This window comes from Aegilops tauschii, chromosome 2 (genome assembly GCF_002575655.3).
Source record: "Aegilops tauschii subsp. strangulata cultivar AL8/78 chromosome 2, Aet v6.0, whole genome shotgun sequence".
Lineage (NCBI taxonomy): Eukaryota > Viridiplantae > Streptophyta > Magnoliopsida > Poales > Poaceae > Aegilops > Aegilops tauschii.
In genome coordinates this window covers 424,232,023-424,304,111 of record NC_053036.3, presented here as the reverse complement: position 1 = coordinate 424,304,111, position 72,089 = coordinate 424,232,023, and the positions used below count along the sequence as shown (strand labels likewise).

At 44.4% G+C, this 72,089-nt stretch overlaps 3 protein-coding genes and 2 non-coding genes across 5 annotated transcripts; 1 reads left to right on the top strand and 4 right to left on the bottom strand.

Annotated features, from left to right (window-relative positions):
• Positions 1-15,617: 15,617 nt before the first annotated feature.
• Positions 15,618-15,986, top strand: LOC141041084 (uncharacterized). Its single transcript, XM_073507195.1, has one exon. It carries the CDS (start codon positions 15,618-15,620, stop codon positions 15,984-15,986), a length of 369 nt encoding a protein of 122 aa, XP_073363296.1.
• Positions 15,987-16,887: 901 nt separating this feature from the next.
• LOC109749966 (uncharacterized) lies at positions 16,888-19,577 on the bottom strand. Its single transcript, XM_020308901.4, has 4 exons — positions 18,566-19,577; positions 18,270-18,467; positions 17,918-18,197; positions 16,888-17,208 (listed from the first exon to the last, which is right to left on the bottom strand). The coding sequence occupies exons 1-4, from the start codon at positions 19,454-19,456 to the stop codon at positions 17,171-17,173; spliced, it is 1,407 nt and encodes a 468-aa protein (XP_020164490.1). The 5' UTR covers positions 19,457-19,577; the 3' UTR covers positions 16,888-17,170.
• Positions 19,578-35,473: 15,896 nt separating this feature from the next.
• On the bottom strand, positions 35,474-63,207 carry LOC109749960 (uncharacterized). The gene is made up of 4 exons (XM_045233538.2): positions 62,941-63,207; positions 38,741-39,340; positions 36,492-36,647; positions 35,474-35,750 (listed from the first exon to the last, which is right to left on the bottom strand). The coding sequence occupies exons 1-4, from the start codon at positions 63,205-63,207 to the stop codon at positions 35,721-35,723; spliced, it is 1,053 nt and encodes a 350-aa protein (XP_045089473.1). The 3' UTR covers positions 35,474-35,720.
• Positions 37,325-37,409, bottom strand: LOC120975085 (small nucleolar RNA Z199). The gene has a single exon (XR_005770923.1). It is a non-coding gene; the product is annotated as a small nucleolar RNA Z199 (small nucleolar RNA).
• On the bottom strand, positions 37,493-37,589 carry LOC120975095 (small nucleolar RNA R64/Z200 family). The gene has a single exon (XR_005770933.1). It is a non-coding gene; the product is annotated as a small nucleolar RNA R64/Z200 family (small nucleolar RNA).
• Positions 63,208-72,089: the final 8,882 nt, after the last annotated feature.

The window sequence follows — 72,089 nt, the reverse complement described above, 5'->3', positions numbered from 1 at the left end:
CATCCGACAGATATGACTTCATTAAAGAAACCAACTACAGAGCATGATCCGGCCCTAAAATTCAAATCGGCTGATGAGACTAAGCTTGTTGACTTCGTGCCCGGCGATTCGTCCAAGCAATTTAGCATCAGCGCTAACTTGGATCCAAAATAGGAAAGCGCGCTCCTCGAGTTCATCCGTGAGAATCGGGACATCTTTGCGTGGAAGCCTTCTGACATGCTAGGTGTACCGAGAGAACTCGCTGAGCACACTCTCAATATTGATCCAAAGTATAAACCGGTCAAGCAGTTTCTCTGCCGGTTCAATGAAGAAAGACGCAAGGCTAGTGGAGAAGAAGTAGCCAGACTCTTGGCAGCTGGATTTATCGTTGAAGTATTCCATCCTGAGTGGTTGGCTAATCCGGTGCTGGTCCTCAAGAAGAATGGCACTTGGCATATGTGTGTGGACTACAGAGATCTCAACAAAGCTTGCCCAGCAGATCCTTTTGCCCTTCGCCGTATTGATCAAATTATTGATGCTATGGCGGGTTGCGAGCGTTTAAGCTTTTTGGATGCATATTCTGGTTATCATCAGATCAAAATGGCAGTTAAGGACCAGGAGAAGACAACCTTCATAACTCCCTTTGGAGCCTTCTGCTATGTGTCCATGCCCTTTGGGCTCAAGAGTGCCCAGGCGACTTATCAACGGTGTGTGCAGAATTGTCTTCATAAATAGATCGGCCGCAATGTTCATGCCTATGTGGATGATATTGTGGTAAAATCAAGGAAGAAGGAGACATTGATTGATGACTTGAAGGAAACCTTCGATAACCTAAGCACTTGGGCTTCTTCTTCTTCTTCTTCCATTTCAGACATTGGGGCCTTGTTTTTCTCAGTAGCTGGTATGTTTCTGGTGCTTCTCTTTGGTGCAGATTTTGAAGCTTGAGCAGTAGCTTTGGGGGCAGTCTTGGGCTTTGATGGAGCATCCCCAGACTTGATGGCATCCCCCATCAACTTCTGAGTTTTTGGTGCTGGTGCAGCATCTTCCTCATCTTCTTCCTCATCCTCAGTTGGGTCTCTCATCATAGAGGATCTGCCAATTACTCTCGTCATGGTCTTCTTGACACTTTCCTTTCTCTCCTTGCCCTCACCAGCCTCTTTTGGTTCAAGAGTGAACTCAATGGTTTCTTGTTTTGAGGCTCTGGCTTTGGACATGGGCACTCTCTTAGCAGGAGCTTTCTTATGCAAACCAGGCTTGGTTGAAGTTGCAGTACCAAACTCTTTCTTGACAACGTTCTTCTTTGAGCTGACCTCCTCCTCAACAGCAACATCATCCTCATCTTCAAAATCTGAGTTTCTCTTCCTCCTTGTCCTTGTTGCTGCTTTGGGCAAGTTGCTTGGGGTGCTTCTGCTACCCTCATCATAGCTGCCAGAGGGACTAGTGCCCTCACTCAAGTTGACTTGTTCCTCAGGCTTGTTCTGGCTGTCACTCTGGTCTGACATGGCTGACACTGAAAGCTGACCCTGTGAATAGATATAGTTGAGATAGAGTGGATGAGCATCACAAAGTGCAGAGATTTTGCAAAACAATTGTGTCAAAACTTAGTTTTAGTTTTCTACAGAAAGCATTTCGGAGCTACTGATTTGTTGAACTCGGTGACACCGAAGCAATATTAGAGTCTAAACTAGTGGAATCGGTCAGACCGAGACACATTTCGGTGACTCCGAGATTGCTAGGGTTTCACTGAGAATCGAACTCAGTCACACCGATTTGTAAGTTTCGGTCAGACCGAAAATCACAAGTGCAATGGCCTAAGCCAAATCGATGGAACCGATTTCTACAACTCGGTCGGTCCGAGATGAGTTCGGCGGAAACCTAACCCTAAATTTTGGAATCAAAACTAATCTAAAGGAAGTTTTTGCTGGATAGAGTAATCTCATACGTGGTAAGAATCATGGCATTGACCTAAGTGCAGGAATCAGAGGTTATGATTGCACATAGGGGTCGAGTTCATACCCTAACTCGGCGGTGAACTCGCTACGGCGACAACGGCGGCGGAGATTTCTGTTGACGGCAGCGGAGACCAGCGGCGGGAGGTCGCTGGCGATGAGGAGATGATCCGGAGACCTCGACTCGGCAGAGCTGGATACGCGCAGGCGAAGGGTTTCAGAGGAATTTCCAAAATTTTACCCGTGGGTATATATATCTAGACCCTGTCGGTGTGACCGAGTGGAACGACTCGATGGCACCGAGATGCAGAATCGCAAGCGGTTAGTGCAACTCGGTGTGACCGAACTGTTCAAATCGGTTGCACTGAGATTGAAACCTAGATCAACTTAATGAACTCGGTATGACTGAAAGGAATGAATCGGTCGGACCGAAATACACTAAGAGGTTTTGGAAGTTTAAGTCAATGACGAATCGGTGGCTCTGAGTGCTCCTCACCCAGAGGGTTCGAATCTGACTTGATCAAACTTTCTGATGCAGAATGAATAGAGTTTGAGATGAGAAAAGCATAGATAGCTAGAGGGAGTTCTTAGGCATTCTTGTCCATCCATTTGGCAAAATAAAAAGACCAAACAATCAAAGCAAGAAATGGATGTCCTCGAATGAGAAAAATATGCACTCAACATGCTCACACAATAAGATGGCAAATGAAATATGTGGCAAAGCATGCACAATCACTCTAGCCTCTATCAAGCAATTGGCGATCACTAGGTCATCTATATATGAGTATATTGACTGAGGAGTCAAATGAGAACATTTGATCATAGGTCATACTCATCGTTTAAGCACAAGTGGGGTTACCACTTTTACATAAAGCATTGTTGTGTTCACACCGTTAGAGTTGCTTTACCTCAATTCTTAGAGTAAAGCTCCCCCTAGATGTGATATCCCCCCTAAGAGGGATGAACTAACCTTGGGTTTTTTCGATGATGACTTCATGTAGGTGTTGAAGATGTAGATGCTCAATGTTGATGTAGATCATTTGGAGCAACCCGTTGGAGTGAGTTGCACTTTCAATACCTACATGGGTTAGTCCCACAAGGAACAAACAAGGATATCCATAGACATAGAGTGAAGTACACACAAGATGATGTCCATGAAATCATTAGGTTACCTTGTCCCTTGACTTACCAACAAGAGGGTTTGTGACTCCTTGACCTAGTGCAAGATGTGGAAGTTGTTTGCACTTGTCCTTGCCAAAATGAATATGAGTGAAGTGTGTTGGCGGAGTCACCCTCAAGAACTCTCTAGTTCTTCTTCTTTGGGATCCACATCATCTTGATGGGAATCCTTGGAGTTGTAGTCGTACTTGATGAAGTAGAACTTGATGTAGTCTTGGGAACCCACTTGACAAAGGTCTTAGGTGCTTCTTCAAATGCATCAATCTCCTCTTGAAGCTTGTCCTTGCCTTTTAGCTTGTGGTCTTGTGGTGGAAGATCAACTTGAGCTTGTGTCCCCTTGAAGGAAGTAGGATCATACTTCTCTTGTTGAGGAACAAACTTCGTCTTGGTGTATTGATCTTCTTCCCACCCAACTCCATTGGCATTGAACTTTCGTTCAAAACCAACACCTTGATTGTTCCGGTGCCTTCCGTGCTTGCGTACAATTTCCTCAAATTGCTTACTTCCGGCAAGGCTCTTGTAAACACCTTTCTCTATAATTCCCTTCAATAAGCTATTTTCTTGCTCAAGTGTAACTTGGCTAAGAGAATCATTAGTGGAATCAAGAGAATTACTAGAAGCAACAACATTGGATTTAGCATGATCATTGTTACTACTAGAAGAAGAATCTTTCTTACTCTTGTCGCTAGATTTTACTTGTGTCATGTAAGTAGAAAAGAGTAAATGCTTGGCAATGTAAGAAGAACTTTTCTTACGAAGATCATCATCGATTGCTTTTAAGAACCCATGCTCTTGCTCTAGGTTGAGCTTTTCAAAGCGTAGCTTCTCATGAGTCTTTAAAAGCTCTCGATGATCTCCCAAGGTAGTTTCATGAGCTAACTTAAGAGTGTTTAGTTCTTTAGTTAGACGCTCAATGTCCTTCTTATCATCGTCATTCGTTTTATCTTAATTAGCATGATTAATAGCAAGTTCATCATAGTTTTCATCACTAGAGTTGTCAACAAGTAAACCATCATCACCTAGCAAATCATCTTCATCACTATTGAAATCAACATACTCGGGGTGTGATACCTTTGGGCCTTTAGCCATGAAGCATCTTCCAATTCCTTCATTTGGTGAGTCAAATATGCCATAGGAGTTGGTTGACACAAGTGCTAGACCGACAACACCTTCATCTTGAGTATATTCGGAGTCGGAGTGATAACTTCTCTCGGAGTGGTGGTCAGAGTCGGAACCGGATACCCATTCACCAACATGAGCTTGATGTCTTCGTTTTGTATAGCTCCTTGATGACTTGTCCTTCCTTTCTGAATCCTTGCTTATGCGAGAAGATCTTCGTTCATAATGATCATCTCTACTCCTTCTCTCTCTTGGAGGTGATTCTTCTCTTTTGCTTCTCCTTTTAGGTGAGCCTTCTCTTCTTTTGTAGGGAGCCGTACACTCATTGGAGTAGTGTCTGAGTCTTCCACAATTGTAGCAATTACACTCACAACTAGAAGATCTTTTGTCATTGTAGGACCTTGACTTGGAACTTCTTTCTTTGCTTCTACTCTTGTAGAACTTGTTGAAGTTTTTCACCATTAAGCTCAATTCCTCATTGAAGGCTTGTTTCTCACTTGATGATGTAGGAGCATCACATGAGGCTTTGTAAGCACCACCAGACTTGTTGTGAATCTCTTCTTTATCCTTGAGTGACATCTCATGAGCAACAATTCTACCAATGACTTCCGTTGGCTTGAGATCTTTGTAATTGGGCATCATTTGGATCAATGTGCACACGGTATCGTATTTTCCATCCAAGGCTCTTAGGATCTTCTTGATGATGAATCTATCGGTCATCTCTTCACTTCCTAAGCCGGCAATCTCATTTGTGATGAGAGCAAGCCTAGAGTACATTTCAGTGGCACCTTCACCATCCTTCATTTTGAACTTGTCAAGTTGACTTTGAAGCACATCCAACTTGGATTCCTTGACGGAGTCGGTACCTTCATGCATATCAATCAAAGTATCCCAAATTTTCTTTGCATTCTCAAGACGGCTGATTTTGTTGAATTCTTCGGGGCACAATCCGTTGAAGAGGATATTGCAAGCTTGAACATTGTAGTGCAACATCTTCAATTCTTCCACGGTAGCTTCACGATTTGGTTCTCTCCCATCGAAGAATTCACCTTGCAAGCCAATACACACAATAGCCCAAACAGCGGGGTTATGTCCAAGAATATGCATTTTCATCTTATGCTTCCAACTAGCAAAATTAGTACCATCAAAGTAAGGACCTCTACGGTGGTAATTTCCCTCACTAGACGCCATACTCTCCTAGGTTGTGAAACCAAGGCTATGATCACCAAAGCTATGGAAATCAAGGCAAATGGAGACCAAAGCTCTGATACCACTTGTAGGATCGAAAGTATGTCCAGAGGGGGGGTGATTAGACTACTTGACCAAATAAAAATCTAGCCTTTTCCCAATTTTAAGTCTTGGTAGATTGTAACAACTTTACACAAGTCAAGCAATCAACCTACACATGTAATTCTAAGAGTATAGCAGCGGAATGTAAATCATTGCATATGAAGGTAAAGGGGAGGAGTTTGGAGGAGCAAACGCAATGTAAACACGGAGATTTTTGGCGTGGTTCCGATAGGTGGTGCTATCGTACATCCACGTTGACGGAGACTTCAACCCACAAAGGGTAACGGTTGCGCGAGTCCATGGAGGGCTCCACCCACGAAGGGTCCACGAAGAAGCAATCTTGTCTATCCCACCATGGCCATCGCCCACGAAGGACTTGCTTCACTTGGGTAGATCTTCATGAAGTAGGCGATCTCCTTGCCCTTACAAACTCCTTGGTTCAACTCCACAATCTTTACGGAGGCTCCCAAGTGACACCTAACCAATCTAGGAGACACCACTCTCCAAAAGTTAATAGATGGTGTGTTGATGATGAACTCCTTGCTCTTGTGCTTCAAATGATAGTCTCCCCAACACTCAACTCTCTCACACATATTTGGATATGGTGGAAAGATGATTTGAGTGAAAAGCAACTTGGGGAAGGCTAGAGATCAAGATTCTTGTGGTTGGATTGGAATATCTTGGTCTCAACACATGAGTAGGTGGTTCTCTCTCAGAAAATGAATGTTGGAAGTGTAGGCACGTTCTGATCGCTCTCTCCACGAGTGGAGGATGGGTGGAGGGGTATATATAGCCTCCAAACATAATCTAGCGTTACACACAATTTACCAAACTCGGTGTGACCGAATAGTGAAACTCGGTCAGACCGATATGGTTCAAAATGTGAACGTTAGGATTTTCAGTGTGACCGACATGATCAACTCGGTGGGACCGATGCGTTAGGGTTAGGACATAATTTGATCTCGGTGAGACCGATTTCAGTAATAGGCAAACAGAGAGTTGGTCAGGCAAACTCGGTGAGACCAATATGTTACGAAAAGGAAGCAGAGAGTTTGCATTGCGAACTCGATGGGACCGATTGCTCATCTCAATTAGACCAAAACGATATGAAGGGAAACAGAGAGTTTGCAATCCCATCTCGGTGAGACCGAGATCCCTATTAGTGAGACCGAACTGATTAGGGTTTCTGGCTATGGCTATGTCAAATGAACTCGGTGGCGCCAGATAGATCAAATTAGTGGGGCCGAGTTTGAGTTTAGGTTTAGGACATATGTGGAAATGAGAAAGTGGTTGAGGGCTTTTGGAGCATATCACTAAGAATTTTGAGCAAACAAGCCATTAAGCAACACCTCATCCCCTTTTAATAGTATTGGCTTTTCCTATGGACTCAATGTGATCTTGGATCACTAAAATGAAAAAGTAGAGTCTTGAGCTTTTGCCAATATGTGTCCTTCTCATTTTGAGGGGTCCACATCTCTAGTCCATGCCATGCCAATTATTGAACTTTCTGAAATGATTATCTTGAAAGAATATTAGTTCAATGAGCTATATGTTGTTAAGAATTACCAAAACCACCCAGGGATTAGTTGCACTTTCAAACTCCCACTCAAATTGACATCCCTCCGGTCATCCGAGTGTAACATGATCCAAATTCACCAACCCGTGAGATGAAGTGGTTTCAATGGTGAACATCTCCATGTTGATCATATCTACTATATGACTCATGTTTGACCTTTCGGTCTCTTGTGTTCCGAGGCCATGTCTGTACATGCTAGGCTCGTTAAGTTTACAAGTGTTCCGCATGTGCAAAACTGGCTTGCACCCATTGTGTGCAAACGTAGAGTCTATCACACCCAATCATCACATGGTGCTTCAAAATGACGAACTTTCGCAACGGTGCACACTTGGGGAGAACACAATTTTATCTTGAAATTTTAGTGAGGGATCACCTTATAATGCTACCGTCGTCCTAAGCAAAATAAGAGGCATAAAAGGATTAACATCACATGCAAATCATAAGTGACATGATATGACCATAAACTTGTGCTTTTGATCTCCATCTCCAAAGCACCGGCATGATCTCCATCATCACCGGCATGACACCATGATCTCCATCATCATGATCTCCATCATCGTGTCGCCATCGGGATTGTCACGCCAACCATGCTTCTACTACTATTGCTACCATTTAGCAATAAAGTAAAGCATTACATGCCACTTAATGATAGACATCAGGTCATACAATAATTAAAGACAACCCTATGGCTCATGCCGGTTGCCGTATGCATCGACATGCAAGTCGATATAAACTAATACAAACATGATCATCTCATACATCAAATATACTGCATCATGTCTTTGGCCATATCATATCACAACATACCCTGCAAAAACAAGTTAGACGTCCTCTAATTTGTTGTTGCATGTTTTACATGGCTGCTATGGGTATCTAGCAAGAATGATTCTTACCTACGCAAAACCAGAATGGTGATATGCAAGTTGCTATTTAACCTTCTACAAGGACCGCCTTCGTCGAATCCGATTCAACTAAGGTGGGAGAGACAGACACCCGCCAGACATCTTATGCGACAAAGTCACATGTGTGTCGATGGAACTAGTCTCATGTATGTGGACATGTAAAGTTGGTATGGGCCGCTTCATCCCACAATACCGCTGATTCAAGAAAAGACCAAGGAAGGAAGCAATCTGAATATCAACGACCACAAACTCCTTTGTGTTCTACGCGTGATGTCATCTACGCATAGACCTAGCTCATGATGCCACTGTTGGAGAACGTTGCATGGGAAACAAAAAATTTCCTACACTCACCAAGATCAGTCTAGGAGATGAACATCTACGATAGGAGATATTGCATCTACATACCCTTGTAGATCGCTAAGCGGAAGCATTAAGAAATGCGGTTGATGTAGTCGAACGTCTTCGCGATCCAATCATGATCCGTCCCGCGAACTCCCGACCCAAGTGCCGAACGGATGGCACCTCCGCGTTCAACATATGTATGTCTTGATGACACCTTCACCTCCTCGATCCAGAAAGCGATGGTGAAGTAGTAGCTCAAGTCCTCCGGCAGCACGACGGCGTGATGGCGGTGATGGTGGAGAAATCTCAGCAGGGCTTCGCCAAGCCTCACGGAGTAGAAGGACTATGAGGGAGAGGGAGGGCAGCGCCGTGGCATAGATGGGTGCGGCTGCCCTCCCTATACCCCTCTATATATAGGGGGAAGGTAGGATGAGGGGCACCCTAGGGTTCCCTAGGGGGGGCGGCGGCCACCAGGGGGTAACCCTAGATGGGTTTTGGCGCGCCTCCCTCCCGGGAGCCTTGGCCCCCAAGGCAAAGGGGGTGGCTGCCCTAGGGTACCACCCCCACCCCTTCTAGTTATGTGGGAAAGGGTGAGGGGGGCGCACAACCCCTTAGTGGGCTGGTTTGCCCCCTCGCCTTGGCCCTTGGGGACCCCCAACACTTGCCGGGGCCCCGCGAACCCCCTTTCGGTGATGTTGGTCATCACCCGGTACCCCCAGAACAACTCCGGACTCCAATACCCTTCGTCCAATATATCAATCTTCACCTCCGGACCATTCCAGAGTACCTCATCACGTTCGGGATCTCATCCGGGACTCTGAACAACCTTCGGGAACCACCATAATGACTCGATTATACTTATATCGTCACCAAATGTTAAGTGTGTAGACCCTGCGGGTTCGAGAACTAAGCAGACATGACCGAGACACATCTACGGTCAATAACCAATAGCGGGACTTGGATGCCCAAGCTGTTGCGAGTATAGATACCAAAGTGATCAAAAGTACTGATCATGGGACAACAGTGAAAAAGGATCATTGAGTACTAAAGTAGCACTGATGACATGTTTTCTCGCAAGTGGAGATCATGAAGAGTTCATTGTAAAAGGTTACATCGATACAATCTTCACCATTTCTCCATGCGATTTTCGATTTAAATTGAGGGTTTTGTGTAATACACAATATGGTGGTGCAGTTAGTTGGAAATTGTTCCAAACAAGTTACCGTGGCGAATTCTATAACAGAGGCGAAGTATGTTGCCGCTTTAGAAGCGACAAAGACAAAGATGTTGAATCATATAGTTCATTCATGAACTTAGTATGGTTCCAAGAAGGCTTTGGTCAATGGGACACTATTGCAGATAGTTGCTCCATAACTCAGTCTGAGGAATGAGGTTTCGACCAATGATTCACATATATACAAAGTCAAGTCCACAAAAAATATGAATTTTGTGAAAGCGTGAAAATGCGAGGATATGCAGAGATACACACGCAGCTGAAGTTATCAGATCCGATGGACATCAGGCTATACCACATGCGAAGCATTTTTTACACCAGTATGCCATAGGTGTAAAGTGCATTAGCATTAACTAGATTATTGACTCTAGTGCAAGTGGGAGTCTGTAGGAGATATGCCCTAGAGGCAATAATAAATGATATTATTTATCTCCGAGTTCATAATTATGTTTATGTTCCATGCTATAACTGCAATGATTCTCGAGTCTGCAATATCCACGAGGCTCGGAGGAAGACTCATATGCACGTGTGGAATAATAAATGGTAAGAAGTATTCCTAGTCTGGCCTCTAAGACTAGCTCAAGTGCTGCATGATGGTTCTGTTTTCCTGATCATGGGCATGTCTATGCCAGCAACTTTGAGGGCACAATGTTAAGAGAACATTTGTGTTGAATCGACCCGGATTGATGTTATGCTATGAGATTCATTCGTCACAAGTTAAATGGTACATAACACATAGATGGTTAACGTTTGCATGACTCCTTAGACCATGAGAGTATCGAGTTTCTTCATGCTTGCTTCATGAACTTTGGGGTTTGTTAAACGTCATCCGTAAATGGGTGGCTATTACGGCGGCTTACGGGTTCATGGAAAAGTGTGTCAAGTAACTTGATAGCTCAAGATTGGGATTTGCTCCTGCGACGATGGAGAGATATTCTCGGGCCCTCTCGGTATTACGGTATCCATCATCGTCTGGCCAGACACAGTGTGATTTGATAAGTGGGATATCGGAACACGGAAACGAGAAAAGAGAACAAAACCGGTAACGAGGTAACTTGCATGGTGCAAAAATTGTTCGTCCACGGGGATGCGAACGACACGATTATCATGGTTGAACTTAATGAGGACTGTCTAGCCCATCTCAAATTCTTGATGTTGTGCTTTGAAGCCTTGTCGGGGCTTAAGGTCAACTTTTCTAAGAGCGAAGTGATTGTTACTGGGGTTTCGGAGAACGAGGCACTGCGGGTTTCTCAACTGCTTAATTGTTCTTTGGGATCTTTCCCCCTCAAGAACTTGGGTCTCCCTATTTCCCCTGATAAACTTTACTCCAAAGACTTCGCTCCGGTGGTTACAAAAGTCGGCAATCGTGTTATACCGTGGAGGGGCAGATACAATACCCAAGTGGGCAAGGTTGCCCTTATTAATGCTTGCCTCTCCTCCCTCCCCAGGTTCCTGATGGGTTTCTATCTCCTCTCGGGTGGTACTCATGGTGGGTTTGATAAGCACAGGGGTGCCTTCTATTGGAATTCCGCGGATAACAAATGCAAATACAGGCTGGTCAAATGGAAGCATATCTGCAGGCCCAAGAACCTGTGGGGTGGGCATTATTAATACCGCGGTCATGAACAAATGCCTTATTATCAAATGATGGTGGAAGATTATGTCGAATACGGAGAACCCTCTCTGGTTTAATATCCTCAAAGCTAAATACTTCCCGAATTCTAGCACCATGTTTGCTCCCTCCTCGCGAGGGTCCCAATTCTGGAAAGATCTTGTCAAAGTCCGCCCGCTGTTTCAATCCCATGTGAAATTTGTGGTCCATAATGGCAAGTCCACTCGCTTTTTGGCTCGACTGGTGGTACGGGGTTTCTCCACTGGCAGTTTCTTTTTCGGCCCTTTTTTCTTATTGCCCGAATCCGGAGATCTCCATCTCTGAGCTCTCCGATAATAATTGGGACCTGGCTCTCCGACTATCTTTGTCTCCTGAAGAGTTGAATGACTGGCAGCATCTCGTTGCTTGCATTCCCGAGCTCTCGGAGGGGGAGGACTCGGTAGTTTGGCCACACTCCGCCTCCGGGCGTTTTTCTGTTAAGTCCTTATATGATAAGCTCATTTCTGGCACCCCTACTACTAAGTTCAAATTGATTTGGCGGGCCCGGATCCCTCCCAATGTTAAGATTTTTCTGTGGCAAGCTTATAGAGGGCGGGTACCTGCGGCTGGTCAAATTAGTAAACGTAATGGTCCTGGTTCAGATCATTGCTTGTTGTGTGGCAAGTTGGAAGACACGAATCACATCTTTTTTAATTGCATCTTGGCCAAGCTGGTCTGGTGCTGCATCAGGTCCTGGCTTGGTGTGTCCTGGAACCCCTCCTCCTTCTCTGAACTTAGGAACCTTGCCACTAGCCTTATTAGGGTTACCAAGCGCGTATTTTGGGTTGGCTTTGCGGCTATCTGTTGGGTCATGTGGAATACTAGAAACAAATTCACCATCGAGCATATTTTTCCTGCTAAACCTGTTGATTGTTTATTTAAGTCTTGTCTGTTCCTGCAGCAGTGGAGATTATTGACTAAGGAGGCCGACCGCGATGCTTTCGATTTGATGTCTTCCAATGTTCGGGCTTCAGCTATCTCTCTATCGCAGATTCAGACAGGAGGCTAGTGGACTTGGTGGTCCCTTTTGGAGTGCTTATTTTGTCCTTCTCCTAGCTTTACGGTCTGCGTGCCGCTATTTTGGCCTGGGCGCCAGGTACCTCAGCACTGCTTTAACTATTTGCTGAGTGGTCCTTCTGTGGTATCTTCTCTGTGTTGTGAATGCTGCCTAGTGGCTTTATTTATAAAGTCGGGCTGATAACTTTTCTCTATAAAAAATGATATAGTAGTTCAGGAAACAGGGCGAAAACCACAAATACTGTTAGTTGTGCATGCACACCATGGTGCCCGTTTAAATTAGAACCGGCATTCTACTAAAACGTGATCATTTGATCCTTCCTTATTCCACTCAATTCATATTCATTTACTTTTGCAATTATAGATGGTTTGATAGATCGAGAAATTTAGTGACCTTAATATGTGAGCCTCAGGTTTCTTCTTCTTCAGTAGAACATGATCATTATGTTTATAGACACAACCAGTAAAAAAATTTAAAATGCCCGGGGCAACGCACAGCCACTCTACTAGTATTGTTAGTTTGTGCACGCACATCATCGTGCCTGTTTAAAAAACATTTTTTACAGCACAAATTTTTTTCGAAACTTTTTGGAAACACACGCACACATATAAACTACATATGTGCAAAAGTTCATTATATTTTACTTACACATGTGGCCTACAAAATAAAGGCAAATATGTACTTCAAATGGGTCAGATTTTTTTTTGGGGGGGGGGGGGGGGGGGGGGGGCTGGAATTTTGTGTTTTTGTACAGCTTACAAATTATATTTTTTCAAAACAAAATTTCATGGATCCGTAATGAATACATACAAGTTTCCACAGTACTATTTTCAATTTTTTTAACTTTTAAATATGGTTTTTGATTTTTCCAAAAAAAAAAGGCACCATGATGCCCGAGCACACAAACTTCGGACTGAAAACAACGCGATTCAGAAGATTCCAAACTATTTCATACCCATCCTCAAGCGGTATCCTGACATGTATGCATGCACCAAACTGTTTTTCACAGTGAAACGAGCATACACTGAATTCCTTCTATCTTCCTCCCGACCTCTGTAGACTTGGTAGGTTCCTTTTTTCTGGGCTTCTCCAAATAATCTCAATGAGAGGAGTCTGTAGCATCTACTGCTCGACTTGACAAATCCAGCTTCTTAAACGTGCGCGGCGTGTCCGCGGGCACTAACCGGGCACTTCTTAAAAAATACAATCCACGTCCGGATACCTTAATTACCATATCTCAAATCCATACAAACGCATACAACTATGTCGACGCACACGCATCGTCCGGCTACTCCATCACACTACACTAACACATACCATCGGACTACCAAAATTTGGCATGTTTGGCTATGGTGGAGTTCATCCACGGCTGCCCTTGCCCTTCCCGGCGCCCTTGCCGTCTTTCTCGCGGAAGTACCGGTCGTAGACGCAGTACGAATCGAGACGAATCTGCTCGTCGTCGGAGCTGTCCACGCCATCGTTGTCCTCCTTCTCCTCCTTTGGTGGCAGTCCGGCCATGGCACAGACCGCCCGATTCTGGTCACGGGAGAGGGCGCGCGTGTTCCTCCGCTGCCGTTTCTTCATAATGCGGGCGCGGATGGCTTCCTCCTCTGCGGCCGCTTGCGCCGCCGCCATTTCCGCCGCGATACGGGCCTCGGCGGCCCTTATCATCTCCTTCCCACGGCGGGCCGCCCGTTCCGGTGGGACTCATACTCTGCCCGACCGGTGACGGGGAAGGAAAGGTGTTCTGGCCGGGACCGCAAGGATCCAGCACCAAAGGACTCGAGCGCCCGGTGAGCCGACGTTATGGCGTCACGGCGGACAGATCCGTCCGTCGGCCGGGCGCTGTCCTCCCGGGATGGTGGAGTGCAATGCGAACTGCCATTGCCTCCTCCAACCCACATGGGACGACACCCCAGTCGACGGATCCGGACTGGTCGGAGTCCGATCCACTGCCTGCCATGGCGGAGAAGGTCGCAAACCGTCAGAGGTGAGCTCGGGTGGCGGAGGAAGTGGGGTGAAGTGGCTAGGGTTTGCTCAGGCGAGAGGATGGGGACGAATATAAGTGGGGTCGGGTGGGCCAGCATGGACCGGGTTCGACGTGGCGGGCATGCCCGGGTGCACCCGGGCGCCCCCATATCCGCCCCATATTTAGGCTGGATATGGGGGGTGTCGGTCAGCCCGGTCGTTTGAGGGCCGTTTGAGGGGCCCATCTGGGTCCAAATCACGAATGACCGGGCGGTCTGCCTGGGCGTTTGAGGCGGGTTTGAGGGGTCCGGTTGTAGACGATCTTACATTTTTCGACATGGAGGAGACAAGGGTGGTCCATCACACATCTAGCTGGGAACATGTTGCCATGGAGACCGGGACAGTCGATGGCACCCTCACCGGATCCGGCGGCTGTGGCGATGACCAAAGAGTATGCCATGGTGGTGATCGCCGATATGACATGAGACTTAGAGCACCTCCACTCGCGCCCCCAACAGGCCCCCCAGGGCGAGTTTTTTTTGCGCCGGCAACGAAAAAAAACCAGTCACCCCCCGCCGGACACCGAATTCGCCGGTTCGGCCCATTTTTTGGCCCGTTGATCCCAGGCCGAACCCACCGCACTAGGGGTGCTTGGGGGCTCCGGCGGAAGGAAAAGCCGCGCCTGGGCCACCACTGTCAGGCGAAAAAAGTATTTTGCACGTCCAGATTAGCCCCCTGCGCGAACGCCCCCTTCCGTCGCCGTGCCGATCCCGGCACCGCCTACCTGCCCACCGCCACTAGAAAAGGCCATTTCCCCCGCCGGAAAAGAGAGGGTTCGCCGCGGCAGCCTCCATCCCGCTCCTGGGCAAGCTTTCCGGCGCTCCGGCCACGCAGGCGGGGATACCGGCGGCTGTGCACCTACCACGCCTGCCTGGTGTTCGGCAATTTGTCTGCTCGGCGATGGACCCGGAGGACAAGGAGGCGTTCGCGGCGCTGGTGGAGGAGGAAGCCGATACCGACGCCCAGGACGAAGAGCACCTCATGGTCCTCGCCGCTCTAGCCGGCCTGTTCACGAGCAATGCAAAGCCGCGGCGAGGTGGCTCGGGCGCCGGGACGGCTGAAGGCAAAGCAAAGGCGTCGATTAGAAGGCTATTGCTTGCTTTACGCCGACTACTTCGCCGATGCTCCACTACACGGCGAGAAAGTATTTCGGCGCCATTTTCGGATGAGCCGAAAGCTCTTCCTCAGGATTGTGAATTCCATCGGTGAGCTCGACGGCTACTGTAAGTGCAAGAAGGATTGCACCGGCACACTTGGATTCACCTCACTCCAGAAGTGCACGAGAGCTATGATGATGCTTGCATACGGAGCTTCCGGTGGTAATGTGATATACAGGAAGACTATGAACGCATGGCCGAGTCCATCACCATTGAGTGTTTGTACAAGTTCTGCAGGGCAGTGGTGGTAGTGTCTGGACCACGATACTTGAGATCACCCAATGCCGAAGACACTACTCGGATCCTAGCACAAAATGCAGCAAGAGGATTTCCTGGAATGCTTGAAAGCATCGACTGCATGCATTGGGCATGGAAAAACTGTTCATTTGCTTGGCAGGTGGCCACACAGGACCTTTGGATTTTGCGCTCCTTCTTTGGCATGCTAGGAACTCACAATGACATGAACATACTACAGTGCTCGAATGTCTTTGCCAAGCTTGTTGAAGGTCATGCTCCTCCGATGAACTTCGAGGTCAATGGGCGCCACTACAATAAGGGATAGTACCTAGCAGATGGCATCTATCCGAGATGGTCCAGATTTGTAAAGACTATCTCAAACCCCCGTGCCAGGAGGCAAAAACGCCTACTTTGTCAAGTGTCAGCAGGCTTGCAAGAAGGATTTCAAGCCCCTTGGGGGGCCAACGGCTGGAGATGCTCTTGGGCTGCTGCAGCAACGAAGCCCAAGATTTTTTTGCTCGACACGAAAACATTGAGGCATTGCCCTCCTGTGTAAACACAAAATCAAAATAAAGGGAAAATAAAGACAAGAAAAGAGAACATGCTATCAGGGTTGCAGCGGCTCATCTAGAAAAAAGGGTTGCAGCGGCTACAACTCAAAGATTCAGCTCAAGATTACCCTCAGGCCTCAGTTAACTAGCTATTAATCTTATTATAATGGATAATAACTGGATTTGATCCCCTCTGCCCTGGTCAATTCTTGATAAGCCAAGGAGTACATACTCTCTCAGATAAACATCAGCAGGATCACACACACCATTGATGTTGGTGTTTGTGTACATCGGCACTTCTGATTGTATACAAATATATCCAAATGAAACATCAGCAAACAGTACACACAAATGCGTGAGTTTGTTCAAAACAATTATGCCTGGAGCTTGTGACGCAACTCTTCACCACCAGCTGTACAAAGTGACCCTAGCTGCATCCTCTGTCTATCAAGTTCAGAGGGAACCGAAAGCAACTCTCAGAGTGACCCTAGATGCAGTAGTCGAGAAAAGAGAGGAAACCGAAATCAACTCTCAAGTTCAGAGGGTGAACAGACCAGAAAGCTAATTTGGCTCCTATAAACATAATGAGCTGTAGAGTGAACATCTATTGCTGCACAATCTACTCTTGGTGAAAACACACAATGCATCATCAAAATGAAACAGCGTGGCAAGCAATTGAAACCATAAGCTTAACTGGTTACTAGCTTGCAGACCATAACCGACACAGGTTGAGTGCATTAACTTCGATTACTGAATGGCATAGGAACCATTCAGAAATTAACTAAGAGTGTGCCACTTAGAGCCACATATGAAGCTTCAGTACACTGGCAAAACAACACCTAAGATAATCGGTTGAAGCAACAAAGCAAAATCCTAACACAGGTAACAGAGTTGGCCATCGCAGGAAAGAGCGGTTTTGTTGATGCACAACACATGTCCACAGATGCATGGATGAGAATCATGTAGAGAGGCAATTTTGGCTACCGTGCATTAACCCTGCAGACGGTGAAACAAGCTCTGATCAGTATCATAATGTGCTCAAATTTAAGAGTCGCTGTTATGAGTAAAGATTGCTGTCGCTGGCAGCTAAAACACAATACAGGCTGTAAGCAGAGAGAAATACAAAAGTACTCATCGAACAGAACTTAACTGGAACAAAATATGGTCAATAAAATTCAGATGAGACGTTCACTTCAGGTAATCTAGAAACTATCTTTTTACATGCTGACGGCAGAGAGCAATACCAAAGCACTCCTCAGACATAATTTAAGTTTTAACTGGACCTAAATAAGCACAATGAAATTCAGATGAGACATTAACTTTAGGTAACCTAGAAACTATCTTTTTGCTACTGAATACAGCTGCAAAATACAAGGGCGTCATAAAAAAATTCAACACGAAAGATTGAGTAAATTAAAAGCCCAACTTAGGCATGGAAGCCTGCACCAAAAAATTCAAATTGTTTATCGCCCACTCATGAGTAATCATATTTAACTAATGAGATCTCTTAACTGATAACTGGGATACATATGCATCAGTCTTCAAAATTTGATGGTCAATACAAACACCCTAGATATTCTAATTCTGCACAACATGAAAATAACGAACAGCTTGACTTTAGGTTTCGACGAAAGTTATCAGGATTAACAGTTATATCCTTGCTGCATCTGGGAGCATGCTATTCATGAATGACAGCCATACTCACCGGAGCTAAGATAGACATAGAATTCCACGGATGAATTGGCCCTGAAGATGTTGTATAGTTTTGTGCGTCTATAGTTACTTGCTGAGGCCTTATCTGACAGCTTCACAATCATTCTTTTAAGCATTGGTGCACATCTGAGTACCAGTTTCAAGAAATCAAGCTCATGATTGTCTCCTTCAAAGCCGTTGATCTCCACTTCTTCGAGAGCGGTCAAGGAAATAGTTTGGACTCTCCAGCCCGAGGACTCACATGGACAATCTGGTGAGCATCTTTCTTTCACCTAAAACCAAAAATTATATGTGAATTACTACACAATGTATCATTGGGGTATGTAATCAGAGCAGAATATTACCGCTGATCTCTGTAGGATGACCTTAATCTTCTGCATAGCAGTACAAAGTCGATTCATCCCAAGGAGATGAATCGTGAGTGCTCCAAACACATGTCCACTTGTTTTGAGATGTAGCTCCAAAACAGAAAACTCAGCAATCATGTGCTTTTCTATCTCCTGAGTAAGGGTATCCACTTCACCATGAAAAATAGACGAGCTCTGAAAAAAGTATTGGCAAGATATATATCATTCACAAATTTAATTTAGTCAGAATTTGTAGTAGATTGTGCAGGAGAAGGTAGGGACAAGGTACGAACGGCGCCAAAATGAATGTGCAGCGAAGGGAGTTGCCCTAGTGTCTCTGTCGTCCGTAGTAACACCTCCTCGAGTAGCCAAACACCAAACACAATAGAGCCGTCGGTATAGCAGCAGCGCCATGAGACCTTCTCCAGCATTGGTGCCGAGACGGAGATGCTGGGGTTCGAGGATATGAAGGACATGGTCAATTGCCTGAGCACGGGGGCAACGATGCTGATATGGTCTGTCAATCCTGCCTCGCGATCCACCACAAGCTCCTGCAGCGACACAGAGTTGAGGCGCAGGACGCCCAAAAAGAGGCTGCCAAGCCGGAGCGTGCGCAAGCGCGGGCAGCAGGGGATGAAGGAGTCAAGGTCGGGAAGGAAGCACGACAAAGACAGCGTCTCGAGCGCGGGGAACTCGACGCCGGCAGGCACGCTGAGGATGGAACAAATGTCTAGCACGATGGAGGCGGCGCGGTGGAAGTAAGGCAGGTCGAGGACGAGGGTACAGCCTATTAAGTGCGAGGGGAGAGCCACGACGAGAGCCTCCGGCTCGAGCCCCGCTGCGGCGAGCAGCAGCGAGTTGATGCCGGCGGAGTCGGGCCTGCGATGCCCAGGGAGACGCTTGTCGGGGACGCGGAATTCGAGGAGGGAAACCGGGGGAGGGGGGCGAGAGACGCCGCCGAGCGCCGCTTCGAGCGAAGCGTAGGGGACGTCGCGGAAGACGATCTGGCGGAGGCGGGGCCAGAGGCCGCGCCACCGGCGGGAGAGGACGCCGGTGCGCGCGGCGGCGCCGGCGCATCCGAGTCGGGCGAGGATGAGGAGGAGCAGGTCGTCGGGAAGGACGCTGATGCAGTCTGGTCCGCCGCTAGGCTGCTCGGACGGGCAGCGCCGAGATCTCAGCTCCATGGAAGCTCAGTGAAACCCTAACGTCTCCCCTTCCGAAGCTACACCAGCTACAAGTACACCAATGGCGATGGATGCAGTATCGGTTCCCCTCGTCCTATTAAATTCGAGGCGACCATTCCCAACACCGTCTTCTTAAATTCCCTCCTTTGCCATTTTGTATTCGTCCGATGTCCATTGCAACTTTGCATGTAGTACTCCTACTACTCCATTTTGTAGAACGTTTTTTTTTTTTTGTGCCTGCTATTTTTTATTTCGTGTTTCTGTTTGAAACTTAGTGGACTTCTAATAATTTTTTAAAAGCTTCGGGTTTTTTTTTGGTATACATGTATTGGATAGAAACTTACTTTTAGTTTTGTTTTCTGGTTGAAACTTTGTCAAATTCAAATGGCTTTGGCAAACTACCGAAAATTCTGGGCACATAGGTATTGGATAGAAACTAGCTCTTTCCTTTTGATTCATCCGTCTAATGCAAGTACTCCATTTTTCGGAATGTTTTATTTTATACTCGGCACTATTGATTTTGTATTTTTGTTTGAAACTTTGTAAAATTTTAATTCAATCTTTAGATAGCTATGCAAAGAAAAAAAAGGTACATGTGAATTGGATATAAACTTACTCCTATCCTTTTTTTCTTCTAAGACCAATTTTGTGTTATGCTATTATAGTGTTATACTCGCTCTTGTGATCCAAAAAGATTCACTATTTACAAATTGCTTGGTCTTTTCATTTGTTTAATTTTAAGCCTTTGAATCAATCGCCTAACCCTTGTTAAAGGGCAGTCTCAATGCTCCACCATGTCTATATATGTAAAGCACACCACCTGGACAAAAATCTACTATGGTACCTTATTTAATAAAGAAAGAGAATTTTGTTGTATCTTGGTTGAAATATAGCTCATATCCAACATGGCCCTTCAAACCATCTGCAAGCGTCCGAACAAATCATTTCGCCACCCAACACGGTACCTTATCGGTCCGTTGACGCGTCCGGATGTCTGTTTTCCCCCAAACCGAAAGCAAACTGAGGGGGAGGCTTTGCGGGAGTCCGAACCGCCACCACGTAGGATTTCGACACCCCTGACACACAAATCCCCCTCCTGGTCCAGTTCTCTGCCATTCCACCCCTGCTTTGCATATGCACCCTCATCGCCCGTCACCGCCGTTGTACCTCTCCGGCCACCGTCGTGGCATCCTCGGGCGTCTGCAGCCCCCACCAACACGCTTGCCCGCCTTGGACTACGCCCCTGCCCACCCAGGATCCCTCCGCAGCCAGTTACCCTCTGTTCCCTGCCAGCAACATCCATAGCGGACACCACGCCCGGTAGGTGTTCAGTCAAATTTCATTGAGCTTTTTCCTTGAGCTTTTTATTGTTTCCTAGAGTAATTCGATGACGGGGTACTCGATGATTGAGGATGAGTTGTTGTGCGATGTGAGGTTGGTTGTATTTGCAGACTTTGTAGGCAGGAAGTCAAGGGGCCGATCTGTTGGCAATGCGTGCATGCGTCGTTCCATAAGCAAAAGAACTTCATTCCTACGACATGCACGTCTTCCATGAATGTAATGTGAAGTCGATATTGCATCGATGGACACCATCTGCAGCTCCGTCATGAAGTATTGCGGTGCAATTCACCGAGTGGAGATAAAGGTGGCCATTTGGCTCGCCAACCATGGAGATCAAAAGTTTTGCTTCTTATTGGTCTACGTGTTGGTTTAATGCATTCACTCACTCAATGTTGTTGTACATATTGTATAACATACGATGTCGTGTTGTACTACATGACTGAGGGCAAGCCATTCAAGCACATACATTATTGGCTGAAGCTTAAGGGGCAGTATATGTGGGATGACATGTGCCATTCTGACTCAAATATTGTTGAATTTGGAATCGATGAATTCAAAAAACTTGTTGAACATCCGGTTATCTAGGATGCAATATTTAAATTTGAACTATTGTGTACCAGGGATATTTGCATATTATTTATGGATAAATCGTGTTGTTCTCTATAATTATTTTGAGTGTTGTGGACTTAGAAAAAATCAAGGGTGTACATTTAGAGGACAAGGTTAAATGGTTGGATCCTGCATCAGTGTTCGTGGACTGGTCCGGACCAGTCCACGTCCACGGACAAAAATTGTGTCTGTTTTAGAGGATGGCGTTGGAGATGCCCTAACACCAAAACCAAGACAACTAATATTTTTCTCTCTCAAAAATTGCATTAAACGAGAGTACTTTTAGTTAAAGTACTAAGATATACCAGTGAAAAATGTATTGGTTTTCTAGACCTAGCAATGATCAATTTTAGATTATTATTATTATCATATCTCTCTATAATTATTGATAGCCTTTTGATCGGAATTGTGTGTCATTCTACATTCAAATGGCTAGATTTTTCTGCACATGAGCACATCCATGCCACCTCAATTATTGATAGTTGTTCGATTGAAATTGTGTGTCATGGGCAAGTCATGCATGCACAAATAAATTACCTTTTTCAAGTAATTTCTTTGTTAATTTTTGTGCGGTCATGGATGGTATGCGTGTTAGACGTTTGAAGCGAAATATATAGACCATGCTTCACACTTTTGTTAAAATATGCGTCCTGTTAAGTTCAATTCAAAACTTTTTCCTTTTTATACATCATTTTAAATTCTTATGGTTCATTTTTTAGAATACAAACCGAGAACACTCTTACATATTTTCAGTCAGTTTTAGTTACTTTTAGCACCTATTAATTCACTTGTTTCAATACGGCTCCCACAACAACAACACACAGTCATTTTAGTCATTTTTTTATATCGAGACGACTAACAATTCTTTTGAATCTTGCTCGTTCATCCATATCTTTTGAGATCTGAAACTTGGCAGTGCACATGTTGGCTAGGGCTAGCGAGTTTTTTGTTTTCTTTTTTTCATGGTGAAGCTCTTGTAGATGAATAAAATGCTTGATGCTCTCCTGGAAAAAGTCACTCTTGTGAGGTGCATGGTCGAAGGGAGGAATCAAAATTTGTTGTGTTATACAAACCCAAGCCATCAGCAAGGCTTTTTTTTCTTTACGGATCAAGTTTTCTGCCAAAGGGCAATGGTACGTTCGGTTGCCCGAAAACTCAATTTTACTATCCTAAAAAAATCAAATGATTTTTTTTAGAAATATAGAGAAATACCTACCAAAAAACGCACACAACTAGGGTAATGACACATTGATGGTTGCTTCCACCCAGGTCATCAGTTCAGATCCTACGAACTAGAGCTCAATTTTCACTTTTGCAGCCGAAGGGCAAACATGATGAGAGATTTTGATTGTTTTTAACAGAAAAAGGCGCATGAGGCGCCAACTTTATTCAGCTAAAGAGCATAGTACAGCATGGATTACACAACCATGTATACTTTGAACAGAGAGCAAGGAGAGAACAATGCAGTTTCTATGACAGTGAGTTGAATTTGTACATCCAAAGATATGACTTGGTGGGCAACACGGAAATTCCCAGGGGATGCACCTGCTAAGCCCTGCATGGCCATTTGATTGCTTCGCGATTCATGTAGTAGTTGAATACCGCACGAGGGCATAGTAAGTTTTAAGTTTCAGTGTGACTTTTTATCTGAAACTTTCGATTTTCTCGCTCGCTCTTACCAAGTTTCATAGATAAATTTTGAAGACATTTTTTTGTCGTTTGTAGGCACAAAAAACATTTTTATCGGTCGCTCGTACTAAGTTTCAAGAGTTGAAACTTAACATTTATTTTCAAAATTCGTCAAAACATATTCAAATTCAATCTTATTTGAAAGCCCTCGTCACAAGAAACACGAATATGAAAGCATAACTTAATTTGGATTGTTCTTTCAAAAGATATAAAAGGTTTGAAAATCGGAAGCCAAAAATAAAAAAGCGCGCATGCGACTTGGTGCCCCCCACTTGCGTGCCCCACATCCACTCCCGTGAGCAACATTGTGGGCAATGCCATTCAAACTCCTAGGAATGTGGAACACGTATGGATGTGACCGTTCAAAGATGGCGAAGAAAATATGCTAGAGGTTGTCTGATGGCCCTATGAATCTTATCTAAATCACATGCCTTATTGATGTCGCCTTCGCCAATGTGAGAATATTTCAAGGAATGAGGGTGGTCCGACTTGAAGAAGATTAGTTGTTGCTTCTGCTAGGAGGAGGCATGCTGCTCCTGCTTGGACGGGAGAATTTGTGGGAGGTAGAGAGGCTTGAATTTGAATTTGTATGCTTGACTCCCCTTCGGGAATAAATATGAAAACTCCTATTCTTGTAGCTTTTGCATTGGGCCGCGGGCCTGGGATATTTGTAGAGTTGAATGCAACATCTAAGTAGATTTTTGGTCCCACAATAAGGTCCCTTTTGATGGTATTTCTTTGCAACAAGAAAATATCAACAAGTTGTGAAGGAAGAGTGGACACAATCTGTTGCTTATTATCCTTTCACCCCTCCTATAACGCTTGACATTCAACATTGGCTATGGCGACATGATGAACCTAATGAGGCAAGCCATTCTTCCTAGCAAAAAGGACTTCATTTCTTGACTTCCAAATGCACCAAAGAAAATTGAAAATAATATGAATAGAAGGTTATTGCGTTCGGTGGGATCGTGGATCCGGTATCGGCTAGTAGGCGTATCAGTAACCGGATCCAGGAACAACCCGATGCGGACGACTTGCAGTCAGGGCGTGCTATGAGGGCAGCCAAGCTTCAAGATGTCGAGGCGACTACAGGTATGTCATTTAATAAAAGTTGTTCCATTATGCATTTTACTGAACTTGAGATTATAAATAAGGCAAACGGCCTAGGAGTCTCACTAGGTTCTAATGGGAAGGAAGTTGCCAAATCTGTTAATGACATGTTAGACTTAGAAGCCGAGCGGGCATCTAAAATTATTCGTAATATGGCGGCAGTACGGCCAATGAATGATGAGGAGGTTAACAACTTAGGTATTATGGCCCTGGAGAGTTTTTGTAATGATCTCTTGCCTACTTCGGAAGTCGAAGGAGGGGTTGAAGATTCAGAGACGGAGGGTGTGGTACCGAAATTAAGCATTCAGTCGGAGGGGCTGGATCCCATCGGGTTAAATGGGGTACAGGCGGTGTTGGAAAAACCTAAGCGTTCCTGGAAGAGGAAGGTATATCCTACATCGGCCGTACGTAGAAGTGCTAGGGTGAAGCTAAAGAAAATATTCCATGATGACCTATGAAAGGAATTTTCTAGAATAGCAGAGGTCTTAAAGACTTGGCTAAAACAAGATTCCTTGCAGAAACATATATAGAGCATAAACTTGACTTTATTTGCACTTCTGGAGATGGGAAGAGATAATTTCACCTCGCAGTTCCTCCAAAATTTGACTGGCGGAGTTGATTTTGATTGGCATGTGTTACCTCCCAGAGGAAGATCCGGTGGGATTTTGTTGGGGGTTAAGTGTGAAACTTTAGAGGTGATTAATGTGGTTCAAGGGGAATTTGCGGTCAAATTTCGGGTAAGGTCAAAAGTGGATGGTTTCCGCTGGTCTCTGGTAGCTGTATATGGAGCAGCCCAACCTGAACTTAAGCCTGACTTCCTAGCTGATCTGGTGAGGATTACGGGGATGAAAGACTTCCAATTCTAGTGGGAGGAGATTTTAATATTATCCGGAGAAGAGAAGAGAAGAATAATGACAACTTCGATAGCCGTTGGTCCTTAATGTTCAACATGATAATTGAGAGTCTCAATCCGAGGGAGATTGAACTAACGGGTAGACAATTCACATAGGCCAACTCGTTGCCTATTCCAACATACGAGAAGCTGGACAGAGTACTCGCTAGTGTGGAATGGGAGCAGAAGTACCCACTAGTGTCGGTACGCGTGATGCGGAGAGCGATTTCTGATCACACTCCCTTGCTTTTAGATTTAGAGGATGCGACACACATTGGGAACAAAAATAACTTCTCTTTCGAACTAAGTTGGTTTGAAAAAGAAAACTTTCTTGACATTGTAGCAAGAGAATGGGTGAAACCCGTTCAAGGGCGATCACATCTAGAAAGATGGCAAAATAAGATCAGACATCTCAGACAATTTCTAAGGGCTTGGGCCAGAAATGAAAGTGGGATTTACAAACAAGAGACACTACAAGAAATATGTCAACTTGCGACCATCACTATTGGTCACTGAAAGGTCATTGTTTTTTCATTTGTGACCTTTTCGGCCACCGCGCGCATGCGCACGCGCACCAACCCCCCGTCGCCCCATTGCTCCCGCACGCACCCCGTCCGGCCGGTCCGTCGCCGCACCACCGCGGGCGAGCGCACCTGCCCGCGCCCTCCGTCGCCTCCGTGCGGGTGCGCGGCGCCCGCACCCGATAACGCCCGTCGCCCGAACCCATTATGGCCCTTAGGGCCTATGACAGCTGGGCCCCGCCCCCTATGACAATGACATGTGGGGCCCATGCCCAGAACGTTTTAAATAAAAAAGGAATTAAAAATAATAATAAATAAATAAAATATTAATTAATTAATTAACTTGATTAATTCTGTTTAAATTAACTAATTAAGATTAATTAACCTAATAACTAGTTAACCTAATTAACTACTGTTAATTAGCTAAGCAGTCCCTAACAGGTGGGACCCACCTGTCAGGTTGACCAGGTCAACGGTTAACGTTAACTGCTGACATCATGCTGGCGTCATAATTACCTTTTTCTAATTAAATTAATTCTATTAATTCTAGAAAAAGATAAAATCTTTTTTAAATTAATATAAAATGAACCGTAGCTCGGATGAAAAAACTTTGTACATGAAAGCTGCTCAGAACGACGAGACGAATCCGGATACGCAGCCCGTTCGTCTGCCACACATCCCTAGTATAGCAAACACGCAACTTTCCCCCTCCGGTTCATCTGTCTGAAAACGGGAAACACCGGGAATACTTTCCCGGATGTTTCCACCCTTCGCCGGTACCACCTCCTACCGCGTTAGGGCACACCTAGCCCCGCGCATTGACATGTCTTCCATCGTCATGCTTATGTTTGCATTATATTTATCTATCGTTAGACACCGAGACCGACGCCGCTGCTACCCAGTACGACTACGGTGTTGACGACCCCTCCTTGCCAAAGCAACCAGGCAAGCCCCCCCCCCCCCTTGATCACCAGATATCGCCTACTCTTCTCTATACTTCTTGCATTAGAAGAGTGTAGCATGTTACTGCTTTCGGTTAATCCTATTCTGCTGCATAGCCTGTCATTGTTGCTACAGTTGTTACCCTTACCTGCTATCCTACTGCTTAGTATAGGATGCTAGTGTTCCCTCAGTGGCCCTACACTCTTGTCCGTCTGCCATGCTATACTACTGGGCCGTGATCACTTCGGGAGGTGATCACGGGTATATACAATATACTTTATATACATGACACATGTGATGACTAAAGTCGGGTCGGCTCGTTGAGTACCTGTAAGTGATTCTGATGAGGGGGGCTGAAAGGACAGGTGGCTCCATCCCGGTAGAGGTGGGCCTGGGTTCCTAACGGCCCCCGACTGTTACTTTATGGCGGAGCGACAGGGCAGGTTGAGACCACCTAGGAGAGAGATGGGCCTGGCCCTGGTCGGCGTTCGCGGATACTTAACACGCTTAACGAGATCTTGGTATTTGACCTGAGTCTGGCCATTTGGTCTATACGCACTAACCAACTACGCGGGAACAGTTATGGGCACTCGACGTCGTGGTATCAGCCGAAGCTCTTCTTGACGTCAGCGACGGAGCGGCGCGCGCCGGATTGGACTGGAACGCCTACTAGGCTAGGTCTGCTTCCGGCCGCGTACGCAACGTGCAGGTGTGCAATGGGCGATGGGCCCAGACCCTTGCGTGCATAGGATTTAGACCGGCGTGCTGACCTCTCTGTTGAGCCTAGGTGGGGCTGCGACGTGTTGATCTTCCGCGGCCGGGCATGACCCAGAAAAGTGTGTCCGGCCAAATGGGATCGAGCGTGTTGGGTTATGTGGTGCACCCCTGCAGGGAAGTTTATCTATTCGAATAGCCGTGTCCCTCGGTAAAAGGACGACCCGGAGTTGTACCTTGACCTTATGACAACTAGAACTGGATACTTAATAAAACACACCCTTCCAAGTGCCAGATACAACCCGGTGATCGCTCGACGAGGAGGGGATCGCCGAGTAGGATTATGCTATACGATGCTACTTGGTGAACTTACCATCTACTCTCTCCTACATGCTGCAAGATGGAGGTGGCCAGAAGCGTAGTTTTCGACAGGATTAGCTATCCTCCTTTTATTCTGGCATTCTGCAATTCAGTCCACCGATATGGCCCTTTACACATATACCCATGCATATGTAGTGTAGCTCCTTGTTTGCGAGTACTTTGGATGAGTACTCACGGTTGCTTTTCTCCCTCTTTTCCCCCTTTCCTTTCTACCTAGTTGTCGCAACCAGATGCTGGAGCCCAGGAGCCAAACGCCACCGTTGACGACGACTCCTACTACACCGAAGGTGCCTACTACTACGTGCAGCCCGCTGACGACGACCAGGAGTAGTTAGGAGGATCCCAGGCAGGAGGCCTGCGCCTCTTTCGATCTGTATCCCAGTTTGTGCTAGCCTTCTTAAGGCAAACTTGTTTAACTTATGTCTGTACTTAGATATTGTTGCTTCCGCTGACTCGTCTATGATCGAGCACTTGTATTCGAGCCCTCGAGGCCCCTGGCTTGTATTATGATGCGTGTATGACTTATTTATGTTGTAGAGTTGTGTTGTGATATCTTCTCGTGAGTCCCTGATCTTGATCGTACACATTTGCGTGCATGATTAGTGTACGATTGAATCGGGGGCATCACAAGTTGGTATCAGAGCCAACTGCCTGTAGGAATCCCCCTTTCCAACTCCTTGGCCGAAGTTGAGTCTAGTCATTGAAAAAGTTTTTACTAACATGGTTGTGCGGCTTATGGGACCACGTCGCCATTGGGTGGTATTAGGATCTTTTACTCCTTGTCTATACTCTGGGACTGTGATCTCTCTTCTATTCGGGTTAAGTGAATTTTGCTAAATCTAACATTAGGATCTCGTTATCACTTTCACCCGGAGAGCCCCTTATTACTGATGATCGTCTGCTGCACGTGAAGACCCTGAAGATACTCTCCGCTGATAACCCGAGAACTTGTGTTCATCGCTTTTGCAATTCCCTTTCATCGATAAACTCCTATGGATAACCACGTATACTCGCCATACATACAATGTTTCCCAGTTGATCTTGTTATTACAAGATACCCCGAAATTCTCTCTGTTGTTCCGAGAATCCTTTGAGCTTACTGCCTTGCTGTTCTTTGTCACCCGAATACCCCTACGGATAATTCTCGCACTTACCGAGTATCCGCTCATCCCCAGTTGATTCAAGTATTTCACAAAAGTGTTCAAAATACCATTCGATCTTCCGAAAATCCTCAGGAGCCTTTTGCTCTTGAAATTCTTGCTTACTTGCATTATGATTAATCTTAAGTCTCGTAATCTTATTGGCATCTGTTGTCATTATCATTTTGAGTCCGTTGATTCAATTTGTTGCGAATGCTCGCAATCCTCAATCAGAGCCTAGAATTCATCCTTCCGGCTCGGACGTCATTTGAAAAGTGAACTGGTTATCGACCAATCAAATTGCCGTCGATTGTACCCCTAAGTCTATTCAACTTATCCATTCTTAATCAGACCATTGGCTTCTGATCCCTTGATTTGGAAATGATAATTCCTTTGCATTTGAGCTTTGAATTACTCAGTTGTTTTTATAGTCCGATGCCCTTTCGTTCCTTCTTCCTCTGATAGAGTACCGATACTCGCATCAGCTCCGTTGTAGACCACAAGACCCCTTGTTGGGTTATTATCCGACAGTGTCCTTCATATTCAATAACCTTGTGATCATTTCCATGGATATATAATGCCTTTGGTAATTTGTATCCTCTGCTTGATAACCATACTCTACTTTTGAGCTGGTGATTTTACTCTTGAAGTTTGAGGTATATGTTTCTAAGATGCCCCGATGGATCGAACCTATACCTTCCCTAAAAACCGTATGAACCCGAAGGTTTTCACAAGCCATACCCTTCTGGTATTTTACCAGATAATTTTCTACCATACAACTTCATCGAATGCGAGAAGTGAATGAAAGGTTATGCATTGTAGAAGTGGGAGTCGACCTTGAACTTTGTGTTCATGCCCATGGACACGATGTAGATCTTATCATTAAAAGCTTCTCTTAAATTAATTATTCCCTTGGTATAAGTTCATCTTATATCTGGGATCTGGCCTTTTGCAATCGTGGTTCCGACCATGTTCTCCTTTAAATACCATTTCTCGTACAAGTTGAGCACTTGTCTTCTGCAGAGCAATACCCCAGTCCAACCCCTACTTTGGTTTGTCGTCGAGTATTACCCCCCTGGTATCTCGAGATTATCACGGAACAACATAACTTCTTATGAGTTCTTCATCAAGTACTACATTCTCACTGATTACAGTTTTTCACGGGCTTCGAGTTATTAAACACTCAAGGACATCGATAACTGAATCGAGTCCGCGTCGAGGTTAAACAACTCTTAGTAATCTTCTTTACTTGCAAGTTTGTACTCGATCACGTCATTCCTAGCCTGATTGGCTATATCATTATCGTGCTAAATTTTAACTGTGTTACCGGATCCTTCATCCCGGAGCACAATTTTCGACGATGAGCTAATCTTACGTCGATCTTCCTCGTCATACCATTTGTCCTTGAACAGCAAGCTTGATTTCGAGTTTGTGTCATACTCGTGGTTCCAATAACGTTTCGCTTCATCATTCCTTTGACTTGATGTCATCACCGATTGATTACATCTTCAGGAAATCTCTCGACAATTGTGTCGTGATCATCCTCAACATTCTGAGCTCTTACAGGATATCAATCGAATTCGTGATGAGAAATACCATCCTTAGCCCTCGACAATTTTTATTATCATCGACAACACCCTTGACTTCCTTTCATCGCGAACTTGTCGACATTATGAATACAACTTGCTCTCCAGCTAGTGTTGTGTTCTGCCTTGAAGTATTACTTCCTTTTCTGTCGAGAATGTTGTGGGGATTGCTCCACCTCTTAGAAATTCTCGGTATGATGATACTTCTCACCATCACCATTCTTTCTTGGTTCTCGTGTTGATTCCAACCGGGGTATCAACAAGTGAACGACGCTGTTTGGATTCAGTACTTCTTATAACCCTATTGCTTTGAAGTTAATGATCAATAGTTCATTTTAGCCTATCAATTATTAAATCACCATTCTAACAATTGATCAGGCTACCTATGCCCATATTTCGGGCGCACCTTTCAACCAATGTTTAATTGTGTATGTTTTCCTCGAACATACATCATTATATCATTCGATCCGACAAATGTTATCTCCTTGTTCACATAATTGTGGAAATCCATCTTTTGGAAATCATGATGAATTGTCCTTAGCCCATCAGCCACCTCCTTGTCCTCTCCTTGGGTTAATGATGAACTCTTGTTAACGGAAATCACTTCATAGTTCATTTCCTGAGAATCTTACAATATCATCCCGTCAATTTGTCTGGCACCTTTTCTTCTCAAGCATCCTGAGTCTGAGGTTTCCTAACACCGATCAGATCTGAATCTCGGTCAGCTATGATGGTTGGAGCATATTTTCAAGAGTTATAACATTGGTCTTTATATGACCCGGTAAGGTGACGTCATGCCTAGCACACTTGACCGGAGGACCTATTGTTATAGTTCTTCCTTTCAACAAGGTTATCCATTCTTCCATGAGGAAATTGTAAGACTTATTCTACAAGTTATTCCTGATGCATCCATTGAGTATCCAAAGTCCGACCCTTGCTTGAAGACCATGTCAATGCTATCCCGAAGCATGTCTGTGGTACTCCGATTTTCGACAAGAACATTTGAAGCCCAATGCTAAATGTTTTCTTGCTCAATTATCCAAACACTGTTGTATGGGTAATGTCATGAAATTTCTCTCCCCTTACCTAAAGAGTTTTCTACATTATATCCTGTCATGGATATCATGCTCTGCTTGTCCTTGGGAAGGATATACCGTTGAAATATGTGTTTAAACACATTTTCCTTTCCATTGTTCTGCTTAAACCTGATAATCATATTTTTCCTTTCCATTGTTTGGTTTAGCCTTTCTTGTGATCTGTATGACCTAAGCAGTAATATTCTCCTGCTATTGTAAACACCCCAGTGTACAATTCTGTCAGAAAGACCCTGTTACTTTTGATTGATGACATTCCGGTAACCACCGATGGATGAGAACTTTGCCTATTGGTCCGCCTCGTTCAACGAGCAGGAAGATGGTTCTCTTCGTCCCTCGCCCATGGTACCGACGTTGTTGCCGACATAACTGACAGGCTATCCGCTGACATGTGTTGCCTACATGGTCATACAAGACGTCACCGCCCTTCCTACTTTTAACCCACATGGTGGGCCCATAACCCACAGTTCCACAGGATCGAAACCTGGCTCTCCTGTACACCCCTGTTGCTAAAGTTATTTCTCGCGTTTGGCTTCGTATGTAAATCGCGAGCCAACTTCCTAATGATCCATTCCGGTATCAGACGCAATACTTATTCTCGTTGCTCTGGACCCCTTTCACACTTTGTTTCAGGCATCGAACGATTGTCTGCCCGCTCGAAACTTCCCATGATACCTCCTTACCTTGCTCTCGATATTTTCGTAAGTTTTAATTCGAGAGTTACTTTCGCCACCTTCCTCGATGTTATCGACCAGATAGTCGACCTTGCAGAGTTCTGTTCTCCCTGTATGCCCACCCTTTATTCTTTCGTAGGTACGATGGAGTTCCGGAAGAAAGGATGCCGACTTCATCATGATGACCTGAAGCAGAGAAATGAAGACATCAATGTATTGGACCGGCCTCTTCGAGAAGAGCAAGCCCTGATAAGAAAAACCGCTAGATTCGTTACCAAACCTTTCCCCCTTTCACTACCTCTTAAATCTCGGGACGAGATTTCTTGTAGTGGAGGACAATTGCGACGCCCGAATAATTAAACTACAGTAATCCCACGTTAACGATGCCACGTCACCACAGTTACTGTTCTTAATCTCGCATTAGTTCAAAACTGATTCCAAATTCAAATTTAAAAATAGGCAAAACAACAGAAGTTTTCAAATATTATAACTAAATTATTCGGGTTGTGTCAAATAATGCATAGGTAATTATGATGGAGAAACCACATTTTTATAAAAAGGTTTAAATGCACTTAAGTAACTAAAATAGTAGGTAAAACAATTAAATAAATGCGTTTTGGATTTTATAAAGTACTATACTATTTTGTTCAAGGATAAAACCTTTTGTGGTAGTAGTTATAATTGTAACTCTATTTTAGGTAGGGTTTCACTTTTTGTAAAACTATAAAATATAAAATAGTAAAAGAAAGATAAATAAAAAAATGAAGAAACAAAATAAATAAAAAGAGAAAAGAAAAGTAAAACAAAAATAAAGAAAAGGAAACCCCCCTGCGCCACTAGGCCTTGGCCCACCAAGCCAACCCCAGGCCGGCCCGCCCCCACCATTTAACCCCCCACGCCCCGAAACCCTAACCCCTCACCGCCCCCACTCGCCCCCTCCCACGACACCCCCTCACTCCTCCCACTCCCCCCCGATCTGGATCGGGGATCCACCCCGACGACCGCGCCCCACGCTCCCCCCTCCCACGATGCCGGCGCCCGCTCCCGGCGCTGCCCCGACGCCGCAGCGGCTCACGGCCTCGACACGCCGGGCCTCATCGCCGTCGTCTCCCCGCCTCGCCCCCGACACCCGCGGCGCCCAGAGGCCGACGTCGCTGCGCGGAGCCCCCCCCCCCCCCCGTCGCTGGACTGCCTCCCCGCCGTCCTCTACGTCGTAGCCTCCTCCCCTGCGCCGGCCGTCCCCGTCCTCCTCCACAACTGTTCCCTCGAGCCTCGCCGCCACCCCTCCTCTTCAACGCCGGTGAGGGCCTTGCCCTCCCCCTTCCCTTCCTCTGCTCCGTGCCGGCCGCGCCGCTCGCTCCCTGGGCCGGCATTGCACGTCTCCGCCCGCGCCCGCGAGTTCGCTTTCGCTCACCGTCGCCCTGCACCGTGGTCGCCGTGCCCGACTGCGCCCTCCGCGCGCCCCTCGCGCGTCCGGGCCGCGCCTAGCCACCGCGCGCACGCGCACGCGCACCAACCCCCCGTCGCCCCATTGCTCCCGCACGCACCCCGTCCGGCCGGTCCGTCGCCGCACCACCGCGGGCGACCACACCTGCCCGCACCCTCCGTCGCCTCCGTGCGGGTGCGCGGCGCCCGCACCCGATAACTCCCGTCGCCCGAACCCACTATGGCCCTTAGGGCCTATGACAGCTGGGCCCCCCCCTATGCCAATGACATGTGGGGCCCATGCCCAGAACGTTTTAAATAAAAAGGAACTAAAAATAATAATAAATAAATAAAATATCAATTAATTAATTAATTAACTTAATTAGTTTTGTTTAAATTAACTCATTAAGATTAATTAACCTAATAACTAGTTAACCTAATAACTAATTAACCTAATTAACTACTATTAATTAGCTAAGCAGTCCCTAACAGGTGGGACCCACCTGTCAGGTTGACCAGGTCAACGGTCAACGTTGACTGCTGACATCATGCTGGCGTCATAATTACCTTTTTCTAATTAAATTAATTCTGTTAATTCTAGAAAAAGATAAATCCTTTTTAAATTAATATAAAATGAACCGTAACTCGGATGGAAAAACTTTGTACATGAAAGTTGCTCAGAACGACGAGACGAATCCGGACGCAGCCTGTTCGTCCGCCATACATCCCTAGCATAGCAAACACGCAACTTTCCCCCTCCGGTTCATCTGTCCGAAAACGCAAAACACCGGGAATACTTTACCGGATGTTTCCCCCCTTCGTCGGTACCACCTCCTACCGCGTTAGGGCACACCTAGCCCCGCGCGTTGACATGTCTTCCATCGTCATGCTTATGTTTGCATTATATTTATTGTTTCTTCCCCCTCTTCTCTCGTTAGACACCGAGACCGACGCCGCTGCTACCCAGTACGACTACGGTGTTGACGACCCCTCCTTCTTGCCAAAGCAACCAGGCAAGCCCCCCCCCCCCTTGATCACCAGATATCGTGTACTCTTCTCTATACTTCTTGCATTAGAAGAGTGTAGCATGTTACTGCTTTCGGTTAATCCTATTCTGCTGTATAGCCTGTCATTGTTGCTACAGTTGTTACCCTTACCTGCTATCCTACTGCTTAGTAAAGTGTGTCCGGCCAAATGGGATCGAGCGTGTTGGGTTATGTGGTGCACCCCTGCAGGAAAGTTTATCTATTCGAATAGCCGTGTCCCTCGGTAAAAGGACGACCCGGAGTTGTACCTTGACCTTATGACAACTAGAACTGGATACTTAATAAAACACACCCTTCCAAGTGCCAGATACAACCCGGTGATCGCTCGACGAGGAGGGGATCGCCGAGTAGGATTATGCTATACGATGCTACTTGGTGAACTTACCATCTACTCTCTCCTACATGCTGCAAGATGGAGGTGGCCAGAAGCGTAGTTTTCGACAGGATTAGCTATCCTCCTTTTATTCTAGCATTCTGCAATTCAGTCCACCGATATGGCCCTTTACACATATACCCATGCATATGTAGTGTAGCTCCTTGTTTGCGAGTACTTTGGATGAGTACTCACGGTTGCTTTTCTCCATCTTTTCCCCCTTTCCTTTCTACCTGGTTGTCGCAACCAAATGCTGGAGCCCAGGAGCCAAACGCCACCGTTGACGACGACTCCTACTACACCGAAGGTGCCTACTACTACGTGCAGCCCGCTGACGACGACCAGGAGTAGTTAGGAGGATCCCAGGCAGGAGGCATGCGCCTCTTTCGATCTGTATCCCAGTTTGTGCTAGCCTTCTTAAGGCAAACTTGTTTAACTTATGTCTGTACTTAGATATTGTTGCTTTCGCTGACTCGTCTATGATCGAACACTTGTATTCGAGCCCTCGAGGCCCCTGGTTTGTATTATGATGCTTGTATGACTTATTTATGTTGCATAGTTGTATTGTGATATATTCTCGTGAGTCCCTGATCTTGATCGTACACATTTGCGTGCATGATTAGTGTACGATTAAATCATAATCAGGAGCATCACAGGATACTAGAGCATGCATGCATGCCTAAATCCAGCATGCATTGCTTCTTCCAATTTCTTCATCCTGGAGCTCACAACAAAACATGAATAGAGGCCACCATCTACATGTTATAAAACAAAATGGTCAGGAACAAAATAAATTCGAACATGTTAACCTTTTGGCATAAATAACAATAGAACAATCAAAACGAGGCATAGTTATCAGTGAATACTAGTGACTACCAATAATCAGTAAATATTATATTAGTGAGGAACAACATCATAAAGATTAACAGTGGGGATGCCACAACTAGAAGGAGCAAGCTATTTTGTATTTGAGAAACGGAAAAAAATGATAATGTTTGTTAAAGCAATATGGCAAATGATAATGTTTGTTAAAGCAATTAACAGGGCAGTATCTCAACCTAAAGAAAGGCAGCAGAACTTATATGAAAGAAACTGAGTTGCAAGTGTATGAAGAGTGATTGATGATCCATTCCAGAGACATGGTAGTTTCTTCTAACATATTGTACTATCAAATAAACTCTTACAAGAAAGATGTCCCAGTAAGTAAGCTGAATGGGTGACAAACTAAGAAGTGAAACAAGTTGATAGTTGTACACTATAGTGTTTACGCACAGTGGAACTGAATGAATTTCAGATTATGTTGCATTCAAGAAGAGGAGCGGCAGTGCGCTCTAGCTAGTGTCCTTGTCAACTTGTGCAAAACAAGCAGCATTCATCAGGGTTAATTCATGGAGTAAGAAGAAATACAGAGACAGCATCATCATCTGATGATGCGCTGACCAATCAATGGCTTCGTTCGTCCAGATCACAGGTGGCGTGACAGAAGAAGAGACTACCTGGAGATCCTTGACGGCGGCACAGAGGTCGGGCGAGTCCTTGACGGCCTTGATGTGGTCAACGACGTTCAGCCTGTCGACGATGCGCTCGAGCGGGTGGACCAAGCGCTCCCACGCAGGCTCCACACCCTTCTCAAGCTCCTCCAGCTCGCCCTCCTGCATACAGAGAAACTTCAGATGAGCTAGACTGAAACTCAACTTGTCAGTTGCCACCTACATAAAATAGTCAAGACTAGAGTCTAACTCAAATCAGGTATGCATTCTTTGGACGTTAAATGGAAGCTTTATATATATATGGCTATAGGTATGATGCAAACCAACCAAAGTTTTCATCTCCATTCTGAACAAATTAGACTGCAATGGAGTTGCTTAATACATATAGCATGATTGGTTTTCCGTTCTGAAACTGTAGACATGATGTGCTTGGCTCATGCTTCAGATATGATCGGTCTACAGAGATTCAGACTGCGCCACAAAGGCACAGTAACAGCTGATGGATATACAAGTACCAAGACAATATTCCCTCAATGTCAAAGAAACCCGTCTTAGAAATTGCATCAAGCAATTCGTAAGAAAACAAGAACGTGAGCAGCATTGCATTTCACAAGACAACGGTTATTTGAGGATAAGAAATCATCAGACTTTAAACTACGAATCACGGGAGTGTAACTCATGTCATATTGTTGCAGTTTCTCATTGTGGTAAATATCTTTGTTGTGGAGATAGTTCAATTTATAAACTCGTTCAAGCAAAATTATATTTGTTGTGAAGATAGCAGAACTTCCTTCAGTATGTGGATAGCATAGAAAGCCACAAACATATTAGGGTGTTGAGGTACCATCAGGGACTTAAATACTAAGAATCAGAGGAGAAGAGCTCCATCATATTGTTGATGGTTTATTCCTCATCACTTGACCCTCAAACATATAAGCATGCATGGACAGCAAGAAAAAAGGCTATAACAATTTATAGTTTGGCAACTATCGGTATGAAATGCAACATTATTGCTTAGAATATGAAATATCTTCTCATCAATGCCAAATGGCATCTCTGATGTCTGACATACGTCGTAGATTTCATGATTCATCACAGCATTTTGCAAACTGCGGAAACGTCACTAAGAAACCAGATGCAACCAAGGATCTCGTGACCACAGACATCACCATTCACTAATAATTCCCATTGGGAGATCAAACTATGCATCCAACAAGCTACAGCAACAGGGAATGCAGAAAAATTATGACCCGAGATGCGAATCAACTGGGAGAGAAAGAGGGGCAGCAGTATGGGCGTCAGTAGCAGCACCAGTTTTCTGGTTCAGAGAAGATTAGGAGGAGCAGAGAAGATTAGCAATGTCCTTGGCTCCATCCAGGGCCTGCAGGTGCAATGTTTTCTTGGGGTCGGCTGAAAGAAGGAACCGTCAGTTGAGTTAGCACCGAGCATGCATGTTTTATTACAAAAAAGAAAAGCATGGGAAAACATTCCAAGTGCCAATTTATGCTGATTTTGAACTCCAACAATCTAATCTAATAGATTTATAATGAAAAATATTGACTGTCACAGGAACACGCTAGCCACACTATTATGAGAACTCACTTGTGTAGTTTCTAATTCAGAAGTCAGAATGGCTGCCACTTGACTCTGTATTTAGACTTGGATATATAGTTATAGTAGTAGGGAGTGAGTGAACAGAGCCAGAGCAGAATTTTGTTAAGGGAGTCCCCGACACTAGCACTCGTAGGATGCTATTGCTAACTACAGTAGTTCAGTATAATACAAGGGAATTTATGTTAATTTTGAACTCGAACAATCTAAAAGATTTATAATGAAAAAAATTGACTGTCGCAGCAAAACACGCTAGCAACAGTATTATGGGAAATCGGTTCTGTATTTTTAAATTCACAGGTCAGAATGGCTGCCCCTTGACTCTTCTAGACTTAGATTTATAATAATACTAGTATATGGCAGTTGCAGTAGGGAGATGGCGTTGACTTGCAAACACTGCCACTCACTCACCCACGGCATGCTAACAAATTCAGTCAGCTTCTTCTTCTTCTTCTTCTTCCTTGTATTATCAGTTCCAATTTCACATCCTGAACAAAACCTAGTCCCCCACTCACTGAATGACTGAATCGATGAATCCCTCGCTGCGGCAGTGGGGACCAGCCGATAACCATGGATCCACCAGCTAGAGCAGGCGGAAAAGGGGAGGGGATGGAAGGGGGTGGGGTGGGATCCTGAGTCCTGACCGTACTAGTGTACCTGACGGTGGCGCGGATGGTGTAGCCACACTGGAGGAGGAACTTGACGAGCCAGGACACGATGTAGACCGACGCGCCGGTGACGCACACCACATTCCCCGTCCCGGAGCTCATCCCGTCCTCCTGCTCTTCCGGCTGCGGCTGGGTGGGCGTGGTGGACTCAGCGGCCGCCTGGTCGGCGTTGGAGGCCGACGGGTGAGCAGCGCGCCGGACGCCGTCGGGTCGCCGCCCAGTAGAACCGCACAGATGGTTCGGCGCGTGATGCGCCGGACGCCGTCGGGTCGCCGCCCAGTAGAACCGCACAGTGCGCCTCCAGCGCCTCTGACGGATGGATGCGGTTGGGGGCGCTGGATCTGATCTGGGATGAGGAAGAGGCGCGCCATGGCCGTCGGGTGGCGGAGGCGAGGGGAGAGATGGAGGGCGGAAGGAAGGGGAGGACGGAGCGGCGGCGGAAGGATCGGGAGGCGGCGGGGAGAGATTGGATCGGGAGGTGGCGGCGGCGGCGAGGAGATCCGGAGGAGGGGTGCGATGGGGGAAGATGGCGGTGGGTGTGATGTGAGCTAGGGTTTGGGCTGTGGTGGGGTATCTCTTTTACATTTTTTTTCTGTAGATAGATGGATGGATGGATGTGGGATGGTGAGATGGATTGATGGGCGCCATGTCATCGATCCATGGAAGAGTCCTGATTGGTTCAGAAAACCAGTGATTTAAAAAAGTATCTAAGTACTAAAAATAGAGGGATTTTGTAAAGTAGATATCAAAAATATTTTGCAAAATGGCACCACACAAATTTTGACTAGAGTTAGACCACATTTTGTTGATAAGGACCGATTTCTATGCATTTCTGATCTTTCTATCTATTTTTAATCATTTTTCGAGTGTCCAAAATGAATTTTTTTTGTGAAGGACCTACCATATATTTGTTGCAAAATTGGACCAAATCAATTTTATAAAATATTAGGACATTCATGGCATAATTCATTTTCCATTTTTCGAGTGCCCAAAATGATTTTTTCTGTGAAGGACCTACCATATATTTGTTGCAAAATTGGGTCAAATCAATTTTATAAAATATTAGGACATATTTAATTCATAATTGACCAAATGGTTGGGTGTCAAAAGCCTGGATCCACCTCTGGTGAAAAAGACAAATTCCTGCCGATTCAGTAGGAAGTGGGTCAAATTTGAACTGCAGCTGCCTCATAGTTTGCTCTTTATTTTTTCCAAAATCATTTCTAGGTACATTAGTATCTATTTAATCAGAGAAATATCAAAAGTTTTCCAAGATTCAACCACTAGCTAGGAACGGTCAAGGTCGTCGTTTTGATCGCATTTTGAAACGAGCATAAAAAATTCAAAAAAATTCAAAAAATTGGAAAACCTTCGCATTGTGTCATTATTTGTGACCAAGTTTCCAGGAAAAATAATAAACTTATAATACGACAATTATTTTAAAAAGTGTTCTCAGAAGTGAGCTATCATGCGTGAAGATTCATGGCTTCCAAGCCAAATGATCAATCTTATGGCCACATTCATGGCATAGTTTGTTCAAATGATCTCATATTGTGCACAAGGGTGCATCTTGGAATTCCAAACAATGTTGCCTAAGGGAGTTTTCATTTTCTTTGCACGGAAAATTCATTTTCCATTTTTCGAGTGCCCGAAATGAGTTTTTTTGTGAAGGACCTATCATATATTTGTTGCAAAATTGGACCAAATCAATTTTATAAAATACTAGGACATATTTAATTCACAATTGACCAAATGGTTGGGTGTCAAAAGCCTTGATCCACCTCTGGTGAAAAAGACAAATTCCCGCCGATTTAGTAGGAAGCGGGTCAAATTTGAACTGCAGCTGCCTCATAGTTTGCTCTTTATTTTTTTCAAAAATCATTTCTAGGTACATAAGTATCTATTTAATCAGAGAAACATCAAAAGTTTTCCAAGATTCAACCACTAGCTAGGAACGGTCAAGCCCGTCGTTTTGACCGCATTTTGAAACGGGCATAAAAAATTCAAAAAAATCAAAAAATTGGAAAACCTTCGCATTGTGTCATTATTTGTGACCAAGTTTCCAGGAAAAATAATAAACTTGTAATACGACAATTATTTTTAAAAAGTGTTCTCAGAAATGAGCTATCATGCGTGAGATTCATGGCTTTCAAGCCAAATGATCAATCTTATGGCCACATTCATGGCATAGTTTGTTCAAATGTTCTCGTATTGTGCACAAAGGTGCATCTTTGAATTCTAAACAATGTTGCCTAAGGGAGTTTTCATTTTCTTTGCACGAAAAATTCATTTTCCATTTTTCGAGTGCCTGAAATGGGTTTTTTTGTGAGGGACCTACCATATATTTGTTGCAAAATTGGACCTAATCAATTTAATAAAATACTAGGACATATTTAATTCACAATTGACTAAATGGTTGGGTGTCAAAAGCCTTGATCCACCTCTGGTGAAAAAGACAAATTCCCGCCGATTAAGTAGGAAGCAGGTCAAATTTGAACTGCAGTTGCCTCATAGTTTGCTCTTTATTTTTTCCAAAAATCATTTCTAGGTACATAAGTATCTATTTAATCAGAGAAACATCAAAAGTTTTCCAAGATTGAACCACTAGCTAGGAACGGTAATGCCCGCCGTTTTGACCGCATTTTGAAACGGGCATGAAAAATTCAAAACAAAAATCAAAAAATTGGGAAACCTTTTTGAAATTTATGAACATTTTTGGGGTTTGATGAATATTTTTGCAATGCATGAACTTTTTTTGAATCCCTAAGCATTTTATTAATTGATATTTTTTGTAATTAACCAATATTTTTCAATTTTCTGAACATTTTCTAAAAAGTTGTGAATTCAGAAACATTTTTTATATATAACATTTTTTGAATACACAATCTTTTTTTTCAAATATAAATTAAGAAAACAGGGCGCCGTATATGGGCCTTCCCAAAGGAGAGGAGAGTAGGAAATAGAGCGCGCGGTATAGGAGATCCCATTTTCGAAAATGGGCTTTGGCCGAGTGCGGACAGTGAGACTACAAAAGAGTTTCCTCTTACCCTGTGTTACCTAAAGTGGGGTGGTGTAGTGGTTTGGAACTGCTAGCAGGTGGATGAGGGCGTGGGTTCAATTCCCACAATCTCATATTTCTTTTATTATGTAGTTTTCTGGTTTAGGCCTTGCATTATGTGTCCCGCTCGTCAGGTCAGTGGTGGGGCCTGCTCGTCAGTTCAGTGGTGGGGCCTGATTGTCAGGTCGGTATGGGTCCTGCATTTCAATTTGATGGTGCCCATATGTCATGTTGGTGGTTGTTGGGTCCCACATGTCATTGGATTATAATGGATTCAAGTATAAACCTAATGCAATATATACACGTGGACATGACACGTAGGTGAAACTGCTGAGGTGACCGACACATGGACATAACACATAAGCGAAACTATTGACGTGGACGTCCAACTATTTTGAGGCAGTACAAATTATAAAATATGACCTTTTAAGTTGGTCGCAATTGGGTAAAAATAGGGGGAGTGAACAATATTGTCTGCTTACGACCATTTTGTGCAAGGAAACCACGACCTTTCTGAGCAAAATGGTCGTTATGTTTTAGGGTTTGAACCCTCCCAAACAGCTTTTGACCAATTGGTCTCAAATGGTCGTAGATTTACGACCAATTCTTCCAGGGTCACTCACAGAAGGTCACTAGTTGACATATTTCTTACAGTGAGAAAGAACGACTAATATAATTGATCGAGGCTTTAGATCTTAAAGCTGAATCGATCTTGCTTGATGCATCTGAGCAGGCTGCTACAGCTAAGGCTGAACAGAGCTTATGTAGTCTTCTTAGAGAAGAAGAGATGAAATGGGCCTTGCGCGCTAAAGTGCTCAAAGTCGTCCACGGGGATGACAACACTCCATTTTTCCATATGATTGCAAATGGCAAACATAGGAAGAAGAAGATAATCCAGCTTGAGCAGGATGAAGGGACTATTGTAGGGCACGAGAACCTCAAGGCATATATTTCCAACTACTATAAACAACTCTTTGGGTCTCCGGTAGCTAACGCGGTTACCCTAGATGAGTCGGTTATAGAGGATACTCCTCAACTACGGTCGGATGAGAATGAGATCTTATCCGCACCGTTTACGGAAAAGGAGGTTTTCGATGCTATCGCTCAAATGAAACCGAATAAAGCATCGAGACCAGATGGGTTCCCTGCGGAGTTCTATAAGAAATGTTGGCATATTATAAAGAAAGATCTTATGCCGATGTTTCAAGATTTCTTTAATGGGCAGCTTGAGCTTTTCCACCTTAACTTTGGTATGATTACGCTCTTACCGAAGAAGGAGCAATTCGCATTGAGCAGTTCAGACCGATATGCCTATTAAATGTGAGTTTCAAAATTTTCACTAAAGTGGGGACTAATAGATTGACACGGATCGCACACTCGGTGGTGCAACCAAGTCAGACGGCTTTCATGCCAGGACGACATATCCTAGAAGGGGTGGTTGTCTTACACAAAACTCTCCACGAAATCCACTCGAAGAAACTAGATGGGGTTATCTTAAAAGTTGATTTTGAAAAGGCATACGATAAAGTCAAGTGGTCGTTCCTTCAGCAGGCAATGCGCATGAAGGGTTTTAACAACATGTGGAGGAGTCAGGTGGATTCCCTAGTCTAAAAAGGTAGTGTCAGAGTTAGGGTTAACAATGATATAGGGCACTACTTTCAGACTCATAAGGGTTTGAGACAAGGTGATTCGATGTCTCCGCTACTATTCAATATAGTAGCAGATATGTTAGCCATTCTCATTGGAAGGGCCAAAGAGAAAGGTCACGTAGGTGGACTAGTACCGCATCTCGTTGATGGGGGAGTTTCCATCTTACAGTATGCCGACGATACTATCCATTTCATGGAACATGATCTCGCAAAGGCCAGAAACATGAAACTATTGTCGGGATTAAAAATTAATTTCCATAAGAGCGAATTGTTCTGTTTTGGGAGAGCCAAAGAAGAACAAGAGACATATAAACAATTGTTCGGATGTGAATTGGGATTTATGCCTTTTAGTTATCTCGGCATTCCCATTCATCATCGAAAACTGACTAATAAAGAATGGAAATGTATCGAAGATCGATTTGAAAAAAAACTTAGCTGCTGGAAGGGCAAGCTAATGTCGTATGGAGGTCGGTTAGTTCTAATTAATTCAGTATTAACTAGTGTGCCGATGTTCCTGTTATGTTTCTTTGAAGTACCTAAGGGGGTACGGAAGAGACTTGATTTCTATCGATCTAGATTCTTTTGGCAGTCAGATGACATTAATAAGAAATACCGATTGGCTAGGTGGGATATCATTTGCAGACCCAAGGACCAGAGTGGTCTTGGCATTGAAAACCTAGAGATTAAGAATAAATGTTTAATGAGTAAATGGTTATATCAGTTGTCAGTAGAACATGATGGTATGTGGGCTGAGATACTACGAAACAAATATTTACACTCAAAAACCTTAGCCCAAGTTACCGCAAGACCTACAGATTCTCCTTTCTGGAAGGGACTCATGAGAATGAAAGATTTGTTCTTTCGAAGGGCCAAATTCTATTGGGGAACGCGGTATTTCAAAAAATTTACCTACAATCACACAAGATCTATCTAGGAGATGCATAGCAACAAGCGGGGAGAGTGTGTCCACGTACCCTCGTAGATCAAAAGCGGAAGCGTTTAGTAACGCGGTTGATGTAGTCGAACGTCTTCGCGATCCAACCGATCCAAGCACCGAATGTATGGCACCTCCGCGTTCAGCACACGTTTAGCTCGATGACGTCCCTCGATCTCTTGATCCAGTTGAGGACGAGGGAGAGTTCTGTTAGCACGACGGTGTGGCGACGGTGATGATGAAGTTACGGGCGCAGGGCTTCGCCTAAGCACTACGACGATATGACCGAGGTGTGTAACTGTGGAGGGGGCACCGCACACGGCTAAGAGAAGGCTTGGTGTGTCTTTGGGATGACCCCCTCCCACGTATATAAAGGGGGAGGAGAGGCGGCCGGCCCAAGGGGGGCGCGCCATGGGGGGAGTCCTACTTGGACTCCCGGTCCAAGTAGGATTCGCCCCCCTTTCCTATTCCCACTAGGAGAAGGAGGGAAGGAGGAGAGAAGGAAAGGGGGGCCGCCCCCAACCCTAGTCCAATTCGTTTTGGGCTTGGGGGGCGCACGCCTCCACTTGGCCGCCGCCTCCTCTCTCCACTAGGGCCCATGATGGCCCATTAACTCCCCGGGGGGATTCTGGTAACCCCCGGTACTCTGGAAAATGTCCGAACCTTTCCGAAACCATTCCGGTGTCCAAACACAACCTTCCAATATATCAATCTTTATGTCTCGGCTCTGGGATTCCGAACAAACTTCGATACATCAAATCACATAACTCATAATACAAATCGTCATCGAACGTTAAGCGTGCGGACCCTACGGGTTCGAGAACTATGTAGACATGACCGAGACACATCTCCGGTCAATAACCAATAACGGAACCTGGATGCTCATATTGGCTCCTACATATTCTACGAAGATCTTTATCGGTCAAACCGCATAACAACATACGTTGTTCCCTTTGTCATCGGTATGTTACTTGCCCGAGATTCGACCGTCGGTATCATCATACCTAGTTCAATATCGTTACCGGCAAGTCTCTTTACACGTTCCGTAATGCATCATCCCACAACTAACTCATTAGTCACATTGCTTGCAAGGATTATAGTGATGAGCATTACTAAGAGGGCCCAGAGATACCTCTCCGATACACGGAGTGAAAAAATCCTAATCTCGATCTATGCCAACTCAACAAACACCATCAGAGACACCTGTAGAGCATCTTTATAATCACCCAGTTACGTTGTGACGTTTGATAGCACACAAGGTGTTCCTCTGGTATTCGAGAGTTGCATAATCTCATAGCCAGAGGAACATGTATAAGTCATGATGAAAGCAATAGCAATAAAACTAAACGATCATTTATGCTAAGCTAACGGGTGGGTCTTGTCCATCACATCATTCTCTAATGATGTGATCCCGTTCATCAAATGACAACACATGTATATGGTTAGGAAACTTAACCATCTTTGATTAACGAGCTAGTCAAGTAGAGGCATACTAGGGACATGCTACCTCTTGAGCACTGCGTTGATTTTCCCTTGAAGAGGAAAGGGTGATGCAGTAAAGTAGCATAAGTATTTTCCTCAGTTTTTGAGAACCAAGGTATCAATCCAGTAGGAGGCCACGCACGAGTCCCTCGCACCTACACAAACAAATAAAATCCTCGCAACCAACGCAATAAAGGGGTTGTCAATCCCTTCACGGTCACTTACCAAAGTGAGATTTGATAGATATGATAAGATAATATTTTTGGTATTTTTATGATAAAGATTAAAAGTAAAGAAAGCAAAATAAACGGTGCCAGAAATAGCTAAGTGTTGGAAGATTAATATGATGGAAAATAGACCCCGGGGCCATAGGTTTCACTAGTGGCTTCTCTCATGAGCATAAGTATTACGGTGGGTAAACAAATTACTGTTGAGCAATTGATAGAATTGAGCATAGTTATGAGAATATCTAGGTATGATCATGTATATAGGCATCACGTCTGCGACAAGTAGACCGACTCCTGCCTGCATCTACTACTATTACTCCACACATCGACCACTATCCAGCATGCATCTAGAGTATTAAGTTCAAAAGAACAGAGTAATGCTTTAAGTAAGATGACATGATGTAGAGGGATAAACTCATGCAATATGATATAAACCCCATCTTGTTATCCTCGATGGCAACAATACAATACGTGCCTTGCTGCCCCTACTGTCATTGGGAAAGGACACCGCAAGATTGAACCCAAAGCTAAGCACTTCTCCCATTGCAAGAAAGATCAATCTAGTAGGCCAAACCAAACTGATAATTCGAAGAGACTTGCAAAGATAACCAATCATACATAAAATAATTCAGAGAAGATTCAAATATTGTTCATAGATAAACTTGGTCATAAACCCACAATTCATCGGTCTCAACAAACACACCGCAAAAGAAGATTACATCGAATAGATTCCAAGAAGATCGAGGAGAACATGGTATTGAGATCCAAAAAGAGAGAAGAAGCCATCTAGCTAATAACTATGGACCCGAAGGTCCGAGGTAAACTACTCACACATCATCGGAGAGGCTATGGTGTTGATGTAGAAGCCCTCCGTGATCAATGCCCCCTACGGTAGGACGCCGGAAAAGGCCCCAAGATGGGATCTCACAGGTACAGAAGGTTGCGGTGGTGGAATTAGGTTTTCGTGGATGCCTCTGTTGGTTTGAGGGTAAGTATGTATATATAGGAGGAAGAAGTACGTCGGTGGAGCAACGTGGGCCCCACGAGGGTGGAGGGCGCGCCCAGGGGGGTAGGCGCGCCCCCTACCTCGTGCCCTCCTGGTTGATGTCTTGACGTAGGGTCCAAGTCCTCTGGATCACGTTCGTTCCTAAAATCACGTTCCCGAAGGTTTCATTCCGTTTGGACTCCGTTTGATATTCTTTTTTTGTGAAACTCTGAAATAGGCAAAAAAACAACAATTCTGGGCTGGGCCTCCGGTTAATAGGTTAGTCCCAAAAATAATGTAAAAGTGTATAATAAAGCCCATTAATCATACAAAACAGAATATAATATAGCATGAAGCAATCAAAAATTATAGATACGTTGGAGACGTATCAAGCATCCCCAAGCTTAATTCATGCTCGTCCTCGAGTAGGTAAATGATAAAAACAAATTTTTTGATGCGGAATGCTACTTGGTATAATTTTTTAATGTAACCCTCTTAATTGTGGTATGAATATTCAGACCCGAAAGATTCAAGATAAAAGTTTAATATTGACATAAAAGCAATAATACTTCAAGCATACTAACTAAGAAATTATGTCTTCTCAAAATAACATGGCCAAAGAAAGTTCATCCCTACAAAATCATATAGTTTATTCATGCTCCATTTTCGTCACACAAGAATGCTCTCATCATGCACAACCCCGATGACAAGCCAAGCAATTGTTTCATACTTTAGTAATCTCAAACTTTTTCAACCTTCACGCAATACATGAGCGTGAGCCATGGATATAGCACTATGGGTGGAATAGAATATAATGATGGGGGTTATGTGGAGAAGACAAAAAGGGAGAAAGTCTCACATCAACGAGGCTAATCTATGAGCTATGGAGATGCCCATCGATTGATGTTAATGCAAGGAGTAGGGATTGCCATGCAACGGATGCACTAGAGCTATAAATATATGAAAGCTCAACAAAAGAAACTAAGTGGGTGTGCATCCAACTTGCTTGCTCACGAAGACCTAGGGCACTTGAGGAAGCCCATTGTAAAGTTACCGATGGAAGTAGACGAAAGAGGGGATGCCTTCCGGGGCATCCCCAAGCTTTGGCTTTTTGGTGTCCTTAGATTATCTTGGGGTGCCATGGGAATCCCCAAGCTTAGGCTCTTGCCACTCCTTGTTCCATAATCCATCAAATCTTTTACCCAAAACTTGAAAACTTCACAACACAAAACTTAACAGAAAATCTCGTGAGCTCCGTTAGCGAAAGAAAACAAAACACCACTTCAAGGTACTGTTATGAACTCATTATTTATTTATATTGGTGTTAAACCTACTGTATTCCAACTTCTCTATGGTTTATAAACTATTTTACTAGCCATAGATTCATCAAAATAAGCAAACAACACACGAAAAACAGAATCTGTCAAAAACAGAACAGTCTGTAGTAATCTGTAACTAACGCAAACTTCTGGAACTCCAAAAATTCAGACAAAATAGGAAGACCTATAAAATTTGTTTATTGATCAGAAGCAATTGGAATCAATATTTTATCACGTTCTGGTGATTTTTAACAATTATTTTCGTGAACAGAAAGTTTCTGGAATTTTCAGCAAGATAAAATAACTATCATCCAAGAAGATCCTATAGGTTTAACTTGGCACAAACACTAATTAAAACATAAAAACACATATAACCAGAGGCTGGATCAAATATTTATTCCTAAACATAAGCAAAAAGCAAAAAACTAAAAATAAAATTTGGTTGCCTCCCAACAAGCGCTATCGTTTAACGCCCCTAGCTAGGCATAATAGCAAGGATAGATCTAGGTATTGCCATCTTTGGTAGGCAATCATAAGTGGCTCTCATAATAGATTCATAAGGTAATTATATTTTCTTTCTAGGGAAGTGTTCCATGCCTTTCCTTAACGGAAATTGGAATCTAATATTCCCTTCCTTCATATCAATAATTGCACCAATCGTTTTAAGGAAAGGTCTACCAAGAATAAGAGGACATAAAGGATTGCAATCTATATCAGGAACAATAAAATCTACGGGCACATAATTCCTATTTTCAACAATAAGAACATCATTAATTCTTCCCATAGGTTTCTTAATGGTGGAATCCGCAAGGTGCAAGTTTAAAGAGCAATCATCAAAATCACGGAAACCTAGCAAATCACACAAAGTCTTTGGAATCGTGGAAACACTAGCACCCAAATCACACAAAGCATAGCATTCATGATCTTTGATTTTAATTTTAGTAGTAGGTTCCCACTCATCATAAAGTTTTCTAGGGATAGAAACTTCCAACTCAAGTTTTTCTTCATAAGATTGCACCAAAGCATCAACGATATGTTTGGTAAAGGCTTTATTTTGACTATAAGCATGTGGAGAATTTAGCACGGATTGCAACAAGGAAATACAATCTATCAAAGAGCAATTATAATAATTAAAATCCTTGAAATCCAAAATAGTGGGTTCATTAATATCTAGAGTTTTGATCTCTTCAATCCCACTTTTACCAATTTTTGCATCAAGATCTAAAAACTCCAAATTTTTGGAACGCCTTCTAGGTAAAGGTGGATCATATTCAGTCCCATAATTATCAAGATTCATATTGCAAAACAAAGATTTAATAGGGGACACATCAATAACTTTTAGACCTTCATCTTTATTTTCAGAGAAACTAGAAGAACACGCTTTCACAAAACAATCTTTCTTAGCACGCATCCTAGCAGTTCTTTCTTTGCACTCATCAATGGAAATTCTCATGGCTTTGAGAGACTCATTGATATCATGCTTAGGTGGAATAGATCTAAGTTTCAAAGAATCAACATCAAGAGAAATTATATCGACGTTCCTAGCTAATTCATCAACTTTAAACAATTTTTCTTCAAGCAAAGCATTGAAATTCTTTTGCGAATTCATAAACTCCTTAACACTAGTCTCAAATTAAGAGGTCATCTTATTAAAATTTCCATAAGAATTTTTGTAGGAATTACCATAATTATTAGAGGAATTACTAGGATACGGCCTAGGATTAAAGTTTCCTCTATACGCGTTGTTACCAAAATTATTCCTACCAACAAAATTCACATCCATAGATTCATTATTATTCTCAATCAAAGTAGACAAAGGCATATCATTAGGATCAGAAGAAACACTTTTATTAGCAAATAATTTCATAAGTTCATCCATCTTTCCACTCAAAACATTAATTTCTTCTATCGCATGCACTTTCTTATTAGTAGATCTTTCAGTGTGCCATTGAGAATAATTAACCATAATACTATCTAGGAGTTCAGTAGCTTCTCCTAAAGTGATTTCCATAAAAGTGCCTCCCGTGGCCAAATCTAAAAGATTTCTAGAAGCAAAATTCAATCCGGCATAAATTTTTTGTATAATCATCCACAAATTCAAACCATGAGTAGGGCAATTACATATCAATAATTTCATCCTCTCCCAAGCTTGTGCAACATGTTCATGATCAAGTTGCTTAAAATTCAGGATATCATTTCTAAGAGAGATGATCTTAGCGGGAGGAAAATACTTAGAGATAAAAGCATCTTTGCACTTATTCCAAGAATCAATACTATTTTTAGGCAAAGACGAAAACCAAGCTTTAGCACGATCTCTAAGCAAAAAAGGAAATAGCTTCAATTTAACAATATCATTGTCCACATCTTTCTTCTTTTGCATATCACACAAATCAACGAAGCTATTTAGATGGGTAGCGGCATCTTCACTAGGAAGGCCGGCGAATTGATATTTCATGACAAGATTCAACAAAGCAGCATTAATTTCACAAGACTCAGTATCGGTAAGAGGAGCAATCGGAGTGCTAAAAAAATTGTTGTTGGTATTGGTAAAGTCACACAATTTAGTATTATCTTGAGCCATCGTGACAAGCAAGCAACCCAACACACGAGCAAACAAGAAGCACGCGAAAAAGAGGCGAACGAAAAAGAGAGGGCGAACAAAACGGCAAGGGTGAAGTGGGGGAGAGGAAAACGAGAGGCAAATGGCAAATAATGTAATGCGGGAGATAAGGGTTTGTGATGGGTACTTGGTATGTTGACTTTTGCGTAGACTCCCCGGCAACGGCGCCAGAAATCCTTCTTGCTACCTCTTGAGCACTGCGTTGGTTTTCCCTTGAAGAGGAAAGGGTGATGCAGTAAAGTAGCGTAAGTATTTCCCTCAATTTTTGAGAACCAAGGTATCAATCCAGTAGGAGGCCACGCACGAGTCCCTCGCACCTACACAAACAAATAAAATCCTCGCAACCAACGCAATAAAGGGGTTGTCAATCCCTTCATGGTCACTTACCAAAGTGAGATCTAATAGATATGATAAGAAAATATTTTTGGTATTTTTATGATAAAGATTAAAAGTAAAGAAAGCATAATAAACGGTGCCAGAAATAGCTAAGTGTTGGAAGATTAATATGATGGAAAATAGACCCCGGGGCCATAGGTTTCACTAGTGGCTTCTCTCATGAGCATAAGTATTACGGTGGGTAAACAAATTACTGTTGAGCAATTGATAGAATTGAGCATAGTTATGAGAATATCTAGGTATGATCATGTATATAGGCATCACGTCCACGACAAGTAGACCGACTCCTGCCTACATCTACTACTATTACTCCACACATCGACCGCTATCCAGCATCATCTAGAGTATTAAGTTCAAAAGAACAGAGTAATGCTTTAAGTAAGATGACATGATGTAGAGGGATAAACTCATGCAATATGATATAAACCCATCTTGTTATCCTCGATGGCAACAATACAATACGTGCCTTGCTACCCCTACTGTCACTGGGAAAGGACACCGCAAGATTGAACCCAAAGCTAAGCACTTCTCCCATTGCAAGAAAGATCAATCTAGTAGGCTAAACCAAACTGATAATTCGAAGAGACTTGCAAAGATAACCAATCATACATAAAAGAATTCAGAGAAGATTCAAATCTTGTTCATAGATAAACTTGATCATAAACCCATAATTCATCGGTCTCAACAAACACACCGCAAAAGAAGATTACATCGAATAGATCTCCAAGAAGATCGAGGAGAACATGGTATTGAGATCGAAAAAGAGAGAAGAAGCCATCTAGCTAATAACTATGGACCGAAGGTCTGAGGTAAACTACTCACACATCATCGGAGAGGCTATGGTGTTGATGTAGAAGCCCTCTGTGATCAATGCCCCCTCCGGCAGGACGCTGGAAAAGGTCCCAAGATGGGATCTCACGGGTACAGAAGGTTGCGGCGGTGGAATTAGGTTTTCGTGGATGCCTCTGTTGGTTTGGGGGTACATAGGTATATATAGGAGGAAGAAGTACGTCGGTGGAGCAACATGGGCCCCACGAGGGTGGAGGGCGCGCCCAGGGGGGTAGGTGCGCCCCCCCTACCTCGTGCCCTCCTGGTTGATGTCTTGACATAGGGTCCAATTCCTCTGGATCACGTTCGTTCCGAAAATCACGTTCCTGAAGGTTTCATTCCGTTTGGACTCCGTTTGATATTCTTTTTCTGCGAAACTCTGAAATAGGCAAAAAACAGAAATTCTGGGCTGGGCCTCCGGTTAATAGGTTAGTCCCAAAAATAATATAAAAGTGTATAATAAAGCCCATTAATCATCCAAAACAGAATATAATATAGCATGAAGCAATCAAAAATTATAGATACGTTGGAGACGTATCAGGACACTCTGTTTGTCTATGTATTCACACATGTACTAAGTTCCCGGTTAATACAATTCTAGCATGAATAATAAACATTTATCATGATATAAGGAAACATAAATAACAACTTTATTATTGCCTCTAGGGCATATTTCTTTCAGTCTCCCACTTGCAGTAGAGTCAATAATCTAGATTACATAGTAACGATTCTAACACCCATGGAGTCTTGGTGATGATCATGTTTTGCTCGTGGAAGAGGCTTAGTCAACGGGTCTACAACATTCACATCTGTGTGTATTTTGCAAACTTCTATGTCTCCCTCCTTGACTAGATCGCGGATGAAATTGAAGCGTCTCTTGATGTGCTTGGTTCTCTTGTGAAATCTGGATTCCTTCGCCAAGGCTATTGCTCTAGTATTGTCACAAAAGATTTTCATTGGACCCGATGCACTAGGTATTACACCTAGATCGGATATGAAATCCTTCATTTGCTGCTTCCGAAGCAGCTATGTACTCCGCTTCACACGTAGATCCCGCCACGACGCTCTGCTTGGAACTGCACCAACTGACAGCCCCACCATACAATATAAATACGTATCCGGTTTGTGACTTAGAGTCATCTGGATCAGAGTCAAAGCTTGCATCGAGGTAACCATTTACGACGGGCTCTTTGTCACCTCCATAAGCGAGAAACATATCCTTAGTCCTTTTCAAGTATTTCAGGATGTTCTTGACCGCTGTCCAGTGATCCACTCCTGGATTACTTTGGTACCTCCTTGCTAAACTAATAGCAAGGCACACATCAGGTCTGGTACACAGCATTGCATACATGATATAACCTATGGCTAAGGCATAGGGAATGACTTTCATTTTCTCTCTATCTTCTGCAGTGGTCGGGCATTGAGTCTGACTCAACTTCACACCTTGTAACACAGGCAAGAACCCTTTCTTTGACTGATCCATTTTGAACTTCTTCAAAAACTTTATCAAGGTATGTGCTTTGTGAAAGTACAATTAAGCGTCTTGATCTATCTCTATAGATCTTGATGCCCAATATATAAGCAGCTTCCCCGAGGTCTTTCATTGAAAAATTCTTATTCAAGTATCCTTTTATGCTATTCAGAAATTCAGTATCATTTCCGATCAACAATATGTCATCTACATATAATATCAGAAATGCTACAGAGCTCCCACTCACTTTCTTGTAAATACAGGCTTCTCCAAAAGTCTGTATAAAACCATATGCTTTGATCACACCATCAAAGCATATATTCCAACTCCGAGAGGCTTGCACCAGTCCATAAATGATCGTTGGAGCTGGCACACTTTGTTAGCACCTTTTGGATCGACAAAACCTTCTGGTTGCATCATATACAACTCTTCTTTGAGGTATCCATTAAGGAATGCAGTTTTGACATCCATTTGCCAAATTTCATAATCATAAAATGCGGCAATTGCTAACATGATTCAGACAGACTTAAGCATCGCGACGGGTGAGAAGGTCTCATCGTAGTCAACTCCTTGAACTTGTCGAAAACCTTTCGCAACAAGTCGAGCTTTGTAGACAGTAACATTACCGTCAGTGTCAGTCTTCTTCTTGAAGATCCATTTATTCTCTATTGCTTGCCGATCATCGGGCAAGTTAACCAAAGTCCACACTTTGTTCTCATACATGGATCCCATCTCAGATTTCATGGCCTCAAGCCATTTCGCGGAATTTGGGCTCATCGTCGCTTCCTCATAGTTCGTAGGTTCGTCATGGTCAAGTAACATGACCTCCAGAACAGGATTACCGTACCACTCTGGTGAGAATCTTACTCTGGTTGAACTACTAGGTTCAATAGTAACTTGATCTGAAGTTTCATGATCATCATCATTAGCTTCCTCGCTGATTGGTGTAGGAATCATTGGAACTGATTTATGTGATGAACTACTTTCCAATTCGGGATAAGGTACAATTACCTCATCAAGTTCTACTTTCCTCCCACTCACTTCTTTCGAGAGAAACTCCTTCTCTAGAAAGGATCCATTCTTAGCAATGAATATATTGCCTTCGGATCTGTGATAGAAGGTGTACCCAACAGTCTCCTTTGGGTGTCCTATGAAGGCACATTTCTCCGATTTGGGTGAGCTTATCAGGTTGAAGCTTTTTCACATCAGCATCGCAGCCCCAAACTTTAAGAAACGACAACTTGGGTTTCTTGCTAAACCATAGTTCATATGGTGTCGTCTCAACGGATTTAGATGGTGCCCTATTTAACGTGAATGCAGCCGTCTCTAAAGCATAACCCCAAAATGATAGCGGTAAATCAGTAAGAGACACTGGTGCGCGTCGGTCCTAAACAAAAGGTTTTTTACCCCTTTCCGCGACGCCATTTGGAACCGTCGCCAACTGAGTGTGGGTGATAGGGGGGCCCTTCCCACACGACCTAGAAACCGTCGGGGATAGGGAGCCTTGATGCATACAGTTGTCCCTATATAACCGTTTCCGATATCTTGAATATCCCAAACGCTTCATCCTTGCTACTCGTTTGTGCTCACATTGCCATCGCAGTCAGAGTTTTTTGGTTCTGCCTAAAACCAGGCAGATTCCAGGCAGGGGAGTTTTCTAGGCAGATTCTAGGCACGGGAGTTTTACGATGCCTGGCACATCACAAACAGTTCATGATTATAAACCATGTACGATGGGTAGACAATCACACACATTTAGTTTTCCTGCACCGTATGTGATAGTGTCTGACATCACACACGCTATGCAAACGGCAACTGTGTGCATGCTTGCACACGTTTCCTCTCTGTGAACCGTCTCGGATTATGGTGTATATCGCAAACGTTTGTTTTTTAGCAACCGTGTGTGCCGTAATGACCTGCACAATGTAATTTTGCCCTAATTTAATTGCTGCTATTTAAAATTGTACCTAATTGAAACTTGAAAGTAGGCTATAGCTTTATTCATATCCATCAGGTTCAAACAACCAATGCATTATTCGATTCACAGGTACATATGTTTAAGAATTACATAAGCACCAAATAAAGAATGATGTACCAGGGTTCTATACTTGTACTATTACAGATGGTAAAGAAAGAGGCGACAGACATTCCAGTTGCTGAACAAGGTGAAGTGGAATGGCCCTATTGTGCTCTCCTGGATGCAGAAGGCATGCAGGACTCTAGTCCAACCCCTTGTGATGGCCGACCGCCAATCATGTAGTTTGAGAGGTAATCTTGAGGAAACTGCTTCAGGATCCACTACAAAAGAAAAAAGATTCAGATATTGTCATCTAACACAACTCATTACGGGCAGTAAAAAGAAGGCTACAGGGTTCTTACTTACCATCCTACAATTCACTGTTGTCTTGCATAAAGTGTAAACAAATAGTTCGATTGACATCTTTTGACCCATTTTAATAACAATCTTTATCAGTTTCCTCGCTTGATGCTGGTTCATGAATATCTCATTGCCCCATACGTAGAAAGGGTCGAAGTGTGGATCTTTGGCAATGATATATGTACCTAAAAGCACCAAGTTAATATTAGAAGCTAAACAACAATTGAAGAATGATGTAGTACAACACTCCATCCATCCCATTATATAAGATTTTATTACATGTATATCTAGACATCATCAGAACATTAAGGTAACACTCTTCCTTGTTGCTATGTAGCCTGGGATTGCATATTTAGTCATTCAGTACAATGCATGTTGCTAAACAACAATTGAAAAACAAAAAGGCATGTTAACTGCAATATCCTTAACAGCAACCAAATGTCATAATTCATAGTGGTATTGTTGAAACTGTTATTGATGAAATTGAACTGCATGGCAAATAGTTGCACATATAGAGCGTCACATTGTGAAGAACTAAAATAAACAAGTCATAAGGACATCTCTAGGCGATCCTTAAAAAGTTAAAGGACTAAAACCCTTAGTGGATATATATATACTCCAACAATTTTTGGCCTTTTCTAGTTGATCCCCTAAACTTAAGGTTGTAAACTTCAATTTGATCAAGTTCAAAGCAGGTTCAACCGAAAGTAGCATGCATTCAAACATAAACATAGATAGTTTTGCATAACCGAACATAAAACATAAATTTAAACTAAGCTAAACTACTTTCGATCGAAGTAGAGGTCGAGCCAATCCTTCCTCGTCATGTACGGTGTGCCGCGAGCCGGGTCTGGGCCAGTACCGTCGTCGGGGTCGTCGGGCAAGGCACTCCTCCACTCGTAGATGTCGATCTCCTCGTCCTCGGGGCCCACCTCAACGCCCTCCGCACCGCCGTCGCCGCCGCCTTCGACCTCGTCATCAGAGGAGAGCGCAATAACCTCGCCTCCCTCGGCGCCACCGTCCTCGCCGCCTTTGACCTCATCATCGAAGAGAGCGCGATAACCTCGCCGCCCTCCGCGCCGGCAAAGATCGCATGCTCCGCCTCCACGAGCTCCGGGTGCTGTCGGCGGAGCTCTTGCATGTAGGCCTCACCGGCGGCCTCGGCCTTGAGGCACTCCCACACCTTGCGGTCCTCCCGCGCCATAGCCGAGCTCACCACCCCTGGCTCCGGCAGAACGAGATGGACCGAACGTGTGCCGAAGGGGAAATTGAGCCTAGCCGCCGCGCCGTGGTAGCGGACCTGCCAGCGGTCGTACTCCACGGCTGCGAGCTCGGCCATGTGGAAGCTACCGAGCCACCGGCGGGTGTGGGTCTCTCGATCTGTAATCTCGGCGACCCACGTCCCCCACCGCCGCTGCCCGACCCCGAGGTAGGACTTCGTCGGCTGCCGGGTCCGAGGAAGGACGGGGAAGTCCTCGAACTGGCGTAGGGGCGCGGCGGCGGGCGGATCGGGGGACCGGCGACGGCGGATCGGGCCCGCAAAGGACAACGGGGACACCTCGGCGGCCACCTCGCCGGCATCGGGCGAAAAGGCCACGATAAACCGCTTTTTGGCCATTGGCTCCTCGAGCTCCCCGGCACACGGGCAGGTTGAGGATGGAGGCGCCGACGATGGCGGCGACCTACCAATGGTTTCGAGGGTTGTGTGTGTCTATGTGAGCGGAGGTTTTGGGGTGTGTGTGTGGAGGGGGGAGCAAGGTTGTGTTTGAGGAAATATTGCGGCAACTAAAAAATTTACTAGGCGGGAGTAACAAGGCGGGGCTACTAAAAATTTGGGTCAAGGGCGAGCAGATATTTTTGAGATTGCGAGGGATGCACAGGCGGGAGTAAAATGCCGGGGCTACTGAAAATTTGAATCAAGGGACTGAAGCAGAGCGGGAGTAACAGACATCGCACACAGTCCGCACATACTAATTGTGTGCTATCAAACATTAAAACCTTCCAGGCGGTAGATATTTTCGAGATTGCGAGGGATGCAGAGGCGGGAGTTTTTGGGGAGTGAGCTAGTGTGCTTGACACACCGGCTGTGGATTATAGCCGACGCACCTTCTCGCGTAAGCCATAGGCGTACTATACACCGACGGTGCTCCAAGATATTTTGTACTACATCTCACATGGTTGGTGATAATAAACTATGTGGGATCTACTTGATTTGAATTACAAAATGGGGTCACAACGGCAATGGACGCTGTTTGAATTGCTAGACCTTTTAGCCGCAGTGAACATGCAACTATATGTGTGTCGTAAAAGAATTGGAATTATCCAGGGTTCCTTTGAACATTTTATACAATAAACTAGTTTTCTAGCCATTTCACGTGCACAATTCAAAATTAAACTACATGCACATGCTCCGGAGCATACAAATTGGTTGAAAAATCAAATCTGCGTCCTTCAGTGCATGCTTAGGTCCCATGGAAGAAATGGGAATGAATTTTTCGGGGTTCGTTTGGCCTTTTTTATACATTAACTGGGTTTTCTAGGCATTTTATGTGCATAATTCAAATTTGAACTGCAAGCACATGCTCCAATGCACCAAAGTTGGTTGAAAAATCACATGTGTGTCCTTGGGTGAATTTCTAGGTCCCATGCAAGAGATGGGAATGAATTTCAAACGCCAGGGCACTGTTGATTACCGGCAAAATGTTGAGATACCTGGTTTTTAAATTCTAGTAAATCCAAAACTCATATGAAATTCATGAAACTTGGCATGCTATGATGGAGCGGCATCAACATGCCGTGGTGAAAATTTTGTCCCATTTGGGGCAGGTTTGGGTATAACCTTCTCACAAACCAGAGCTTCTCACAACAAGCATGATGGTTTCGATAGGGAACGTACCACCTTTGGGGACGGGACGATATCTGTTGCCTCTTATTGCTTTCAAAAAATTTCTAGTGTCAACATAGAACAACAGGAGTGTTGTGTTTAATCTTGGAATTTTTCGGGGTTCGTTTGGCCTTTTTTATACATTAACTGGGTTTTGTAGGCATTTTATGTGCATAATTCAAATTTGAACTACAAGCACATGCTCCAATGCACTAAAGTTGGTTGAAAAATCACATGTGTGTCCTTGGCTGAATTTCTAGGTCCCATGCAAGAGATTGGAATGAAATTCGAACACTGGGGCACTGTTGATTGCCGGCAAAATGTTGAGATGCCTGGTTTTTAAATTCTAGTAAATCCATAACTCGTCTGAAATTCATGAAACTTGGCATGCTATCATGGAGCGGCATCAACATGCCGTGGTAAAAAATTTGTCCCATTTGGGGCAGGTTCGGGTATATGCTTCTCACAAACCAGAGCTTCTCACAACAAGCATGATGGTTTCGATAGGGAACGTCCCACCTTTGGGGATGAAACGATATCCATTGCCTCTTATTGCTTTCAATTTTTTTTCTCGTGTCAACATAGAACAACAGGAGTGTTGTGTCAATTTTTGGGATTTTTCGGGGTTCGTTTGGACATTTTTATGCATTAACTGAGTTTCAATGCACTTATGTGCATAATTCAAATTTGAACTACATGCACATGCTCCAGTGCATATAAATTGGTTGAAAAATCAAATATGTATCCTTGGGTGCATGCTTAGGTCCCATGCAAGAAATGGGAATGAATTTCAAACACCAGGGCACCGTTGATTGCCGGCAAAACATTGAGATGCCTGGTTTTTAAATTCTAGTAAATCCAAAACTCGTCTGAAATTCATGAAACTTGGCATGCTATCATGGAGCGGCATAAACATGTCGTGGTAAAAAAATTGTCCCATTTGGGGCAGGTTTGGGTATATGCTTCTCACAAACCAGAGCTTGCCACAACAAGCCTGATGGTTTCGGTAGGGAACGTACGTCCCACCTTTGGGGACGAAACGATATCCATTGCCTCTTATTGCTTTCAAAAAAATTCTCGTGTAAACATTGAACAACAAGAGTGTTGTGTCAATTTTTGGGATTTTTCGGGGTTCGTTTGGGCATTTTTATGCATTAACTGAGTTTTCTAGGCATTTTATGTGCATAATTCAAAAATGAACTACATGCACATGCTCCGGTGCATATAAATTGGTTGAAAAATCACATGTGTGTCCTTGGGTGCATGCTCAGGTCCCATGCAAGATACGGGAATGAATTTCAAACACCAGGGCACTGTTGATTGCCGGCAAAACATTGAGATACCTGGTTTTTAAATTCTGGTAAATCCAAAACTCGTGTGAAACTCATGAAACTTGGCATGCTATCATTGAGCGGCATCAACATGCCGTGTTGAAAATTTTGTCCCATTTGGGACGTGTTTGGGTATAAGCTTCTCACAACAAGCATGATGGTTTCGATAGGGAACGTACCACCTTTGGGGACGGGATGATATCCGTTGCCTCTTATTGCTTTCAAAAAAATTCTAGTGTCAACATAGAACAACAGGAGTGTTGTGTTTAATCTTGGAATTTTTCGGGGTTCGTTTGGCCTTTTTTATAAATTAACTGGGGTTTTGTAGGCATTTTATGTGCATATTTCAAATTTGAACTACAAGCACATGCTCCAATGCACCAAAGTTGGTTGAAAAATCACATGTGTGTCCTAGGGTGAATTTCTAGGTCCCATGCAAGAGATTGGAATGAAATTCAAACACCAGGGCACTGTTTATTGCCGGAAAAACGTTGAGATGCCTGGTTTTTAAATTCTAGTAAATCCATAATTCGTCTGAAATTCATGAAACTTGGCATGCTATCATGGAGCGGCATCAACATGCCGTGGTAAAAATTTTGTCCCATTTGGGGCAGGTTCGGGTGTAAGCTTCTCACAAACCAGAGCTTCTCACAACAAGCATGATGGTTTCGATTGGGAACGTCCCACCTTTGGGGACGAAACGATATCCATTGCCTCTTATTGCTTTAAATTTTTTTCTAGTGTCAACATAGAACAACAGGAGTGTTGTGTTAATTTTTGTGATTTTTCGGCATTCGTTTGGACATTTTTATGCATTAACTTGATTTTCTAGGCATTTTATGTGCATAATCCAAATTTGAACTACAAGCACATGCTCCAATGCACTAAAGTTGGTTGGAAAATCGAATCGGTGTCCTTGGGTGAATTTCGAGGTCCCATGCAAGAGATGAGAATGAAATTCAAACACCAGGGCACTGTTGATTGCCGGCAAAACGTTGAGATGCCTGGTTTTTAAATTCTAGTAAATCCATAACTCGTCTGAAATTCATGAAACTTGGCATGCTATCATGGAGCGGCATCAACATGTCGTGGTAAAAAATTGTCCCATTCGGGGCAGGTTCGGGTATACGCTTCTCACAAACCAGAGCTTCTCACAACTAGCATGATGGTTTCGGTAGGGAACGTCCCACCTTTGGGTATGCTTTCATAAATTTTCTCATGTCAAGATAGAACAACAGGAGTGTTGTGTCAATTTTTGGGAATTTTCGCGGTCCGTTTGGATATTTTTATGCATTAATTGAGTTTTCAATGCATTTATGTGCATAATTCAAATTTGAACTACATGCACATGCTCCGATGCATATAAATTGGTTGAAAAATCAAATATGTGTCCTTGGGTGCATGCTTAGGTCCCATGCAAGAAATGGGAATGAATTTCAAACACCAGGGCACCGTTGATTGCCGGCAAAATATTGAGATGCCTGGTTTTTAAATCCCAGTAAACCCAAAACTCGTCTGAAATTTATGAAACTTGGCATGTTATCATGGAATGGCACCTGACATGCTGTGGCATTTCTCGCGTCCATTTTGAGAGAAGGCGCGCTCGAATAATGACAGACAACAAAGGCATTTTGAAAAAATATCTGCCACTTTAATATCTCAAACGTTTGTAGAATTCAAACCGTGTGCGTTCTTTTAACCATTCACGTGACGCCGCATGTCTTGGTTTTAATGGCTATAGGAGGTGTCGTGCGGACAACTGCTTGACCTTGACTGAACGGGAGGCGTGCGAGCGCAGTCCAGTGCGCAGGCTGACCGAGAGGCGTGCAAGTTGTCCTCCAATGCGCATGGTCACCAGGAAGCGTGCGAGCTGTACGCTGCACATGCTCACTGGGAAGCGAGCCCTTTGACTTCCATGGCCGCCCGCCTTCCTCTCCATCAATGGCGCCCGAGCCGCTGTTTAATACGGGCGGTCTTACTGTTCGCCTCCCATTCCCCTCCCTCCCGCAGCCGCAGACCTCCACCAACGCCATGCCGCAGAACGATCATCTGCCACTAGTCTTGAAGTTTGGTGAAGTCACCTCCAAGCCGGAGGAGATAGAAAATAAGGAGGAATGGGGCCTCATGGACATTTCAAAATAAACAAATATATGTACATTTTCCAAATGATGTGAAACCTTGTGTGTGGTCTTTAAATGTTGTACTGGATTTATGTGCCAAGCTTCAACTCAAACAAAAATCGTTTGCTTTTTTTTAATAAATGGAAGACTTTAGCTAAATCATTTCGCAGAAAAAGAATAGAAGTAATATAAATGAAACCATGTGCGTATTCGCCCACCTAGCAACAATGGCCGGCCCAACCCAAAATTCCTTCCCCCTTCAACCTCCTGTACACAGGGGGATGGCGTGGTGGCCATCCACCCGGCCATGGCCGCCGTTTCCGCTGCTGTCGTTCATCCCGCGGTCGAGGGGATGGATAAGGCCCCCCTCGGCGCTCCCTCTCTCCCTTGGCAAACCCTAGCACGCCAGAACCCCCTCCCCCTCACCCCTCTTCCTGATCTGGATGAACCCGAACCACCCGTAGCCATGGCCTCACCGTCTGTGTAGCCACTGACCACCCCGTGCTGCGCCATCACGTCCAGGACGCCCGGCATCTTCGTCTTCATCGCCCACACCACCGGAGGGAAGCCGTGGAGCCGTCCCCATGTCGAGCTCGCCTTCAACCTCTGCCCCGCCGCTCGCCGTCTTCGATTCGGCCTCACCGGAGCCTCCCCGAGCCCGCTTTGCTCACCTACATGCTCGATGTGAGCTCCTCTCCCCGTTCCCCTTTCCTTTCCCCTCAAATCCGTCGTCGTTTGGCCGCCCCACGCGTTGGCCGCCATGACAGGGAGCTCGGCTCCGCGCCCCCTGTTCGCTGCTCCGTTGCTGCGCCTCTGGCCGCCCTCACCTGCCGCTGGCCACGCTCGCCGAGAGCCCCTGCGTGCCAGCCGCGCCCTCGCTTGCTCCTGTCCGCACACACGCCCGCGCCCCGTCGCACCCTGGCCGCGGGCCCGCGCCGCCCGCGGCTCCCGCGCTCGCCCTGCTGCTTCTTCTCCTTGTAGTGTTGCTGCTGCGCTGCTGTTGTTGCTCGGCTACTGCCGCTGCTACTTGCTGCCGTGCTGCCCTGCTCCCACTAGCTGCTGCTACTATGCGCTGCTCCTAGCTACTGATGCCGCTGTGTATTCCTACTACTGCCGCTCTTGGGCATGGCCACCAAGGCCCCTGTGCATGCCCGTGTGGCTAGGTGTTGCTGTGCGTGTGTATGCACAACCAAGTGCACGTATGTGTTCTGGCACATGGAGCCAATCCAAATTAATTAGTGCTAATACAGTTTAGTTTAGATTAGATTGTTGTTTAGTTAGCCTGATGTATCCATGACACATTGGCCCCCCTTTAATTAAATCAATTTAGTTGACCTATTAGAACCCGAGTCAATGACATGTGGGTCCACCTTGACCCTGTTGACCAGTCAATGTTGAATGGTTGACCTACTGACTCAGCACCCCCTAGCTCCACTATCAGACTCACACAACCACTGCTTGGGTACACTTCAGGGTGAATCTAGCACTTATCCATTTCATATTTTTGAATTAAATTAATTCCAGAAAATTAGAAAACCATTCAGAACTTTGAAAAATCATAGAAATTAATCCGTAGCTCAGATGAAAATGTTTTCTACATGAAAGTTGCTTAGAACGACGAGAAAAATCCGAAGACGCGGTTCGTTTACCTGTTAGACGCCTCTAACTATCTGAACATGGAACTTTCCCCTCCGGTCATCTGTTTGACACAGGTCCGGAACCAGGAAAACATTCCCGGTTGAATTCCCCCTTCACCTTTATCGTGTAGCCATACGTTGGGTCACACCCGGCACAACATATTGCCATGTTATGATTTGTGATGCTATGCTTGCCCCGAGACCGATGTCGCCCTTGTGATCGACTACGTCGACGATGACACTTCTTCCTTTTCAGCAGAGCTTCCAGGCAAGCCCCCCTTTGATCATCCTGATATCGCCCATTCCATTCTCTCATGCTTGCATTAGATTTTGCTACTGTATTGATTGCTCCTATTCTGATGCATAGCCTGCTTTTGTACCTGCTTTCATACCTTACCTGCTTATTCTAAACTGCTTAGTATAGGTTGGTTAGTGATCCATCAGTGACCCCCACCTTGTCCGAGTTGCCCCGCTTTATGTTCAAAGACCCGATCAACGGGATCGAAGACCAGGTCCCGGCACCGCACATCACCCCCCCTTAATTGTACGACTATGTTCACGCAACTTACTCAACTATGCCAGAGCCCATAATGGCTTGTGGCTGCACACGGAAGTTTCTAGCATGAATAATCTTATGATCCCTTTGAGCCTGGGTGGCGAGCCGTAGGATGATCACACGGGTCCTCCGGGATATCCTAGGATAACACTGGATTCTCCAGGTGCCCGCAACCAATCCACCCAGATGTGTATTAAAGTAGCCACCTTAAGTTGAACCATTAAGTAAACAATCTCACATCTGTCATGGAATACACTCAAACCCAATCCACGTCTACGAGCATAGCATGGCAATATAAGCATAACGTAATAGTAACTCCCAAGGTTTGAATGCAGGGCAATAGGTTCCTACCTCATCAACTACTTCCCAATACCCACATGTTATCAATCCTACTCATGCAATGTTTGAGGGTGAAACTAATGCATAAAAACTGGGTATGAAAGGGATATGATCAAAGTGTGAACTTGCCTGTACTGTTGATGAAGATGATTCGCACTCATAACTCCTGATATTTCTACTCGTCACACTCTGGTCAATCTATCATAAGCAAGCAATAGTAACCACGCATAAGCAATCACTCAAAAGATCGGAAAGAACGAAGAAGACACTTCGGAAAACATCAAAACCAAGCAAATAACTCTTGCAACATAAAACAATTTCTAACAGTACCAAAATTATGTGAATTTGGCATTATCAGAAAGTTTAGGTCAAGAGCTTTAATTTGCAAAAAGAATCAACTAAATCGGAGTTATAAAACTTAAGTTATGATCGAACGAAGTTTGAATTCAAATCTGATCTAATTCAAATTTTAAAATTTAAAAAACATGTTTAAGTTGTTTTACTGGATAGAGGGGTTCATAACGACGAAGTGGGCGTTGGTTTCGTTGAATTTGGACTAACAAGCAAAAAGTTACGAGCGTTGCACGATCGGGGACTAATCTATAAAAATAATAATTACGAATAGGTCCCTGGCGTAAATAAACAGAAAACGAAAAGACTAAATAACGAACGTTCATTTATAAGATATAAACAGTGGACGTTCGCTGTTTAATAAAACCTAAAAAACCAGATCTAGTCTAGGGTTTTAAAAAAACCGAACTTAAAAGAAAAACCGGATCGGACCGGCGGTTATACCGGTCGGCGGCGGTCGGGCGGTTTTTCGGAAATAAACCAGCGGTGGATCGGGGCTTCGGATTCCGGCGGGTTTCGGCCGGCGGTGGCGCACCTACGCGGCCGCGGCGGTGGCGCGTGCGGGCGTCGGGGTCGACGGCGGCGTTGCGGCAGCGGCGCGGCGCTGGCGGTGAGTGGAGCGGCAGCGGCGCGGCTACGCGGGGCGGCGATGGAGCAGCGGTGGTCGCGATCTGCGGCGCTGTGCGGCGGCGCAGGTGCGGGCAAGGGCGGCGGCGCGAGGAAAGAGAGGGGGCGGCGCATAAATAGGGGGGAGCAGTGGCATGGAGGAGGGGAAAAGGAGGAGGCGGCGGCTTCCGCGTGTGGCACGACGGCGACGATGGCGTGCAGGAGGCGGAGTCAGGGACGAAGGCGGCGGCGCGCTGGGCCTCGGCCTGGCCCGCTTGGAGCTGGGCCGACCTAGTCGGCGAAGGAAAGAGTTTTTTATTTAAAAAACACAACGAAAATAAAATAAAAGCGAAATAAAATAAAATAGAACCTAGGCATACTTTATATCAAAAATTTCAGAAAAATATTTTCTACGAGATGAACATTTTTCTAGAGTCAAATAAAACCCACAAAAATTTAAATAAATCAAAGAGTGCTACTGCTCTAATAAAATCCAATAAAAATCATTTTAAAAATACCAAAATTAATTCAAATTTATTTCTCTCCAATTTTCTGATGTACGGAATCATTCTACCCTAATTTCCATATATTTTATTTTTGGAGAAAAATAATTTGAATAAAATCCAAATAACTCCAAATTGAAAATAATTTCAAAAGGACTTAAATTGGATTTCTTCGCAACTCCCAACTCATATTTCATATAATTGTAAGAAGTCATTTTATCTTCTCTCATGAAAATCATTGAGTTGCTTAAAGTTTCTGAATTTGAAATATTTCCTAGTGAGATTCAAATATTTTCAAAAACCCTTTTCATTTATTTAAATGGAAGAAGTCATGTCATCTTCTCTCCAGGGTTTTGTGGTGAAAAGAATTTGAATTCACGGAGATCATAAATGCAAGATGAAAGTTTGGGAAAGTCCTTTTATTCCCTCTCATTTAACTTTCAAAAAGTTTCGAATTTCACTCACTTTCAGTCAATCAATCACACAACAATCAAACAAACAATCAAAACTATCTATTTAATATAACATTCCAAAATTTAGAATTTTGGGATGTTACAAACCTACCACCATTAAAATGAATCTCGTCCTCGAGATTCGGACAGGCTAGCAAGAAATAGGTTAGGGTTTGGGGTCTTCTCAAAATCCATCGATCATTTCCAGGGTCTCGGGTGCTACCACCCTTAAAAACATGGTTACGGTCCCATCACTACTCATATACTCCATCCTTATTCTTGACAGGGCCGGTCTTCTCAGATCTTCAGTATAATTCCTTCTCTGGCTCTTCCGGTAGCGGCATAACCTTTTCCTCAATTCTTCTGTCCTTTCATCTTGGTAAGGTTATTCCGAGACTGGGTGTGGCGCCAATACTAAACAACTATCGATATCTCATGGTGGTCAACCATTTATGGTTTCTCCTGCAGGAAATGGGTCTAGGCTTCATTCTCACCGTATGACCTACGATTGGCAACAACTGCCTTGTACAATGGAAAATTGTCCTACCATTCTAAGGTTTAAACAAGGTTTTGATCGTCGTCTCTCTACTATAGGTAAGTCACTCAGATTTACCATCCCATATAGCAAGGCGAATAATAAGAGTAAGTCAGTATGGTGATCAATCCATCCCGCACCCAAATCATTACCTTGTATATGGTTTAGTGAATCTCGTATTCTAACACTCGGTCATCCTCACAAGCATTGCAGAATTTCTCTTGTCGATGAACCAAGTTCGGATAAATCCATTGATTCTGCAAGCCAAACAAACATCTATCGTTCCTTCACAACTCTCAGGTTTTGTGTTACTCCTATTAAATCGTCTATTGCTAAAGTTGTAACTTCTTCCAGGGTTTTTCCTTCAGCAAGAATGTGCTTGCTTCTTGGCAGGTCCTGGGGCCTGTGGGTTATGGCCTATCTCATCACTTGTAAACCTTGAACTCATCATCGGGGCAACTGATCATTATTCCAACACCTAGCTTCCCAGCGTTCTTAAATCCATCCAATTGTACTGTCTCCCTTCCTTCTATTGGTACCAAACTAAGACGTGATTACTCAGACTCATCATGGAGTCACAATTGCTCCATATTACCAACATTATATCCCCTTAATATCCAATAGTACTTCATCCCTTCATATTCTTGGGGTATCCCACATATCGAGACAAAACTCCTTCTTATTTTGTCCGAAGTCCACTCCGTGGAATATCATTATCTTTTTCAGGGGTCAAGGGTCCTCACAGGGTACTACCACCCTTAAAATGCTCCAATTCTTCCATAGACCATATTTCTCATATCCTCGAAAATGGTCAGAATCTTTCTTCATAAAATCCAAATCAGTACCAACGATGCTAACTTTATTGATTCTCCAATTACTACAATCTCTTGCTTTTCCATTACATTCCTCAACTCATCGCCTCAATATACAGGAAATGTTCTCACTACTACTACTATACTGTTGTTGCAATCTCAACTATTTAGCACAAGCCTCCTGTGGCACCCCGGCTCAGAGCGACCGGTTTACCCTGCATTGCCAGCCCAGAGATCATGTCTTCTGGCAACACACAACATATTGGTACAGAAAACAACCGCTTTATTGATGCTAGCGGAACATAATTCATATTACAACAGTGGTCGAGGCCAAGCGGCACAGTCGGTGCGGCGGAACAATATGTACATTATTTAGTGAACATAAAGGGGCCTCGACTCAAACAACTACGTGGCAGCGGAATAACGTCGTAGCGGAAGCTCCATATCACAGGGACACTGATGTGGACACGATCTAGACTCGAACAGCGCTCCTTTCCAACGAGACTTTCCTGAAATCTGGCATGACATGCCAGGTCAGTACATTGAATGTACTTGCAAGCTCACAACAAGCATAATCATAATGACAAACAATATCATGATATTTAACCAATTATTAATAATGCAACATTATATGTCAACATGCTGTGATCAAGCCCGAACGTCCCTCAGGACAGCTTACCAACTGTGATCATCTCTGGGCCACAAACACACCACCATAGTGGTCTTTCTCAAGAACAACTCGTGATCCTTACGGCGATCACAACCACGACCATCATTTGGTCCCAAATACCTCGATGGCCTTTCTGCCATCCATTGACAATGCAAAGTTCATAGCTTAGTGTGCAATTTTTATTAAACGTTGACTCATGGTGGGACCTAGTACGAGGTGTCCGTGACCGTGGACTCGGCTATCGATAGATTATACACTCTGCAGAGGTAGCACACTGTACCCACACCACGGAACCCATGGCCTCGCATTCCCATTCGGGTGGACCAACGGCATTCCGACAAAACCCCTCCATTGACACAACACTCTCCCGGCCACTCCGACCCAAATCCCCAACGGGCTGGTCCTGGGTGGGCCCGTGTCTACCAAAGACACCCCGACCACCGTCGTGGTCAAAACACTCCCACTCGGGGACTCGGTACCATAATCTCATCAACGAGCACACAAGATTATGTGTGCTTACCGGGCCAGGGCAAACACGACATAATCTTCCCTAGATGGAGGCACCGACCACAGGCCGTGTCAATGGACCGAATCAAGGCCTTCCCACAAGGCAAATGTGGTTGCACTGGAAAGAAACTCGATTCAGCGGCACCATGACCCAGTCAACGGTATATTCAAGTTGAGTTATATCCAGGATTAACTTTAAACTAAAAATTATCGGTGTCATAGCATGCCATGAAATGCAAAACAACACATGCATCACATATTGATAAAAAATGACCGACGTCATCCATATGCACACCAAGCATAAACGTCAACAACTCATATTACTCTACTTGATCAAAATGACTCACAACTTAACCAAAATATTTTGCAACAAGTTTTATTAATTTCCTACGCAAGAAAGTAACTCCGACAAATCTTTCATATGCTTGACCAAAAGATATCATTATCAACAACTCTTAATTTCTTTATCACTAAGTTGGGTTCAAACATTCTGTAAGACAAGTAATATGATTAAACAAGTATTTAACATAATACTTTCTAACAAATTTTTATCAATTTAAGAATGCAAACACAAAGCTTTAAATAATTACTAACATGCATAACAAAATTATTTCTAACATCACCTCAAATAAATTTTAACTTGCTTTACCCGCTTAAACTAGTTTCAACTATTCTGTAAATTAAGCATAACAACTGACCAATACTTAACAGAATACAAATAATTCAATAATTATTTAAATGCATGGGTTAATCATTTCATTTAAGTGAGAAAATCACAAATATTGAAATGGCATCATAAAAATGTTGCTGTGGCTTGCCTTAGTGCAGATGAGGTTCACAAGCCTCCTGGTGATCCTCAAGACAAGCCTCACCTTCTGAAAATAATTTTAAACACAAAAAGAAAATATCAAAAACACTTCTAAAATTCACCAGAAATTCTAAACAGCTCAGAAAAATCTCATCTTTGGTGAGCTGTTAGATTTCCTTTCAAAGAACACAATGGAAAAAGAATCATCTCATTTGGACTTATGGTTAAAAAGTTAAAATTGTTTGAAGCTCTATGGAATATAAATGAATTTTAATAAAAAGAAACAGCTGGGGGTGACGTCGAAGGCGTAAAGCCCAGGGGCGCCACCACTCGTACCGCTTCACGCGTGTACTGAGTGGCTAACTAGCGGGCCCCGCTAGTCAGGTGGGGGAAGAGGGAGAGAGAAACAGAGAGGGCCGCGGCTTCGCCGGAGCTCTCGCTGGCGACGAGGGCTCCTTGGCCCAAACGAGAGGGAGGGATTGAGAGAGGGGACGATGGCACACCTGCCCGTACCCGTAGCGTGGCTAGGGGTGGTCGGACGGCGTCGGAAACTAGCTCGCAAGCGGAGGCAGAACGTGGAGGTCGCCGGAGTTGAGGAAGACGGCGAGCAGAGGTCACTCCAGAGGCTCCAAGTGGGCGAGATGGCCTCACCGGAGAGGGGCGGAGGCCTTGGAGGGGTCGCCTAGGCCTGGGAGGGGCTGGAGCTACCGCGGCGACCAGAGGGGATCGCCGACGAGCTCGAGCTCGGCGGCGGCGGCCCGAGGCCTGCCCGGCTGGGTTACGGCTTCCTACTCGATCGTGGGGTGTGTGTGAGTGCTGGATGGTGCTCGAGGAGGCTGGGGGTGGCTCTATTTATAGGCGAGCGGCGAGGGTGCTTCGGGCTCCGCCGGTGGACACCTGTCCACGGTGCCCGGCGACGAGCGACGTCAGTGAGAGGGGGAGAAGGTGACGGAGGTCACACGGCCACTGTGGGCGAGTGGAGACGAGCACAGGATCAAGGGGATGGCGACGAGCACAGTGCGCTCCGCACTGTTGGGCTGGCCGGACCTTGCCCGTGCTCGCTGCGGTGAGCTCCGGCGTCGGCGAGTGCTAGGGAGGAGTTAAGGACGTCAAGACGATGATGGTGGCGGGGTTTGGCATGGTTGGGCAGGCGGGGGAAGCGAGCACGCTCGAACAGAGCGCTCGGCGTCACCCAGAGCGCGTCGACACGCATGCCTGGCATCGTGGACATGCGTGGTCACCGCGCGAACTCTCTCCTCAGGCCAGCCTTCGTCCAAAAATCATGTCTGGCATGTTGTTCGTGGTAGTTTTGAAGTTTACCACGGTTTGGTTTGGATCCAGGTGCAGTAGAGAAGATTTTACAAGCCAGGTAAGTTTCTGGTCAGTAACTTTGTGATGTTACTATGGTCAAATGGCTGGGAGTTTGGGGCTGTGCTTTGGAGGCTAGTTATAAGTTACTAAGGTAAAGATGCACAAGAAAGTTCAAGTCAAATGGAGCAAGTAAAATGGTAGTTGCTGTAGAAACCACCATTTCTGTCCAGAACAGAAAAGATTTCCTATAGAAAAAATATTCCAAAAAGTGATGAAATATTTTTGCTCAGGGAGGTGCCCTAGGGTCCCTAGAATATTTGTGAATTATCTTAGAATTTTCTGAGCCATAAAAATTAGGGTTGCCTTGAAGCAAACAGATCTGGCTTAGGGTTTTTGAGAGAAAATGAATATTTTTCATTTAAGAAAAATATTCCAAAGGTTATTTTGTGGTGGATCAGAAGTGAAGTGATGGTTTTGGGAGAGAAGTGAACACTTGGGTGAAAGCCAAGGATGCCCAAGTGTTTAAGTCCAAATGAAAAGATTCAAAAACTCCAAGT

Coding starts and splice junctions, on each gene's coding strand:
- LOC141041084 (XM_073507195.1), top strand. CDS start 15,618: ATGGCCGAGTCCATCACCATTGAGTGTTTGTACAAGTTCTGCAGGGCA.
- LOC109749966 (XM_020308901.4), bottom strand. CDS start 19,456: ATGGAGCTGAGATCTCGGCGCTGCCCGTCCGAGCAGCCTAGCGGCGGA. Junction 18,198..18,269: donor TCATCCTACAGAGATCAGCG/GTAATATTCTGC, acceptor TTTTGGTTTTAG/GTGAAAGAAAGATGCTCACC. Junction 17,209..17,917: donor CTATGTCTATCTTAGCTCCG/GTGAGTATGGCT, acceptor CACCGTCTGCAG/GGTTAATGCACGGTAGCCAA.
- LOC109749960 (XM_045233538.2), bottom strand. CDS start 63,207: ATGGCGGCCAACGCGTGGGGCGGCCAAACGACGACGGATTTGAGGGGA. Junction 39,341..62,940: donor TGATGGCGCAGCACGGGGTG/GTCAGTGGCTAC, acceptor AAAATGTAAAAG/AGATACCCCACCACAGCCCA. Junction 36,648..38,740: donor CCGTCAGGTACACTAGTACG/GTCAGGACTCAG, acceptor CTCTGTATGCAG/GAGGGCGAGCTGGAGGAGCT.